Genomic DNA, 60,948 nt, shown 5'->3' on the forward strand with positions numbered 1-60,948 from the left:
ATAAGGTTCTCTTTATAGGATGTGGCTCTTGTCATTTTAATGTTTTGTTTCCACAATTTCTCCCAATTTGCCAATTGAATGTTGTGCCCTATGTCCCTAGCCCACCTTATCATGTTTTCTTTTACTGTTTCTTCTAATAATTTGTATCTAAGAAGATAGTTATATATTTTGGTTATCATCTTTTGTTCTGCCCCTTGTAAAATCTTGTCCAATTCATTCAGGTTATTCGAGATTCCATATTGTTTTTTGTCTGCTATGTGTCTTGAGTGTATTTGGGTATAGGGCCACCAATCGATATTTATGCCAGAATTTTGAAGTTGCTGTCTTGAGATGAGTTCGCCTTCCTGATTTAATAGGTCTTGGTACCGCATCATCTTTCCTATTTCGAGAGTGTTTGGATATATCAATGCCTCCATCGGGGACCACCATTTTGGTACTCTGGTATAATGATTTTTCTTAATTTCCTGCCAAATCTTAAATAGTGAAGCTCGAATTATATGACGTTGGAAATACATGTGTCGTTTGTCCGGTCCGTCCCATAAGAAAGTATGCCATCCTCGTATTAAATCGAAGCCTTCTAAGTATAGGGTTCTTTTGTTGTCCAGTTTCATCCATTCTTTAATCCAGGTCAGCCCTGATGCCTTATAGTAGAGTTCCCAATCTGGTATTGCTAGGCCTCCTGTTGAAGATAAATGTTATTGTCTTGCCTGTCACCAAGGAAAGAGGACACTCCTATATTCCAGCAAGAGCCTCTCCAGAAATCATGGGAGAAACTAGCATTCCTTCCAACATCTTACATGCTATGGGTCTTTCTTCAAAAGAAGAGGTGAAAATATATCCTTCTTTTCACATTGGTCAAAGTGGATAATAGAATAGAATCAAATTCTTTATTGGCCAAGTGTGATTGGACACACAAGGAATTTGTCTTTGGTGCATATGCTCTCAGTGTACATAAAAAGAAAAGATACATTCGTCAAGAATCCTAAGGTACAACACTTAATGATAGTCATAGGGTACAAATAAGCAATCAAATCATACTAGGAAACAATCAATCTAAATTGTAAGGATACAGCAACAAATTACAGTCATACAGTCATAAGTGGGAGGAGATGGGTGATAGGAACGATGAGGAGATTAATAGTAATAGTAATGCAGACTTAGTGAATAATCAGGGTTCTGCTGTGTTTGTGGGATTCCTGGAAGCATCTAGTTGCTCAAACTTAGTTGTGTATCCAGTTACATACTTCCTAATTACCGTAAGCTCTACGTCATTAAAAGTTTCAGGTATATGTATGGAGGAGATCTTTACTCTTAGATGACTGTCAGAAGTGTGCTGAAAACTAATTGGCTATTTGACCTGCTCATCTTCTCCTCTGGTTGAACAGGTCTCAGCACCGAAATAGCTCCATTGGGCAGGGCAAGAGCACTTTGTTCTATTTGTCCTTTGTTGTCCATCAGTGCTGGTTGGCAAGATGGGCCAGAGCCATAGAAGAGTGATGAGAAGAGAACTGGAGGAACACCAATCCCTTTCCAACCCACACCACCGCTCTGGTGGCCCTGTTATCATCTGCCTTGGGAAGCCAACCAACTCGCCACTCTGGTCTCCACTGAGGTTGCGATGACCATGGACCTCTGCCTACTTCAACGTTCGGTGCTGAAGCCTAGCTAAAAACCTCACTCATTTTCAGATGTTGGCAAAACTCTGTCGGGGACTCTAGAGATCGCTTCTATCAACTTGAGACTAAGAGAAGTCAAGGTTTCTGGTCAGAAGATTATCTACCAGACAACTTTCGCCTGCTCTCAGCTTCCCAGTCTTTTCCCTCTCTCTCTCTCTCTCTCTCTCTCGCTTGCCACCCCTCCTCTTCCTCAAGAAGGGCAGGACTTTTTTTCGCCGGTCTCCGTGGGAACAAACAGCTCCCCCCACCCCCGCCGCATTATAGACTGGCCTTTTTCTGTTAGCCAACGCCTGTCTTGCCCCACCTCCCTGCCCTTCTTCCTCCCCACTCTCGCCCCGTCTGGCGGCGTCGAGCATCTCCTGGTTCGTCTTTCCCCTCCGTTTCCTTTCCTTCCCTTCATAAGTGGGGCTCTATCCGTGGTCCCCACTCCTCCCCCCCCACCAGACACACACACACCCTACGCGCACCGTCGCCCTTTGCGCCCAGCCCAGCCGGACCCTCTCCATGGCCGCAGGCAACTACCGATGCAACCGGACCCTGAGGCTCGAAGCAGGTCAGTCGGTGCTGCCGGGCTCCTTACTCTTCGCGGCGGGGCTGCTGGGCAACGTGTTGGCGTTGGGGCTGCTGTGGCAGCACCATCTGAAGGCGAAGTTGCAGCGCGGGCAAGGGCGGCCGCGGGCGTCCGCTTTCTACCTTCTGGTGAGCACCCTGGTCGCCACCGACCTGCTGGGCAAGTGTTCGCTGAGCCCGATCGTGCTGGCCGCCTATGCTCACAACCGCAGCCTCATCGACCTGTGGCCGCCCGCCGCAACCAGCGAAGTTCAAGTCAGCCAGCCCGGGGAGGACCCGACGCGCTCCCCCGGCACGCTGTGTCAGCTCTTCGCTTTCCTCATGGCTTTCTTCGGCTTGGCGTCCACCGTGCTGCTGCTGGCCATGGCCCTGGAGTGCTGGCTCTCGCTCGGCCAGCCTTACTTCTACGAACGCCACACCAGCAGGCGTTGGGGCGGGCGGCTCACCGGCGCGGCGGCCGTCCTCTGCGCTCTCTTCTGCGCCCTGCCGCTCCTGGGCTTCGGCAGCAACGTTCAGTACTGTCCGGGCACGTGGTGCTTCATTCGCATGGCCGGCGGCGGGCGGCTCTACTCGGTGCTCTACGCTAGCCTGCTGGGCTTGCTGGTGCTGGCCGTCGGCCTGTGCAATCTGGGCAGCATGAGGAGCCTCTACCGGATGGCGCGTCGCCAGCCCCCGCGCAGGACCCACCTGATCGACCTGCGGGGCCCAACCGCGCCTTCCAAGCCCCCTTCCTCCGGGCGCACCGAGGAGCTGGGCCAGTTGGTCCTGCTGGCGCTCATGACGGCCCTTTTCACCATCTGCTCCCTGCCGCTGATCGTAAGTAGCTCTTTGGAGGACGGGGATGTTGGGGCCGGGGGGGGGTGGAGAACTAATGGGAGAGGGCGGACGAGAAGGAGAACTGTTCGCGGTTCGCCCTCTGTGCGCGGCACAACGGGCCCACCGAACTCCTGATGGGTGCCGTCGATCCCTTTCTCTCTCCCCCCCCCCCCCACCCCGGGATGCAGTTTAACTACCCGGGGGGAGAAAAAAAAATCGAGGGAAGAGGAAAGGGCTCAGAGGGAGAGGGGAAAAAAGCGAGCGCCCGCTTTGCTTTCTGACTTTCTTGTTGGATCTGGCGCGGCTGGGAAAGTTTGCCTGAAATCTTGGAGATCTGTTAGCAGTCTGTGCCAATAGTGCAGTAGACGAACCTGCATCTGCGGGGGAGGGGAGGGGAGGGGGGCAGTGACGCCCCTTACCGTTTTGTGGGGATGGGTGGTTGGGCTGCTTCTGGACATCTGGCTGGGTTGCGGTGCAAGATTTTGTTTCCCCTGGCCTAGACGGACAAAATCTGCCTTCGAGTCGGGATGTATTGTCCGCAAAGTTGGTCGAATTATTTTTGACCACTGAAGGCAGAGTATTCCATATGCAACAATTGCACTTCTCCAGAAGTAAAAATGCAGCGTTTTCACCAAAACACAAAATCAACTGCTTGGGACAGCCTAGTTAACTAATATGACTGTATAAAGGGATATGTTTTCCCTGTGCAGCCACGTTTTTCAGTGAATTGTTTAGCTCTAATCTTGTCTTATCTTGTTTGAATCATTTGTATACTTTCTTTTCCTTCCTCTGAAGTCTCACTGAAATGGAATAATCAGAAATATCTATCTATCTATCTATCTATCTATCTCTATCTATCTATCTATCTATCTATCTATCTATCTATCTATCTATCTCTGTCTGTCTGTCTATCTATCTATCTATCTATCTATCTATCTATCTATCTATCTATCTATCTAAAGAAATAAAGTCCACATCATACAGGATGGTGAATAGCAGAGCAGTCGTAACAGGATGGAGTCATTTTAAGAAAGGAGCCAAGAAGAGGTTAGCTGCCTTTTTTCAGAGGCAGAATTTTGAATGAGATTAAGTGTTTTTTTTTCTTTAATATGGAGGTGATAGAAAGTAGATCATTCTTTCCCATCCTCTTTGTAAAAGGAAAAAAAGATCCACTTCCTTTCTTTTTATAAGAGTTTGACTTTTGTTTCATCCATAGATTTAACCAGAAGTTATTGGAGAAATGTCCGTGGTTGTTTTCATTTTCTTCATTCATCTTGATATACCTGTAGTCCATTTCTAATTCCAGATGCTTCTAGATTTATGGTGATTTTAAAAATTAGATGCATAATCTAGACATTTATATTGCAATCCAATAAAGTGGAGTAATGTTACAATGTAGATTTGAACTTGTAAACTGCATTTAGATTCCAATGTTATGACTTGATTGGAAACTTTTTCTGAATGTTATTAAATACATAACATATATCAACCATCATATAGAATTATCCTGTATTGTTTTTAATTGTTTTATGTTTTTATGATGTATGCCACCCAGAGTCACTGGTTGTGATGAACTATAAAAAAAATAATCAGTAAAACCTAATATATAATTTATATTCAACATGAAACATTAAATTTAGGATTCAGATTTTTAACTTGCAGCTGAATTGCAAATTCTAATTCCTGAGCACGATTCCCAATCCAGTTATTTTCACTTCTAGGAAGGTTCCTCATTCTGAAGGGGTGAAGATTTCTATTCTCCAGGAGCAGAGAATTACTAGGAATGATGAAAAAACTGATTTAAATCACTTTTAAGTGTTTTCTTCTTAGCAAGTCTGACAGGCTGCTCACGTCCTAGAGTCTATTTGTGATGAGTGCATGCATCTTAACTCATATTGAATCCTCTAAGATTTAGTGTGATTTAAGTTGCCAAATATCCAAACTATGCATTTTTTGAAACACCAGTAATGATAGAATTGCTCATCTGCATACAGCTTGCTGTGTCTCTAAAAAAGTCAAGAGTTATGAATTGATTAATTCCCAGAATTAGTCTGTTGAGTAAGAATTATGAGTGATGGTGTATTTAAAGACTTGTTTTGGCTACTTATACATGCACGAAAACAGTTTAGAAATGCTTTGCATACTTTAAGCAATCATGCCTAAAGAATAACCAATTTTTTTTAAATCTGAGGCAGGACAGATATTATCAGATTACTTGTCCAGACAGTTGCCAGGAGTCAATACTGACTCAAAAGCTCAAAAATAAAATGCCCCACCAGAGGGAGGGGTAGAAGGGGCTGCAGTAGCATCATGGGGTAGCCCAGGAAGTGGAGCTAGCAGTGCAGGTGGATGAAGAATGCACCTGAAGAGGAGCAGCACTGTCAATCTCTGGGCCAGTCACTTTCCTAGCCATAGCCAGAATAACAGAGTTGGAAGGGACCTTGGAGGTCTTCTAGTCCAACCCACTGCTGAAGTAGCAATAGCACTTAGACTTATATACCACTTCATAGTGCTTTACAGCCCTCTCTAAGTGGTTTACAGAGTTAGCATATTGCCCCCAACAATCTAGGTCCTCATTTTATCGACCTTGGAAGGATGGAAGGCTGGGTCAACCTTGACTCAGGTAGGAGAACCTGAGTAGGAAAACCTTTACCATTTCAGACAAATGGTTGTCCAATCTCTTCTTAAAAACCTCCAGTCTTGGAGCATCCAAAACTTCTGAAGGCAAACCATTTTCACTGATTAATTGTTCTAACTGTCAGGAAATTTCTCCCTAGGTATAGGTTGCTTCTCTCCTTGATTAGTTTCCATCCATTGCTTTTTTATCCAGCCTTCAGGTGCTTTGGAGAATAGCTTGACTCCCTCTTCTTTGTGGCAACCCCTCAAATATTGGAACAAGCCAGCACCTTGGATACAAGGCCGGTGGTGAGAGCAGGAATGCAACAAACCTTCTTCCTGTAATGCATAAAGAAGGTGCTTGGGAAATTGTTTTCTGGCTATATATTCGCCTCCTGTTTCAAGGATGGGAGAACACATTAACAAGACTGTGAGACCAATTGACCTTTAGAAGGAGTAGAGCCTCCTAAGAAAAAAATTCCATGAAATTGTTCCAGCTGAGACTTCCTTTCGAGATTTTATTTATTTCATACAATCCCCTTACTGAATCTCCTTGTAGTGATTCAATAAATCAGTTATATCTTGGGCAAAAAAGCAAAAGTCCATTGGCTTTTCCACTATGAACCTACAAAAAAAAAATGGAAAATCCATTGGATTTAGTGGGAAGGAGGAAGTGCAGAAAAAATGAAATGACAAAGGCAAGAAGTGTGGTGATAATACATCTAGGTACTTAACAATACCACAGCCACCATCCAAGCTATTTCTGCACAGTTGCTAGCCACACACTCAACATAAGGAAATAGATTTATTGTGAAGGGGACCATCCAGCATGCTAATTCAGAATTTATTTATTGATTTAGTTATTCGTTCAATTTCTATGGCTGCCCATCTCAATCTCAATGCCAAACCAATCATTTTGAAGTATAAGGGATGGTCGTCGCTTAGCGTGTTGTGTGGACTCAATCAATTGTAGTTTATTCAATAAACCATGGTTAAACAAGTCATAGGTTTAATGAGGTACTAAGACCACTCTAAAAGCCCTAGTAAGATCACACCTAGAGTACTGCATCCAGTTTTGGTCACCACACTATAAAAAAGATGTTGAGACTCTAGAAACAGTGCAGAGAAAAGCAACCAGGATGATTAGGGGATTGGAGACTAAAACATATAAAGAACGGTTACAGGAACTCGACATGGCTAGTCTAGTGAAGAGAAGGATCAGGGGAGACATGGTAGCAGTGTTCTAATATTTGAGGGGCTGCCACAGAGAGGAAAGGATAAAGCTATTTTCCAAGGCACCTGAAGGCCAGACAAGGAATAATGGATGGAAACTGACCAAGGAGAGATTCAACCTAGAAATGAGGAGAAACTTTCTGACAGTGAGAACAATCAACCAATGGAACAGCTTGCCTTCGGAAGTGGTGGGAGCTTCATCACTTGAGACTTTCAAGAAAAGATTGGGCTGCCATTTGTCAGAAATGGTGTAGGGTCTCCTGCTTGAGCGGGGGGTTGACTAGATGACCTATAAGGTCCCTTCCAACTCTGTTAATCTGTTAATAGCTTAGAATAGCATGTCAACCAGTGTTTTCCTTGTCTTTGCTTTGATTGGCAGTCACAACACTTCAAGAAAAGGGATCTTTTCCAGCTATGGAAATTATTACTGCAAAGGCCAGTGACTGAACTAATGATCTTTAATATATCTGCCAAATGTTACCTATGAAGCCAAGAATTTCTTTGTTGCAATCAACCAGGCTTGACAACATTCATCTGAAGCCAATGGATTTTTCAAGCCACAGGAAGGCAACATTAGCAGCCATTGAGACAGCAATCATGTCACCCCACTGTCATTTCTTCTCCCAGTTTGGGGTGCATCATTTGAGATCTTGGGATGGTTGCAGGCTAACTCACTGCTCACTCCAGCAGTTCGATTCTCACCGGCTCAAGGTTGACTCAGCCTTCCATCCTTCCAAGGACAGTAAAATAAGGACCCAGATTGTTTGGGGCAATATGCTGAGTCTGTAAACTGCTCAGAGAGGGTGTAAAGCACTATGAAGCGGTATATAAGTCTAAGTGCTATTGCTATTGCATGTAACTCCCCCACCCAACAGCCCAAATCTTCATGTGGTGGTACCCAGACCACTCCCAAGAATCACAGCAAATTGTATCTTTGTCATATTAAGAATTGTAACTTTTAATGTGATAGGAGGGAAAAATTATCAAATATAAAATAATCAAAATAGAAACAAGATTTGGTTAACTGAATTTTAATGACATTCAAATTCTGTTTAAATTCTGGGCTGGTTGTTTCTCCTTTTGTAAATTTGGCCAGTGACATGCCTCTCAAAAGTTAAATATATCATTCAAACCAATACAAAATATTGTGTGCTCCTGTTCAGGTACAAGATAAAGCCAGTTTGGTATTCATCTGTGACTTGAGGGAGGCACTCCTTTTCCGGGGCTACTCTCTTTACTCAGGAAGATGGATCCATCCTTGCTAAGGGCAAAGGCAGTTCTTGACCTCAAGTCCTGACCTTCTTCAATGATATATCAGAATCTCAGCCGTCTTGTAGAAGCAGAGAAGCCAACCAGTTGGAAAAGGCAGTGTCTTAGGAGAAATAGTTTGTTCCCAGCCAGCACTAAGTACAGATCTATCCTTGCCAGAGAGACGCTCTTAAACAAAATGGAGGACCCGAAAAGACCTTTCTAACTGCAATTCTCCTTGATAAAATTCAGAATCCCAAGTGCCACATGGAACTGCCAGAATAGAAGTTCAGATCTGAGTTCAAAACGAGCAGAATTATCTGAAGCTGCAGAGAAAAATTGAAGCGGGGTCATTTAAGGGACAGTTGACGGTCCATAGCTACTTTTAAGATGAACTAAGACCTAAAATAGATCTGCTTAGGAAATGGAAGATGGACCTAATCACCGTGGAGAGGTAGCTCCAAGTGGTTAATGCCCACAGAATGAAAGAAATGCTAACATGCAAAAGGAATTTGTGCTCACTAGGAACACTAAAAGCATGAAAAGAAAGATGGTGACTATAGGCAAAGAATAGAATAGAATAGAATAGAATAGAATAGAATAGAATAGAATAGAATAGAATAGAATAGAATAGAATAGAATAGAATAGAATAGAACAGAACAGAACAGAACAGAACAGAACAGAACAGCACAGCACAGAACAGAACAGAACAGAACAGAACAGAACAGAACAGAACAGAACAGAACAGAACAGAACAGATGGAAGGTACCTTGGAGGTCTTCTAGTCCAACCCTAAACCATTTCAGACAAATGGTTGTCCAATTTCTTCTTAAGAAATGGGAAATTCCATGTAGTCTTTTTGCCCTGGCATAAGCCATTGCCTGTTTCCTGTGGATGCAACTTCATCTCATTGTCCACCAGCTGCTAAGGAAGCCTGAGGATGTCTTTGGGTGCTCTGGAATAAAAGCAACAACCAAAACAAATTAATGGAAGAAGGTATTTTAACAGCTTGGGATAATAAATGGTTTATTTACCCAGTGCCAAAAGTAAGAGTGAGATCATCCTCCTTGGGAGGTGTTCCATCAGCAAGGAGTACCATGGGTGAGGCCTTATTTCTTTAGCACCATCCTTCCTGTTGTAGATGGTAGCAACTGCCAAAGACAAACCTCCTTTGGACAGATTTGAATATTCCTATGTTGACCTGAGAATGGGGACCCGACTCATCACAGGCAACCCTTTTCTGATCCCACTTCTGACCATTTTGGATGAGCTCTTTTTTGCGTAGACCAAAGTTATGGAAAAGGAGGCCTGCATTAAAAAAAAAAAAACAGGAGAGAAAAGAGAGAAATGGGGGTTGAGGATGGCAATATCCATCATCACCAGTTCTGGCCAACATTGTACGTTGTACGACACACCAAAACCATCTGAAACTGTCTGCTAAAACCAATCCAAAGGAAGCTCTTAACTTTTGTGTCTACCTTAGATTTCACTTGGGAGGGCAAAAAATTCATTAGGCAGGTAAGTTCACACCTACTGTTCCACCATCCTGCAGTTTGGTGCACTTGATGGATTTCTTTTTTGAATGACTCATCGAAGTCCCAAAGTACAAAATCTTGCAGACTACATTTATATAGATGGATTTTTTTTTCTTTTGTATGGGTCATCTCGTTTGCTGTCAAGAAGTCTAAATGTTTCTTCTGTAAATTCTGCAATCCCCACACACACACACACACACACACACTCAAAATCAACTTATTATATAGATGCTGGCCCAGTGTGGCAGTAGAATTCAGGGACTTAAAAGTATTGTACATGAAAATAAAATATGCAGAAGAAGGTACACATACAAAGGCTCAGCATATAATTGCTGAGAATGTCTAAAGAAATTGCATACAAAGCATATAGAAAACTATCATTAGAGAAAGATTGTGCTGGTTTTCTACATGCTGGGAGGTTTTGCTTTGGGGAACATTCTGTCATGCCAACTCTCATCTAGATCCCCCATCTGGATTCTGTCACATTCTCATCCTGGACATCACAATCAGTTTCAACTTTCCTTGCATTCCGCAGGGAAGTACACCTACTTTTGATAATATTTCATGTGCTAAAAATAAAAATTATTGTAGAGTATGAGAACTACAAAAAGAAACATATCTGCAGACCAGAGGATGTGTGTGTTATCTTTTTATCTGCTTTCTTCCTATAGCAGCAAATTTATGGAAAGCAAGGCAGTAATTTTCTTTAGGCTACCTGTAAATCAAAAGCAATTTTGGGAGGTTTTAACGGGGTAAAAATGTACATTGTTGTTTTTGTCAGGGTGATGAAAACCTGCTGAGAATCATGCTCCTAGGGGACATTCCTTGCCCTTTTAAGGTGACAATAAAAGCATGTAGTCAGTAGGGTTGATGAGGATACAAGCAGGAGATTTTCTCCAAGGGAGTCATGTTCAGGAATGGCAAGTGATTGGAGTGTTGGAATGAGTTGTTCAGACCTTGTGGTTCTTGATTGGCTGACAAGTTCAACTTACTGTAGAACACCTGCATTTCCAGAAAGATGAGAGCTTCAGTGATGCAGGAAGTAATGCAGTGAAGTAGCCATCCCTAAATATATGCCCTTCAGATATGTTAGGATTGCCAATTCAATTATGATGTTTGAAAATTCACAAAATTTCAAAATGTCACACCGTGCCTGTCCACCCCATCCCCTGCAGTCACTCGATCACAGTGTGGGTGCTTGGCAACCTGTTCTCACTTGCAACCTGTTGCCAAATGTCCCACAATCATGCGATCGCCATTTGCATTCTTCTCTGCTGGCTTCCCCAGAAAGTCAGTGGGGAAGCCAGCAGGAAGATTGCAAGCAGCTGCCACTTGCTGAGAGGATTCCTTCTTGTCTCTGGAGACTGGCTGAAAGAGCTACCTGCTGAAGCTGAACTCCTTCAGTGGGGTGGAGAAGTTGCCTACCAGGGCAGTTCCCTTCCATGCATGGAGGGAAGCCTAACACCTCTGGTATGGTAAAAGATAATAAAAAAACAGATCTGCCAACATCTAGAAACAAGTAAAGTAAAAACTAGCAATCTGCATGGGTTTGTTAAAAACAGATCATGCCAAACCAATCTTATTTCATTCTTCGACATAGTGACTAAATTAATAGACCAGCGAAATACTGTGGACATAATATACTTAGACTTCAGCAAGGCATTCGACAAAGTAGATCACAACCTACTTCTTGGTAAACTAGAAAAAAGTGGGATAGTTAGCATCACCACCAGATGGATTTGCAACTGGCTGACAAACCTTACTCAACCAGTATTCCTTAATGGGTCTAAGTCTACATGGAGCAAAGTAAGCAGTGGGGTAGCACAAGGTTCCATCTTAGGCCCAGTACTCTTCAATATCTTCACAAATGACTTAGATGAGGGAATAGAAGGGGAACTTACCAACTTTGCAGATGATACTAAGCTGGCAGCAATAGCTATGACCCTAGAAGATAGGCTCAAGATCCAGATGGATCTTGACAGACTTGAACACTGGGCCCTATCTAACAAAATGAAATTCAATGTAGAGAAAAGTAAAGTCCTACATTTAGGCAAGAAGAACCAAAAGTACACATATAGACTGGGTGAAACCAGGCTTAATAGCAGTAACTGAGAGGGATCTTGGAGTCTTAGTGAACAATCAGCTAAGTATGAGCCAATAGTGTGCAGCAGCAACCAAAAAAGCCAATGCAATCCTAAATTGCATTAACAGAGGGATATAATCAAGATCAAGTGAGGTACTAATACCATTCTATAAAGCCTTAGTAAGACCACACCTAGAGTACTGCATCCAGTTTTGGTCACCACACTACAGGGTGGATAAAAATCAATGATTTTTTTTAAAAAATCAAAAAAATCAGATTTTTTTTATTTAAATCAGATTTTTTTGATTTAAATCGGATTTTTTTGATTTTTATCGAATTTATTTTAATAAAAAACTTTGGGGGTAAAAATCTATCGTAAGATAGTTTTCTATTTAAGATACATAAATAATTTAGTTTATTCAGCATGAAATGGAGCTTAGTTATGTAGCATGAGGCTGTATATTCTACAACACTGGGACTATCGGTGAGTCAACAGTGGGTCAAAGGAGTAGCAGAGATGACAGTTGCTCTTTAAAAATTATGATTTAAATCGAGTTGATTTAAATCAAGCCTTTTTACTAGTGATTTAAATCATGATTTAAATTGTGATTTAAATCAACTCGATTTAAATCAAATCCACCCTGCCACACTATAAAAAAGATGTTGAGACTCTAGAAACAGTGCAGAGAAAAACAAACAGGATGATTAGATATGAAGAACGGTTACAGGAACTGGGTATGGCTAGTCTTGTGAAGAGAAGGACCAGGGGAAACATGATTGTTGAGGGGCTGCCACAGAGAGGAAGGGGTCAAGCTATTTTCCAAAGCACCTGTAGGCCAGACAAGGAAGAATGGATGGAAACTGAACAAGGAGAGATTTAACCTGGAAATAAGGAGAAATTTTCTGACAGTGACCACTAAAAAGTGGTCTCATCAGACTCCCAAGGGAGCTCGTGGAACCAAAAAGTTAAGAAACTGATCTAAAAGGTCTATTCTACAAGTGGAATGCTAATATAATACTCTTTTTCTTTGTTTTCCCACGAGGGGGAGCTTTTAAGACACAGAGACTTAACAGTTGATAGCTTTTTTATAACTGCCGAGCAGCCTCTGGCTTTCCAACCCTTTCTCCGCTCTGAGTCTTCCAGAACTATTGGAATTACAACTCCCAGAAATCCAAACCATACTGACAACAAATACAATAAAAGTTCTTTATTCACTTGCACTTTTAGGATTACTGGAATGCCTCCCACCGCAACCCTCTAGAAAATGCCTTCTCTGCTCTTAAGCAGCCCCAAGGTAGATGCCAGGAAAAGCAATTAATTATATAAACTTCTAAATGTTGAATGAATGTCTCCTGCCGACATAAATGTGCTTGTAAATAAAATGATAATCTTGATATATTTTAAGTGATGTAGTACTTATATTTTAAGTAATGTAGTACTGTCAGTCCTAGAGGAGATCAACCCTGACTGCTCTTTAGATCCTGAAGATGAAACTCAAATACTTTGGCCATCTAATGAGAAGGAAGGACTGTCAGGTATAAATGCTCTGCCCGTGCCAGGGATCAGCTATAGCTCAGTAGTGAAAGGGTTAACCCAGACACCCACCTGGTCAGCTCCTCCCATAGACCCCTCCTTACCTGAATCCCCGCCCACAGGTATAAAAGGTGGGCACACTCCTCCATGTTCCAGATCCTAATGTATCCAAGTGATGATATGATGAACCTGCAAATAAAAGAGAGATATTTTACTTGATGACTCAAGTCTCTTTATTGGGCCTGATCCACCATTCCTCGTAACAAGGACTCACTGGAGAAGAGCCTAGTGCTGGGAAAGATTGAGGGCAAAAGAAGAAAGGGACAACAGAGATTGAGGTGGCTGGATGGAGTCACTGAAGCAATAGGCGTGAGCTTAAATGGATTCCAGAGGATGGTAGAGGACAGGAAAGCCTGGAGGAACATTGTCCATGGGGTCGCGATGGGTCGGACACGACTTCGCAACTAACAACAACAACAACAAAGTACTTATAAAAGCAAGATTTTAGGTGCAAAAAGAAATGAATTAACTTGTGCAGTAAAATGCACAGCCTTGTTCTCATGGCCTCTTAGAAAAGTGCATCTAGTCAAGAATTCAGTTCTATCTGAACAAAGATAACAGATTTTCTCTGGTTACCCTGTGTGTGTAACAAACAGCATTGCTTTCCTGAATGTTCAGTGCAACCCTCTGTGCTGCTTTTGTTGTGCCAGACCGGGGTTTCTCAAACTTAGCAATATTAAGATGTGTGGGAGTTCAAATCCACACATCTTGAAGTTGTCAAGTTGGAGAGATATTGCAGTAGACTGACAGCCCCTGGAAACAGTTTGCATGAGTGGCTAAAGGTAATATCTTTGATAAATCAGCATAGTAATTGAGAATTGCAGATTAGTTACAGGTACTCCTTATAATCATTTGTTTAGTGACCATTGAAAGTTTAAAAGGTGGTGAAAAAGTAACTTATGACCATTTTTTACACTTACGGCCGTTGTAACATCTCCATGATTATGTGATCTAAAAGTCAGACGCTTGGCAACTGGCATGCATGTATAACTGTTGCAGTGTCCCAGGGTCATGTCAGGGGTGAAAAGCTCCCGGTTCAGACCAGATCGCCTGATCCAGTAACCAGTGGCAAAAATCCCTGCCCCCCCCCATGCCCAGCTGAGCCACGCAATCATCAGAGGCTGTTTTTTTTACTTTTAAAAGCATTTTTTCTACAACCTCTTCGGCCGAAAAAATGCTTTTAAAAGTAAAAAAAAAAAAGGCTCTGATGATCGCGCAGCTCAGCTGGGATCGTCAGAGGCTTTTAAAGGCATTTTTTCTGCAACCTCTTCGGCTGAAGAGGTTGTAGAAAAAATGATTTTAAAAGCCTCTGACGATCCCAGCTGAGTTGCCTGATCCTCAGAAGCTTTTAAAAGCATTTTTTTACAACCTCTTCGGCCGAAGAGGTTGCAGAAAAAATGCTTTTAAAAGTTTTAAAAAAAAACGTTGGCCACGCCCACCCAGTCACATTACCACCACCACCACCACCAAGCCATGCCCACAGAACCGGTAGTAACAAATTTTACTTTTCACCACTGGGTCATGTGATCACCTTTTGTGACCTTCTGGCAAAGTCAATGGGGAAGCCAGATTCACTTAACAACCGTGTTACTAACTTAGCAACTGCAGTGATTCACTTAACAACCGTGGCAAGAAAAGTCATATAAAAGGGAAAAACTCTCTTTAACAACTGTCTGGTTTAGGAATGGACATTTTGGGCTCAATTGTAGTTGTAAATCAAGGACTACCTGTACAAGAGTTTGGCAATTTAAGCAAGCTGATAAGCAACACAAAACTTGTGTCACATCATGATTCCTAATGCCCAGGTTTTTATTGGGTGACAATAAATGAAACTTCAGAAGTGATTTATTCCATGTATTTTAATAGCCTTCCTTCCTATATGTCTCAAGGATATCTAAATATAGGTGGAAAAACATGTCAGCCCTTTGAGATAAACCAAATTAGGAAATTAGGATTCCACAAGAAATACCAAGATTTTATTGATATATAGGCTATAATATCACAATCTCGAAAGCCTGATGAAGTTTCCCTTCCCTCCATCTTACAACAAAAAGAATGAAGGCAGGATCACTTTAACTTTCTTTCTAATACCTCCTTCTCTTCCTGGGCTTAATTTATATTTTGCTAACAGACGCTGAACATCTTATATTTATAATCATAAGATTGTATCTTACGATGTATGATTTATCCATTTTTTGTTTGTATGTACACTGAGCTTATGCACCGGAGACAAATTCCTTGTGTGTCCAATCGCACTTGGTCAATAAAGAATATTCCTGTTCTTCTCTAAGGTTATTGCTGTGGTTCCCTACAAGATCCCCAGGCATTCCTATGGAGAAGTTTTCATTATGCAACATCCCCATCAACTGTAAGTTTCTTATAGAGTCTTTCCATCTCTTACCTCTTACAGATCCGAGCTTACATTGGAGCTTTTGCCCCCGATGCGAATGAGGCAGCAGATCTTACAGCCCTCCGTTTTTTCTCTGTCAATTCCATTGTGGATCCCTGGGTCTTCATCATTTTTCGGACATCCATATTTCGCAGTTTGCTCCAGCGGTTTTCTAGGAGGCTAAGTTTGAAGAAGGATCTGCATTCCCAAGATCAGCTCCTGGGAACTTGGCAGAGGAAAGAATCCAAAGACATACCATAAATGGACGGGAGCTGGAGATGATACAACTGGACTTCTTCTTGTGGCACATCATGGTCTTCAAAGCCAAAGTGTTGCAAGTCAACGTTTATTAAGGTTGAAAAGGGGGACCAAGATAACTCTGTGGTACTGGCTGTAGCTTCATTGATAGACTTTTGTTCTGGTGCTTCTTCAAAAAACCCAAGATGCAGTTGTCATAGATAGGACTCATTCATATTACGGTAACAATTTACTTGACTGGTGGGATCCATTTGCACAGAAGCATTCAGAAATGTATTTAAGTCCAAATATTCTACCAGAGATATTGGGCACTTTTAAGTTCCAATTACCTTTTCTACCAACAGATTTGATTTGCATGCTGCAAATCTGTGGTTTAAATGATTAGAAGTTGAGAAGGAGAAGAGGAATGTTCTCTGTATGTGGGAACCCTGTACCCCAAGTATGGGAGCTGATATTAATTGACTAACCATAGAAACTCACAAAAGACAAGTACAGAATATGGAATAGAAGCCTTCAGGGATATAGACTAGAAAAAGCTGCTATGCACATTCTTTCTCTTTCTCATTGCTCTGTGGTGGATTTGTGACAGATGTACTGTGTGTCCATACTTAGAGCAATTTGCACTTGTTCGTTGGCCCCTCTAAACAGAGATATTGTAAAGCTAGAGAAAGCCTTGAAAAGGAACAATTCCAGTGGTGGGATTCAGCCAGTTTGCACCACTTCGGGAGAACCGGTTGTTAACTTTCTGAGCACTTTGGCAAACTGGTTGTTGGAGGAAATCATTAGGGCAGAGAACCGGTTGTTAAATTACTTGACTCCCACCACTGAATAATTCAAATGATCAAAGTGTCATTGTAATCTTAAACAAATGTTTAAATTGAGGGTTCTTTAAAGCAAATGGTTGAAAAGCAAACATTTTGACTGCTATATTTCCGTTAAATAAAGATTAAATATCCATTATCTCATTTTGGGGGGAAAAATCCAATTATAGCTTACACTTTAAGCCTAAGAGGAAGCAGATTCATTTTGTTGGTAGCTTATACAATTAAATACAATGCGATTGACTGAATTTTGCAACAGTTATCTTTAGAGAAATGTTCAAGATTGAAAATATTTTAATTATTTTTTTAACTGTCCCCAAAATTTAACAATGCAGTAAATTTGCAAGATGCTTGTGGTTTTTTTTAAAATTAAAACTATTTGAAGAGGAAATATGAATTGGTTTTGAATGCAAGTGCATATAGTCAAAGCCATAGTTTTCATAATTGTAATATATAGCTGTGAGAAATGGACCATCAGAAATACTGAACAAAGAAAAACTGATGCCTTGGAATTATAATAGTGGACAGAGTTTTTCAGAATTTTTGAGAATGCCTGGGAATGGCAGAAGAACAGATTGTTGAAGACTAATTGAAGCAACACCAGAATGCTAACTAGAAACACTAATAAGAAAGCTCAGATTTCAATATTTTGGACCTGTAATGAAAAGGCAAGAATAGCTAGAAAAGACTAGCTAAAGGACTGGCACATGGACAAAGCTAAAGCAGAAAAGAAGTAGTTAGAAACTATTAATAATGACACAGGTGGGAGTTTATAAAGAAGTGGTTATTGACAATCTGGAAAAAATGATGCCTAGATTGTTCACCAAGAGTTAAAAGCAATTGAATGAACAACAACATCCAGGCCATCAAATGTTCTGAAGCTTAGTCAGAAGCCGAGCTGATTCAACAGCAGAAAAAATACACTGAATATTTTGGTACATGCATACTGTATGTTCCTTTGAATTTTGGGTGCCTTTCTGATTGCCCCACCTTAGAGTGGGTATATTAGAGGTGGCAGGAGCTAAAGGAAGGGCAGCTGAAGTGTAATATCTTCGTCTAAAGAACAGTAACAATGGCTGTGGCTTTCTAATAAGTAACTTTCTTTTATTAGAAAGTCACAGAGTTTTGGACTGCAATTCTCTCAGCTTCTTAGACCTAGGATTGCAGCTGCTTTTCTGAGCTCTAAATGGCATTCCAGGAAAAATTCCATTTGGCATATGGATTGGCTTCTCTCCTCTCCAGGGTGCTCTGGAATTCTTCTTTGCTTTCAAATCCTAAGTATTGCAAAGCTTAGTTTCCATTGTTTGTTTAAAAATAATAATAATAATAATAAGGGAGCAACATCGTTCTTCCTGGAATTAGAGCTGATGGGTCTTAAATAGCAATTCCCAGACATTTGGCCAATGGAGGTGAAGAAATGCTGGCACAGTGGCCAACATTTGCTAGAGGTTGCTGTCGAACAGTTCTTCTCAGCGCAATTCCAAAAGTTCTGTTTCTGTATACCAGCAGTGGAAGGTTAAGATGCGGGAATATTAAGAATCACTGTGGATCGTATTCTTCTCCTTTGTCCCATTCCTCAACATATATGTCAGCAAACCTAGATGGGAAGCAGCAATACAGTGCCTGCAAAGACCAAGTATCTTTCCTCCTCCCCTCAATTGCCATCAACAGTGCACCCAAAGTTAAAATTACAATAATATAAATGTATTGACTGTATTGAAATAGTGCAAATCTGACAAATCCGAAACTCCGCATGAAAACCTATAAGAATTTGGCCCCGTTGCACCAACTCTTGTAAGATCTCAAGATGAAACCATCAAAATCTTGGCAATATCTGCTGAATTCATGAAATGCGGGATGGTGTGAACCTAAACACCTGACATGTTTGCAGTTTCTTCACTTTATTAATTCTCTTCCATAGGTTGCCCACAATAGGAATGCTGTGTGAGTGGTGGGCACAAAAAAAGAGAAAAATGAAGAAAAATAACTTGCCTCTTTTCTTTCTGACTGCCACAAATTGCACAGATGATCATCATGGATCTCCTATTGCTGTGCTTGGCCCAACCCCATTTACCGCAACAAAAATTGAATTCCAGGTAGACATATAAAAGTTTGCACTGGACAAGGTCAAAGAGATTGCAGAATTATTCCCTTTCAGCCTGCCATAACTGTTACATGGATTTTGACTTGATACAAACAGAAAATCTATGATTTTTCACACAATTCATTACTGTGATTTTTTTTAAAAAAAGGGATTAAGACATTTACAAAGCCTACATTGATATCTCTGGATTTCCTGGGCACATCTGTCTGGACATTGTTGACTGAGTGTTATATTAACTTTTAATGGCTTATTATATTTTTATCCACTATCAGTACTCTTATCATTGCTTGATTGGACCTGTGCAATAAAACAGTTATGGTCAGCCTTTGATATTTCTGCAGCTCAGATATTGTGGAGATATTCCCTGGGGAAAAAAGAGCAAGAAATTGACAATGTCTAGTTTTTAGTTATTTTTACAGTACATGTAAATTAGAATACAGGTATATTCCAGAATTCTGCTAAATGTTTATTTCTAGGAAATAGATGCATGCACTTTTAATACTTACAGTCATCTGAAAAGACAGATCTGTAATGGATACTTTATTACTTTGCATCCACAATTTAATAAGATGAGCCAATAACTTAGCTTCTATATTCATTATATATATTAATATATATAACAATATATATTATTCGTTCAATTGACTATGGGGGACAGAGTGAGGTTGAAAGCAAAACAAGGATGATTTCGCAGAATGTAACGCCAACCAGAGAATTTTGCAAGTTTAGATATTTAATATTTAGCCTCTTGTAACACAAATATCTAAGAGCCAGGGGTGAAATGCTCCCGGTTCGGACCGGCTCGGGTGAGTAGGTAGCGATGGCGGCGGGCAGTTTGGAGAACCGGTAGCAAAAATCCCTGCCCCCACCCCCCATGCCCAGCTGACCAGCGCGATCATCAGAGCCTTTTTTTTCTTTTAAATGGCTCTGACGATCCAAGCTCTGACAATCCCAGCTGAGTTGCCTCCTAACCGGTAGAAAAAAATCCCTCCCCCCTCCCCCCCAGCTTGCTTACCTTAGCTGCTGGGCGCAAGGCCTTTAAGTAATCCCTGCAGTCCATTGCATCAGCAAGGAACTGAATTTCCCTGCCTGCAATCAAGCTCATCGGTGAGCAGCTCTACCTGCCTGCCTGCCTGCCTGCCTGCCTGCCTGCCTGCCTGCCTGCCTTGTACCTTCTATTTCAGGGGTCTCCAACCTTGGCAACTTTAAGACTTGTGGACTTCAACTCCCAGAATTCCTCAACCAGCTAAGCTTCTGGGAGTTGAAGTCCACAAGTCTTAAAGTTGCCAAGGTTGGAGACCCCTATTCTATTGGGTAAGTTTTTTCCCCCTTTGGGAGCTTAAAAAAAATAGTTAATTGGGTTTTTTTTTAGTTGTTCTTTTTTTAGACCTAGCCAATTAAAGTTTAGGAAGTTTTAAATTTAGCTGCTTTTATATAAAAATAAAAATAAATTAAAATAAAATAATATTTGTGCAGCTTTCTGAGATTTAGTATGTTTCTGTAGTGTTTCACTCTAACTACACAAATACACAAAATCTCACAAAGCTGTATGTGGAATTTTGTGTGTGTAAAGTGGTTCCTGCTTGTTGCAGGGGCCATTTTGGGTCTAGCACAGCTGCTTTTACATTGTGGGTGAGCCAGTTGTGTTGTGTTGTGTTGTGTTGTGTTGTGTTGTGTGTGTGTAAAATGTGAAAGTTGCTTTTTTGGGATTTTTGTGGCTGTGTGAGGTTCCTGCTTGTTGCAGGGGCCATTTTGGGTCTAGCGCAGCTGCTTTTACATTGTGGGTGAGCCAGTTGTGTTGTGTTGTGTTTTGTAAGTTAAAAAAGGGCAAAGAAGTGACATTGACTTGGCTATGCCCACCTGACCAACAAGCCACGCCCACCCAGTCACCTTACCACCAAGTCACACCCACTAATTAAGCCACGCCCACAGAACCGGTAGCAAATTTTTTTAGATTTCACCCCTGCTAAGAGCATTTCAGATTTTTGCTAAATGTCTAATAATAAAGAATGCATCTTGCTGCTAACTAATCGGAGGCAAGCCAAATGCTTAACCAGGCAAAATGTTCTAGATCCAGTGGTTGCACATATCTGGACAATAGTTAGATGGCAGTCAAGAATTAGAAAACCTCTAACTAATAATCATCTGACAGTTTCACAGAGCAGAGGGAAAATATCTATTGACTAAGAGTACAATAAAAATGAAAAAAATACGTAATACATGGAATTACAAGCATGTTGCCACTTGGAAAAGACTTTTCATATGAATGATGATATTAGTCAGGGCTGAAATTTCAGCTGATAGAACCACAAATCCTGGTCCTTGGAATATTAGCATATTGAACATTAAAACTCTATGAATAGTAGTAGTACAATAGAGACCTGCTCCAGGAGTACAATAAAGATGCTCTATGGGGACAAACAAGATATAGGGCAGCATGAATTCCTGTGCCTCTGAGAGAAGCAGGGCAAAGCAACTGTGTGGATATGGACTAGTTTCACAGTGTGCTGTGCCACTGTTTGTAACAGTTCTGTTGAACAAGCCATAGTTACCACTGGCCATTGGTCTATTAAACAAAATGTATGGGTCCCCAGATCTTGCCAATCCATGAGCACCTTTATTATAGTTTAATGCACTGAGCTAATTGCATTAGGCAGTGGAAATGAGCTGATTCTTGAGTAGCAGTGAATAGTTTTATTCTACTAGTGCAAGAGGCACATGGGGAACCTAGATGAAGGCCTGGGGGCAGGAGGGCTCTGCATTTTCCTGTTTACCTTTTCAAAAAATATCATTATATCATGCTAGAAGAAAAAGTGTGTGTGTGTGATTTAATGAAGAGGTGAAAAATATACATATCATTCCTGTGATTACGGTGCGATATGATAATTGAATGAAAAGTGCTTTCAGTGTTATAAATTGCCAAAATGTGGCAATAGTAATGCAGTAGAAGTTAGTATATGTTCTTTAGCATTTGTTCTTTCAGTTGATCTGAAGTTGTTATTGGAAAAGATTGGGTTGCCATGGTTTGTGCAACGGAAGCCTGCAGTCAGTCACGAGCGTACTTTAAGCAATGTACCACGATTGAAATTTTGATTGCTGAAAGAGTTCCTCCAATTGAAATTCAGCCCTGAATGCAGAATGTTTATCCTGATTGTTGTGTTGATATGAAATGATACGTACTGCTGTACTTGTATAAATGGTGAATCCAGAAAGAACAATCAATGAGTTTCATATAAGAAAAGCTGATGAACTGATAAAAGGCAATCACTAAAAGTGAAACTACTGGCTTGAGACTCATCAAAATCAAAAGATTTGAGCAGGATGGGTCCCTTGCATGCCATGACAGAGTTGAAATCTTAAAAATTTTAAATTTGCAAGCAGTTGTTATGCTGTTAGGCACAAGGAACTAAGATCAACAAGGTGGAATTGCTCAGAGTAGTTTCTTCATTGCTGTTTGCCCATAGACAGGAATCCTCAATCACGCTCTAAATAAGTATGAAATAAATCCTGTGAAAATTTAAGGACGATCCCTTCTGGGCCTTTTTTCACAAACTAAGGACTCAAGACTGATCTGCCTTCTTCTCCCTTGGAAAAAAACCCTTCCCTCTTATATCTCAGCACCAGATTCCGCCACATAAGCTATGAGAATAAAGAATTTCTTCACAGCAGAATTATGATGGCCAACAAAATGGGGACTCAACATAAAGTGTCAGTCCATGGAATATCATCAGAAAGCTTTGCCTGTAGGGAAAAAAAACTAGACAATGGAAGGAAAACATAAGGTTACAACTTTTGGGGGATGCAGATGGTTTTATTCACATAGGTTTTTTTTTTAACCCCAAATTACTATCAACAAAGAACACTACACTGCAATACTCAAAACTTTGAAACTAGGATTAAGTAAAGTTTGGAAGTATAGAAGGAATTTGTGCTGCAGCATACTTAACCTCACACTTCGTAAGTCACTCAAGAGGCACTTACAAAGTTGTATCTGCATTACTCATCCACAAACCTGGCACCTTGTAACTTCTTCCTTTCCCCATTTTTTAAACCATCTTTATAGGCATTTGCTTCACTCAAATGAAGAGATAAAAAACCTGGTGGAAGAGACAAAGTGTGGAATTCTTTCATGATGGCTTAAGAAGGTTGTCTGTCAATGGCAGGAATGTGTAGCAAATTTGATTGTGATGCTCTCTGAGCTTGGTTGTTTTCTTGCAGATGTTTCATTAGTCTGTGGCACACAGAAAACAGGCCCAATTTAAGAGCTGACAGCTTTGCATTTGTTTTTCACTATTAGTTACACCTGAAATCTGTTAAATGGGGACAGACTTTCTAGCACGCTCTATAGCCCAGGCCTTTACCTAAGCCATCCAAAATCCATAGCCTTGATCCTGAAGTTATAATGACAATCCTCTCTGTTTTTCTCCTTCTAATTCCCATGTCCATCTCCTCTGTAGAGTGCCTGCTTAGTGATGGAAGTATTTTGTTTTCTTTTAGTAATATTTTTTTTTTGCAATCTCCCAATTTACCTAATCTGTGGGGGTTGTTTGGATTAATATACAGGTAATCCTTACTTATCAAGTGCCCTATTTACTACCATTTAAAGTTATGGTGGCATGCAAAAAGTAACTTTACTACTGGTCCTCACACAACCATCACAGCATAGCAATAGCACTTAGACTTAATATACCGCCATGTAGTGCTTTACAGCACACTCTGAGCGGTTTACAGAGTCAGCATATTGTCCCCAAGAATCTGGGTCCTCATTTTACTGACCTTGGAAAGATGGAAGGGTGAGTCAACCTTGAACTGTTCAGGATCGAATTCCTGACTATGGGCAGAGTTTGTCTGCAATACTGCATTCTAACCACTGCGCCACCACACATCCCTGCGATCACACGATCAAGATTCAGGCACTTTGCAACCAGGGATGTTTACAATCATTGCAGTGTCTCGCAGTCACGTGATTGCTATTTGCATAGCTGGCTTCTGAAAAGCAGAGTCAATGGATAAGTTTCAGTAAAAATCATAATTCACAAGTATGTGTTGTCTCGTTTAACAACTATGGGTGATTCTCTTAATGATCTTGGTGGAAGTGAGGTTTAATGTCCAATGCAATCACATGATGTTTTGCTTAGGGATGGTGTGCTGGTCCCAATTGTGACCCTTAACTAAGGACTACCCATGTTGCCCTTTGTAAGGGCAGTTCCTTAGAGGTATCTTCAGGGAGGCAGATGAGAAAAGCTGGTTTGCATCTTTGCAATGTAAGATCCACCTTATGTAGGTACATTAGGAAGTTGCACTCATGTCCAAAAAGGGCAAAGATTCTATTGTGAATCCACAGCTTCTGTCATTTTGACAAAGTGTTGGATTCTGTGGATACCACTTTAGTATATAAAACTGAGATAAGAAATATTTTAAGTGCAAGTGTGATGAAAAGCATAGAAGGATAGCACCAAACATTTGTTAAGCAAATCCTGTGTCTGGGTAAAGCACAGCATCTTGCAGGTAGGCAAAAGTGCAGTGTTGATGCGCCTAGAAAGGCAGGGAAGGGACCATAACTGAAAACATCCTTGCTAAGAGGACTTCTCTTCAGCATCACCTATTTTCAGTGCCACAATCTGATCCCATGTCTTCCCTTTCCAAAGATCTCAAAAACAGATAGAGTTAGACCAAGAGAGTTACTCCAAGAAATGTAAAGGGGTGTACAGTACCTCTATTTAATTATGTTTTAGGTGTTCTTCAGGAAGATCCCCAGATGACCATATAGTGGAGCAGAGATCGTCTAGTATTCTAATACAAGGTGATCACTAGGCTAAGCCAGCCAGAATTGAAAGGGCCTTGAAACTGCAATCACTTTCCCCTCTGATGACAAATCCAGATTGAGATTTTCTACCTTTACTAACTGGTTCTACACAGTCAGTTTTGTGTAGTGATTAAGGCATCAAGGAGAGCATATGTTCTAGTCCTACCTTAAGTACAAAGCCATCTGGGTGGGGTCTATGACAATTTGCCACAGTCAATTTGCCATGGCCAACTTGCTGTAGGACAATTTGCTGTAATATTAGTGATATTACACTAATATCAAAGAAATGGTGGAATAAAATCATTGAAGAAAGGGTGCCAAAAGAGGGACAGAATGAAATGTGAATGACAAAAATTAAAATATTTTTTATTTATTTTAAATAATTATATTGAATTATTAAATTGTCCCATAGCGAGTTGTCCTACGGTGAGTTGGCCATGGTGAGTTGGCCACGCAAGTTAGCTGCAGTGAGTTGTCCCATTCTGATCTGGGTGACCCTGGGTCAGTCACTGTCTCAGACCTGGGAAGCAGATAGTGGCAAGTCACTTCTGGAAAACTTTGCCAACAAAACTGCAGGGCCTAATCCAGGCAGTCGCTAGGAGTCAAAAACTGACTCAAAGGCACCTATATACCATTCTATACATTCATTTTTGAGGGGGGTCTCTGATCTTCTCTGAAACTTTCAATTAGATCTCCAAGCTCAAATATTCACTGACTCCATCTAGTCAAAATTCATTTTCAGTTTATTGGCCATTATTCAGCTCATTGCTGAATGCGAAAAGTATAATGGACTTTTCATCAATTGCCGTTTTATCTGAGGAGAAGTTACCAGAGAACTCTGCAGCTCAGTAATTAGTCTAGATCAGTATTTCTCAATCTTGGCAACTTCTGAGAGTTGAAGTCTACACATCTTAAAGTTGCCAGAGCTGAAAAACATTGATCTATATCATTGAGCTAACCTTTACATTCCCGGAAGAAGCTATTCTTGTTTTCCAATGGCTGTCAGTCAGAGCAGACAATCAATGTTTATTATTCAATTGGCCCCTTGATCCACAGGCATCAATTTCTCGTGGTGCTTTATGGCATGCTGTTACATTTATGCTTCCTTGCGTGTTTCAAAATTCTCAATGCGCTCAGCCGAAAGTAAGAGGAAGAAGAAAATCACCACCAATAAAATAGATAAACAAGAGTGACAAAGCAAACGGGCATTTACATTCCTGTTTATCTGGGCAAAGATCCAGAGGCTGGGTTCTGGCACATCCAGAGGCTTTTTTTCAAAGGCACACTTGTAGGCGGGGCTCCTGTCGTCAGCCAAACCCGTGCTTTGTAGGCAGTTGGTCCAGGCAAAAGTCAGTTAAGGGCTGTCACAGGATCGACTTTATTTTATTTTTATTTTATTTTGAATTTGTATACCGCCCTTCTCCCTGAGGACTCAGGGCGGTGAACAGCCAAGTAAAAACATCAAGTACAAATATTAAAATACAGTTAAAATATACATATATAAATTTGGCCCCATTAATTAAAAACAATAAACAAAACACTTAAAAACACTTAAAAAATTAGGCCAGCCCGGCTTGCTGGAAAAGGAAGGTTTTAAGGGCACGGCGGAAGGCACCGAGGTCTTGGATTCTCCTTATCTCTGGAGGCAATTGATTCCAGAGGGTAGGTGCCCCCAAAGAGAAGGCCCTCCCCCTGGGGGTCACCAGCCTGCACTGTTTGGCTGATGGCACCCCGAGGAGGCCCTCTCTGTGGGAGCGCACGGGTCGATGGGAGATCGTCGGTGGCAGCAGGCGGTCTCGAAGATAGCTAGGCCCTATGCCATGGAGCGCTTTAAAGGTGATAACCAACACCTTGAAGCGCACCCGGAAGACCACCGGGAGCCAGTGCAGCTCCCGCAGGACCACCGGGAGCCAGTGCAGCTCGCGACTTAACAGCATTATGGGCTCCAGACAAAATAGTGTCCTGCGGCCCCTATGACAACTACTCACAGGAATAAAAATGTAAATGGTCGATAAAATTAAACATATATTTGCATATTAGTATTAATTTAAAAATGCAGTAAAATGTAATAAATATGTTGCTGTATTTATATGATACAAGGTGCATTGAAGGGTTAACATACACAGTATGTAGTATGGGCCCCTATGCTCGTGGGACCCATGGGCAAGTGCCCATCACACCAGGGGTAAAAAGCTCCCGGATCGGACCGGATCGCCCAGTCTGATAGCGATCTTGGCCGTTGGTTCAACGATCCGGTAGCAATGGCGGAGCAAAGCTGTCCAGATGTCTTTTTACCTTACCTTGTCTTTTCACCAGTTTTTTACCTTCTGAGCATGTGGTTTGCATGCGCATGTGATACACGCACGGCACGTGCACTTCTGAACTGTTAAGAAAGGTAAGTAGATTTCATCCCTGCATCATGCCCATGTGTTAAGACAGCCCTGGGCTGTCACCTAGCAAGTGTTCAAAAGGGATTTCTGCATGGGAGCTACTGTCAGGAAGAAGGTTCCATGTTTCAGTACTGACAGGCATATGCCAATACTTCATAAATCAATTGTCAATCTAGGAAGGGGAAGCAGTGGTTTAGGAAATAGTTCTCTGACTTACACCTATAAGTTTGGAGCATATAGCACAACCTTGCTATCTACAGATCATAGAGTTTCTACAGACTTGCTCTCCTCATAATATATTCAGCCAGAGCTGTGGTTGAATGGGAAAGTTTTATGAGAAAGGAATTTTCATGTCTCCATTAAAAAAAACAAAAACTTTTTTTCAGAAGGGAGAAAGGAAAGAGGATTGTTTATCCAGATTACTAGTTATCAGAATTCCTGTCAGATAGTTGCTTTCCTTTTGAATACAGTAAATATCTTCTGTTTTGTGTTTTCCTTTGCCAGTGATGAGCACAAAGCAGATATTATTAATACTGTTGATACAGTTATGCACAGGCTTAATTGTGCAATCGGGATTGCACTGGATCTTATCTTGCTATGGCAGGGCTAAGTTATCTGTCACTAGCCACAAAGTCTCTCTATAGGTGACAACAGAGATAAGTGCACGCTTGGAATCCTGAAAGGCCAGCCTGGAAAACACATCATAGATTTTCATAGAATCATAGAGCTGGAAGGGACCTCAGAGGTCTTCTAATCCAATGCCCTGCCTAGGGCAGGAGTCCTTATTCCATTCCACACAAATGGTTGTCCAATATTTTCTGGAACTCCTCTAGTGATGGAGCACCCACGACCTCATGAGGCAAGCTGTTCCATTGACGAATTGTTCTCACTATCAGGAAATTTCTCCCTAGTTCCAAATTGGATCTTCCTCTGATGAGCCTCCACCTATTGCTTCTTATTCTTACCTCAGGTGACTGGAGAATAAGTCCATGTGAGATGTAAATGCCTTATTCCCTAATGTGTAAATAATGTATATATGGGACATCGGGGGTTAACTTATTCTTTGGTTCCTAATGTATTCATAATTCACTACTCCCATTCTTGGCTCCACCCCTTGTATATATAAGGAGCCACCTTCACCATTTTCCTCGCTTCTATCTGTGAATATTCAGTGAATATAGAATGCCTGTTATAATTAAAGAGAAATATATTTAAACCTCTAACTCTTATTATCATTATTGAGTCTGATCCTGAAAATATTGCAACAAGCTGGTAGCAGAGGATGGTTAATTGACTCAATAAATACTTAAAGATGTCTAAGAAAGATAGGCCCAACACCAGGGCCTACAGCAAAGAAATAGAAACTGAACAAGAAATAATCAACGAATCCACAAACGCGATTTCGAGAGAATCCGAAGAATACACCACTGAAGAAGAAGAACTAGTAAATGAAAATAATGACCAGGAGGAAATCAAAATAGAAAATAACGAACTCAGGTCAGAGATATTAAAACTATTAAAAAGCCAGAAGAATGATGAAAGCCTCATCGCGAATCTCCAAGAAATGCTGAAAAACAGCGGAGCAGCGAGAGAGAAAAACATTGCTAAAGAGAAACCCAAAGACCAAAAAACTGTGAGTGATATGACTACAGAGAAAGTCGTTATGAAAAAGAAAAGATGTGATCCCGCGCGAAATTTTGAATGGCAGCCATCTTGGTTCCAACAAGCCTCCAAAGTGAGCGAAGCAGAGCCAATCAAAATGCTCAGTTCAAAATTTCTGGCGCGAAAAACGTTATCAGACAACGAAAGCGAAAAGGAAGATTCAAACTCTTCAGAAGAACCAGAATCAGAAAGCGAAGACGACTTAACGAAATCCCAAGTAAAGTCAGCAATGAAGACGCTTTTTGCTGCATTTGGGCCAAAATTAAAAATTTCCAAAGCGACAACGAAGAAGCTAGAGAACAAGCCGATACCTCAAGACCTGCACGCTCCCATCCTGACTTCGAGAGCGACGACGCCCGAGCCCAGAGAGCCATGTCGATTCCGCCCTACACCGCAGACCGGATCAAGTACCAACGCACACAAAAGAAAGAAAAGAGCAGTCGCCGCCATCAAAACTCCTGAAACCGAGCCAGAAACCGACTCGTCTGAAGAGGAGCGGAGCGAGCGAGCTGCAATGGAGAGAACCTTCCACGACGACGCCAAAGAAGAAATGAGCAACGCGCATGTGCGAAACTACGTAGACGGTCCGGAAAGAATTGAACTGGCCAGAGAACCGCGCAGACTCGTTGCGAGCATCCCCATGCCGTTTTGCAATTTCCTGCACTTGCGAGACCACGGACTACCTCAGGTTGTAAGTAATGGACAAAATAATGTGGGAAACTTACCCAGTGACTTCCCAAAACTTAGAGTTGATGGCATTAATTTGCAAGAATGGTATCAACAGCTTCAGGTTGTCTTTATGAAAGAAAATTTACTATTCTTTATCACTAGTCCTCCAAGAAGACCTTGGACTTTAAAAATAGATTGTTTACATCATAGAGCATTTTTCTTAATAATATCTAGCGTGTCTCCTGCAATGTATCATAGCATCAAACCAAACCTAACTGTTTCAGAAATAATTCAATGCATGTTTAATCTGTTTCACAGCGATAGTGTAGCTACCACTACAAGAATGTCTAAGGATTTCTTTTCTTCCAGAGTAAAACCAGGGGTTTCCATAAGTGAGCATTTGATATCTCTAAACAAAATAAGAGCTGAGCTGCATTTGAGGGGGGAAGTGATTTCAGATCAAACAATGAAAAGTGTTATTATCAATTCACTTGATTCATCATGGGATAGTTTTATGTCACACTTAGACACCATCAATCTAGGATATTTATCCATAGAAAGTCTATCTAACAAATTGATAGCAGAAGACAATTCAAGAAAAAATCGTTCCAGCAATCACACAGAACACAAATCTTTTAGGAAGGTAGCTTTCCAGGAAAAATACAATGAAGCTTTTAAATGCCATAATTGTGGGTCCAGGGAACACAATAGAAGAGACTGTCCCAAAATCTCAAAGGAGAGACATAGGTCAGAGTATAGGAGCAAATACAATTATAGACAGTCTTCCACAGATAGACATAAATATAGAAGCCCACCAAATTACAGAGATAGTAGAGGGGGTAGAGAAAATTCAAAAGAGAGAAAATCTGGTTCACTGAATGGACTAAATAAACAAGACAGCACTAAAACACAACAAAATGAGAACAATAATTGGCTTATTGATTCTGGGGCAACCAACCACACCACTAATAACAAAAATATATTGTCTTCATTTACAGAAGATAAATTTGTAATAAAGGTAGCTAATCAAGAAAAGGTTCAAGTATTAGGCAGAGGAAATGTGACCTTGCCTGGCCTAGGAAAAATAGAGGGGGTATTGTTAATTCCAGAAATACCTCATAACATACTAAGTGCCATAAAACTAAGCAGAGATTCTGACATCAATATAGTTTTCTCAAAGGGGAAAGCAACTTTAGAGAAGGACAAAACAAATGTAGGCACTGTGATGATTAAAGGAGGCCTACCCTATCTAATAACAAAAGAAAGATGGTTACATAACATTGATTCAAATATGGAAGATTGTATTGAGGCAGATGATGAAAATGTTAGTAACAGTGACAATGATGAATGTAAAATATCTCATGATCACGTAAATACACACAATGAGAAGAAACCAAGAATAGGTAAACCAATTCATGATGAGTGTGCTCACATCTTGCATAGGAAGTTAGGACATGCAAGTTTTCCTGTAGTACAAAAAATGACTGAACACGCAGAAGGTGTCAAAATAAAAAATTGTGAAAATTATTTGGAATGCTCAGTATGTAAATCCACTAAACTAAAAACTAGTCCCAGACCAAAAAAATCCAACAGATCAACTAACAAAATTTTTGACTTAGTACATATGGACCTAGTTGGTCCATTAACTCCATCAATCACTTATAGAAAACGTTACTTCCTAACAATAGTAGACGATTACAGTCGCTATGGTTTTGTTTACACATTAAAACACAAGGATGAAACCTTTCAGAAATTTAAGGAATTCTACAAACGCATAGAAACACAACATAATATCAGAATAAAACAAATTATGACAGATAGGGGATGTGAATTCATGTCTAAAGAATTCTCCCAATGGTTAAAGGATAGAGGAATGCTACATTTCACGTCTAGTCCATTTTCTGCGTTCCAAAACGGGATTGCAGAGAGAAAGAATTCCACACTACAAACCATGATTAGGTGCACATTAGAGGATGCTGGTTTAGGCAAACAATTTTGGTCAGAGGCCTTACATTATTCAAATTACACTCAAAATAGAACCTGGTCCAGTATTGTGAATAAAACACCATATGAGGTGATGTATAATAGAAAACCCAAATTAGCACACATGCACATATTTGGAGTCACTGCAGACGTACACATACCTAAGCAGTTGAGAAGAAAGGGAGAAAACGTATCCAGAAGATTAAGATTTATGGGATATGAAACTGGCACCAAAGGGTACAGATTCATTGATAATAATAACAAATTTATAGTCTCCAGAACAGCTGTGTTCCATGAACAGGCCAATTGGTCTAAATTACATCTTAATGAAATATTTCCAAATAAATGCAAAGATACAAAATCTTGTGAGGAAGGGACAATAGAAAATCAAAATATCAACAAAAATAAAAACAAAACCAAAACTTGGACAAATAGTCAGCACAAAATAAAGACAGACACATTAACAAAAAAGGAAGCAAGATATTTGCATGATAACCATAGCAAACCCGAAAGAGCTATTAGAAACAATAGAAATCAAGTACCAAATAAATACAGAGATTACATAATGCATATGGATGGTGAACAAATGACACCTAATACATATGAGGAAGTATTAAAACTCCCTCGTGAAGAAAAGGAAAAATGGGAACTAGCTATGAAAAAAGAGATGGAAAGTTTGCAAGGATTGAATGTGTTTACACCTGCGATTGCACCTAAAGATAAAACGATTATAGGTACCAGGTGGATTTATAAAATTAAGAATCTAGAAGGAGGCAATACTCTATACAAAGCTAGATTGGTTGCACAAGGTTATGCACAAAAATATCCGGAGGACTACACTGACACATACTCCCCCACAGTGAGAACAGAGAGTGTTAAAACAGCTCTAGTAGTGGCATCTGCACTCAATCTTGATGTATTTCAATATGACATACAGACTGCGTATTTACACGCAAAACTAGATAAGGAAATATATGTAAGAGCACCACACAGTCAATACACTAATAAGAATGAAATTTGGCTATTGAACAAGAGTCTATACGGATTAAAGCAATCTGGCAAAAGATGGTACGATTGCTTGGTAAAAGTACTTAAGACCATGGATTTCAACGCTACCACTGCTGATAACTGTTTCTTTGTAAAAAAGAGTGATGATCATATTGAATTTGTATTAATTTATGTAGATGATATTTTATATATAGGAAAACACAAGGAGAGAAGAGAAACCTTTGTAAATAAGCTAAACGAACATTTCTCGTTGAAATCTCTAGGTAAGGTAAACAAATACCTTGGTGTACAAATTAACAAAACTAGAAGGGGATTCAAACTTACTCAGAAAGATAAAATCATTGAACTTCTGAACAAATGCAATTTAAACAATGCCAAACCCTGTGACACTCCTATGCAAACTGATTTCCTTAGAAACACTGATGAATCTTCCCCTGAATTCAAGGATAATACATTTTATAGATCAGTCATAGGTTCACTTCTTTATATATCTAATTGGACCAGGCCAGATATTGCATTACCACTCAACTTATTGTCAAGATATGTTAGCAAACCAACAATGTATCATTGGGAAGCAGTCAAAAGAATTCTAAGATATCTGAAAAGTACATTAGACTTTTGCTTAGTATTAGAACCTAGTAATGGTAAAGAACCAAAACTTACATGTTACGCAGATGCGGATTGGGCTGGAGATATATCATGCAGAAAGAGCACTTCTGGTTATATTTTTCTATTAAATGACTGTCCAGTTTACTGGTACACTGGTAAACAAGAACTGGTAGCCACTTCGACCACAGAAGCGGAATATGTTTGTTTGTCCAAAGCTGCAAATAACCTTGTATGGTTTAATGATTTGATTTCAGATGTTTGGAAAAAACCTGCTTTGCCTTTTGTTATGCATGAAGATAATAAAGCAGCCATTGAAATATCCAGATCCGATGCCATTGGACAAAGGTCCAGGCATATAGATATAAAATTTAAGCATGTGAGACAATTGTCTCAAGATGGATTTATCAAAGCAGTGCATTGTGATACCTCTGAACAATTAGCTGACATATTGACGAAGCCTTTACCTTCTAAACAGCACAAATATTTAACATCAAAATTATATGTCTTATATTGTCCTGAATCTGAATGTAATTGGTGTTGTATAGCGAACCGGCATTTAGAGGGGGATTTGTGAGATGTAAATGCCTTATTCCCTAATGTGTAAATAATGTATATATGGGACATCGGGGGTTAACTTATTCTTTGGTTCCTAATGTATTCATAATTCACTACTCCCATTCTTGGCTCCACCCCTTGTATATATAAGGAGCCACCTTCACCATTTTCCTCGCTTCTATCTGTGAATATTCAGTGAATATAGAATGCCTGTTATAATTAAAGAGAAATATATTTAAACCTCTAACTCTTATTATCATTATTGAGTCTGATCCTGAAAATATTGCAACAGTCCATCCCTTCTTCTTTGTGACAGCCCTTCAAGTACCAGAATACAGCTGTCTTGTCATACCTGACCCTTCGATTTGTTGAACTAAACATACTTAGTTCCCTTAGCTGTTCATTATGTGGTTTAGCCTTCAGACCCCTTCATTCACTATCATCTCAGAGAAAGTCTATGTACAGGATTGCTATTATTCAACACCAGATTGATGGCACATAATCAAATCAATCAGTAGGTGGCAGCATTAGTAGAAATTTGTTGAGCAGAAATACAGCATTTTTCCATTACAGTAGAACCTCTCTGGTCACGAATGCTTCTAACCACGACCATATCAGGTTCCGACCAAAAAATTCACTTTTTTTTTCTGCTAATGATTTCCCCTTCTGTGCCATTTTTTTTTTTTTTTTTTTTTTTTGTAAGTGCCAAATTTCCAAAATTAGATTTGGGTCACGATGAAATTGGTTTGCGATCAAAGTTATGGAACGAATTATGATCATGACCATGTACTGGGAATCTTTCCCCATTATTACTTTTCTAATCTTTAAAAGGAACTTCAACAGGCATCTCTGTAGAATTATTATCCTGATGGTGTGTCTTGTCCCGTTTGAAAAGTTTTTTCTAGACCACATCAATTGTCCACAATGCCTGCCTCACAATCTGAAATGTATTGCTTCTGTAAAGGAATATGGTTATCTTGTTGAGACTACTGGCATTGACAGGTTTGTGCTCCAAAGATAAAATAAAGATGTTTTCCTTATCTATCATTCTGCCTTAGTTTGGCATTTTATTTGCAATATCTAGATGAATTTGTGCAGCTCATTTGATAAAAAAAGATGGCTAATTCATGAATCAGTGCATCAAGCAATATAGGTAACTGAGTTAATTCAGTAAATTACAGGATAATTTGTTACATGAACAGAGCCATGGTTTCGTAATATTATTCAAATTCAGGAACTTGCTCACTATTTGTTATAGGAATGTAGTGTCCTGAATAACAGCATAAACTCTAGCATTTTGATCATCTCCTCATTCACCCCAACTCCATCCAGTTTATGAATTAGTCAATTTCAGTAGCAGGGTCCTCACTGCCAAAAGTGAACTGTGAATCTGGAAAACCTAGCTGTGGGGCTGACGAACAATTATTACCTAGTAAATTAGGCTTAGGGTTTTTCCCTGGATGTAATTTAACCTTCCAAAAATTAAAATTAGATCACTTACCCTTAAATGGCAAGGCACTAAGCAATGACTCAACCAGTAAGGAAGTGATGTATTCAATAAACTCTCAGGTATCATGTGACTCTTACAGAGGCCCCAAGCACTTCGGATGATCTACCCTATACCATATAATCAGTTTTCCCGTGGAAAATTACCATCCTCTAAATTTCTGTCCCATTCTGCATATTAATATGGCCAGTTCTTAGCCATTGGAAGTATAGATCAAGTTATTAGACAAATCCTGTATTGTTTAATTGACTGGCTGACTGACTTAATTATCTGGGGAGGGGAATAATCAGGAAAATTGTATGAACAAAGTATGTATGTATGTATGTATGTATGTATGTATTCTTACATTTGGGTTTTGTAGATCCTATTTGATGTGTAATTTTCTTGGTACTGTAAAATACAAAGCGGTTTACCATTGCCTTCTCCTAAATAATGAACTTTCCTATTGTCACTAAAGAGATTTTCCATCTCTAGCATCTTTCTATATACTATATTAGGCAGTTAGAATGACCTTCACACCATGGATGGCCCTGCTGGGATTATATAATCTTGGAATATTCTTCTGGTGTTCTTCACTCATTTTTCCTAAGAATCACTCTCCCTGACAAAACAAAGCAGGATTTGGAGGGGATGGGGATATAAAGTAAGCTCTACAGAAGCCTAATTCCAGGAAAGTGGAATACAGTACATGCATACATATATGAAGCTGCCCTTGAAGACCACTGAGAAGCTACAGCTAGTCCAGAGTGCAGTGGCACAGGCAGTGGTGTATCATGTTATGCCCATGTGACATCCCTGCTTCTTAAATTGTACTGATTGCTGTTCAGCTTCCAGCTACAATTCAAGGTACTAGTTTGTGAGAGGGTGTTGTTAAAAATGTGCCTGTGCTCCCAGGCTTTGGATTAGGGTGAACACTGAGCTTCTGTTAGGGTCTTTTTTTTCTGGTTTGTGGTATCTTTGGTTGGTCTCAGCATGGTGAAAAAAAATGGGACTACAGTATGAATGACTATAAAGAAAACCAACTAATGATAAAAGCTAACTTTAAAACTGACAGTTAATGTTAGGATTTTTAATTAAATAGCTGGAACAGTAAAGTGGATAATGGGCCAGAACAAAGTGTTAGTTGATTGGATGGAGAGTGTGGGTTCCCGCATGAGGCAATCTATGTTATGATTAGTTGCTGGGTGTAAAGGGGGAGTTTCCTTTCCCCCCTGCCTTTTTCTTCTGTGTGCTCTGTATGCTGTTCTGTGATTTATCTGATGATTTACCCCATGATGTAGTGAAGTGACTATCTTGTCTGCTGTAAATATAGATGTAAAATATATTTATTTATACAAAACTACAAGTTCATGTCAGCGTCTCTGACTTCCATTTGGAAACCTGCTGCACAATTCCCTGACAGTGAAGATACTAAAGTGGTGGATAGCTTCTGCCTTTGAGGGTCAACCATCTACACCAGAGGTCTTCAAATTTGGCAGTTTTAAGACAGCTATGCTATGCTGGCTGGAGAATTCTGGGAGTTGAAGTGCACAAGTCTTAAAGCTGCCAAGTTTGAAGACCTCTGATCTACACAGTAAAGGAAGTTGCAGTCAAGAAACATGCACAGATTAGCACTTGGTACAGTAGCAATGAAAGGCTTGGAAAAGATATTCAGATGTTTGGGTGTATCTGTATTTACAAATATTAGAACTGTGCAGGGAATGCTTTTCCCTGTCATATTTTATTGAAGCAAAAGTTGGAAGAAGCAAGATAAAAAAAAGTATTAATGTTTTTGAACTTTGGTGTTGGAAAAAACATCCGAGTACCATGGCCAGCCAAAAACAAAAGCAAAAACCAGATGGATCAGTGAAGAAATCAACAGAAAGTTCTCACTCAAGGTACAAATGACCAAGTTCAAATTATCCTACTGTGGGCATATTATGCAAATATTTAGCTCTCTGGAGAAGTCTACCATGGTGGGAAAGTTGGAAAGGAAAAAAAAAGGATGATTAGGAGCAAAAGTGATTAGTGAACCAGGAGAAAGACAGATCATCATGGAGAAAACCCATGTGATCACAGAGAGTCAATAGTGACTTGATAGAACATAATCAATCGGATCCTATTTGGTGGTGGTAATATACTCTTGAACCTCTTTTGCAGTGTTGGACTATTGGGTACCTCTCATGCAGCCATTGACAATAGTAGATGGCCCAATTGGCTTAAGTTGTAACCAGCATCTTCGGTTCTTATGGTTCTTTGTTGCATAATCATCCAGGATGATCTGCTGGTGATGAACTACTAACAGGGAATTTCTGTATATAGTATTGTTGAACGCTATGACACCATCACTCCCTAAATTTGGAAACATGACTCTTCTTCAGCTGACAAAAGAAGCAGATGTGTGAGAGAGTCTGTGTGTGTGAGAGGGGGGGTGCAAAAATCAACATTAGTTTTAGAAGAGACAACAGTGGAAACATTAAAGTTGTGCATTTCACAGCAGAAAAGATATTTACTGCTGAACGGAGAACAAAATCAGCATCCTTAATGTCATGAAAAGAAACACTGCCATAAATTTGGCTATCTGGATTGCCACATCATTCTCTGCATAGCATCATGTTAACCAAATGTGTTGTTTTCATGGGTTAGGAAGCTAATAGTTTCAATTATTTTGAAATAATTGAAACTATTTCGCTGTGCCCTCAAAACCTTGTTGTTCTGCCAGGCCGGGCTATCAATGTAAAGATTTTAATTGGTTTTAAATATGGGATTTTAAATTTGGGGGTTTTATAATTGAGCCAATTATTTAATAATTTTAAATTATTTTTAAATTTTGTCTGTCTTTGTGCTTTTAATCAGGCTGTACACCGCCCTGAGTCCTTCGGGAGAAGGACGGTATAGAAATAAAATAAATAAATAAATAATAAATTAGATGATTGTTCAATGTCTAGCCAATGGCTTTTGCGGCTTTCCAGTTTTCTTTAGTGAAGAGCCCAGCAATCCACAGTGATGCCTGCCGATAAGAGTTACTTTGTTATATCTATCGCCAAACACTTTGGTTCCTTATGCAAGTGGGCATTTTCCCCATCACAGCCAAGCACAGTTTGCAGGATTGGAAGATCAAGAGCTAGGAAAATTCACCACATTTGGTATGCCCCTGCTATTTTTGTAGATTTATGGTCTCTGCCTTTGCCCTTTTCTCCTCTCCAATTCCAAACCCATTTGGAGATATTTGATTAGGATTAAGGTGGTGGAGAGTTTCAGGAGGCACAAGTCTGAGTGAGTTACAACTGTAAATGGTAAGTCAACTTGCAAGGAGCTTCCTGCCATCTGACTCTGACTGTTGTCTTGTCTGCTGCTCATTGATTTTGCCAGGAGACATCACTGCCTCTAAGGCACCCCCCCCCCCCACATCTCCAAATTAGTTTCAGTTCTAGTAATTACTGACCACCGAATGTCATTGTCAAGACCTGCTGTTCACTGTCAAGAACCAGACTACACAGTCCGTAAGAATAATAAGGCCTCTTGGCATAACTCAAGCAGCACTGTAGCTGCTTCAGAAAAAAAAGTTATACATACAACAAAAAAACAGCACTTTCAGCAGCGGGGAAAAGAATGAGATATTTTGTCTTGCATTCAGCTTTGACAGAGGAATAATAAGCACACATCAATTCTCCTTCCCCAAACATGTATGGAGAATGAAGAAAACGGGGAGAGGGAGGAAATCTGGGATGTTCTCTTGCCCACGTCCCTAGCACCAGTGCCAACCAGAGCTCAGGAATCATATTTGGTCACAGAGGTGTCACAGGGCACAATTAAAAAATAAATAAATCAGCAGGCCATTCATGACTAAGTCATTGAAACTCTGCCTGTTTTATGTGTAAGGTATTTTAATTATTAGAGCTGCCGTCTTACTTTTTTGCTCATACAGTACTCTGCAGCTGCCTCTGGTTAGTCAATTCGATCTATCCTACTTGACCTGTGATATACAGGCTTCTCTGAAAATGCTGTTCACATGTAGGTCCCCATTCTACAGGTCATAGAGGTGCGATTTTCTAAACACTCACAGAGGTACCCTGTTCTGGATTACATTACAATTTTTTTTTAAAAAAATTGATTTATATGCCGCCCTTCTCCGGAGACTCAGGGTGGCTTACAATGCATTAAGCAATAGCCTTCATACTTTTGTATATTTATACAAAGTCAGCTTATTGCCCCCACAAACTGGGTCCTCAATTTATCTACCTTAGAAAGGATGGAAGGCTGAGTCAACCTTGAGCCTGGCGAGATTCGATCTTACTTTAATTGCAGACAGCTGGTGTTAAATTACAATGCTCTGTCTGTGAGCTATCCAGGCTCCTCAAATTTATTTGCTACATTCCTGGTGATCCTGTGCAAAGGGTTAGGATTCACACCAATTCACACCCATTGTCTTTTTTGGAAAAGAAGAGGTGGCAAACAAGCAGAGGAGACCCCTGATCTACGTATGGAGCTCTTCTTGGTTCATATGGTGCCAGAGAAATCAAATTTATCTCCATCATGGAAAAAAACGAATGAATTCAAACTTGCGTTTCTATGCAACTGTGCCACCAATGCGCGCGCGGGGGGGGGATATTTTGAAGGGGAGGCAAAATAAGTTTCGGTGTAAGGTATGGGATGGTTCCACTGCCGAACTTTCATTCTGAAGAAGAGAACGTGAGAAAGTTCCCTCATTCAGAAGTAGCAGAAGTGAGAGCAGACGCCGCCCTCTCGGCGCTGGGAATACCCCCCCCCCCCCGCCGCCACCGCCGCTCTCACGTGGCGCTTTCAGGAGAGCAGCGGCTCCCGGGGAAGCCGCAAGGGCAACCCCGGCTCGTCCAGAGTCTGGCAGCGATATCGGGGGCGGGCGGGTCGGTGGGGGGCGGCAGAAAGTGGTACTTAATCTTCGCCCGCCCGCCCGCCCGCCCGCCGAGCTCCTTTCCCTTTCCACTGAGGAGCGGCCGCTCCGTCAGTTCACCGCGATGATGGACGAGGCGGGCCGTGGAAGCACGCGGCCGACCTCGCTGTTAGACAACAAAGGACCGAAGGCGTCGGCTCCGTCGGTCTTAGGCGAGGGCCCGGCCGTCTCGGCGGTCATGTTCACGGCCGGCGTGCTCGGCAACCTGACGGCGCTGGTGCTGCTGTTGCTGGCGCGGCGCCGTCGGCTGGCGCGGCGGGAGCGTTTGGCGCCTTTCCACGTGCTGCTGATGGTGCTGGTGTTGACCGACCTGCTGGGCACTTGCCTGCTCAGCCCGGTGGTGCTGGCGGCCTACGGGCGACAACGCCGGCTGGAAGAGGTGGGCAAGCGCGTCTGCCACTACTTCGCCTTCTCCATGAGTTTCTTCAGCCTGGCCACCATGAGCTGCCTGGGCGCCATGGCGCTGGAGCGCAGCCTGGCCATGGCCGCGCCGTACCTCTACGAGCGGCTGCTGAGCGGGCGGCCCCTAGCGCTGCTGCTGGGAGCCCTGCCCGCCCTCTACGGCCTGGCCGCCGCCTTCTGCGCCCTGCCGCTGATGGGCTTCGGCAACTACAAGGAGTACTGGCCGGGCACGTGGTGCTTCATCGAGATGCACTCGAACGGCAGAACCTTCGCGCTGCTCTACGCTTCGGTGCTGCTGCTGCTCATCCTGGCCGTCCTGCTGGGCAACCTGGTGGTCATGGTCAGCCTGTGCCGCATGTACCTGAGGCGCGCGCACTCCCGCCTGCCCGCCGCCTGTTGCGGCCCCACGCTGGGAACCTGCCGCCAGCCGGAGTCTCGCAGGGAGCGCGCGCAGGGCGCCCGGATACCCTTCTCCATGTCCGAGGAGCTGGATCACCTCATCCTGCTGTCCATCATGACCATCATCTTCGCTGTCTGCTCCCTGCCTTTTACGGTGAGTCCCTGCCCAGTTCGAGCAAATCTGGAGCTTGAAGCGGTGGCCTGGCCTTTGGCTTCAATAAGTTGTGCCGAAAAGCAGTGGGGCGGGGGGAAGGGTACAGCAACTTTTCCCTATCTGATGCTCTTGGGGTACCCTGGGCTACATTCCCTTTAACCGTCCTGGCAAGGATGGTTGGATCTGTAATCGGGCACAACTGAAGACTGCTGGGTGGATGAAAAGGAGACATACACACACAGACTTAAATTTGGTTTTTTGTTTGGGCTTCATATAATGAACCAAGGAAAGAAGCCCTGTGAATGAGCTCAGCCCCTGATGGCTGCTGTATGGGGGATCATCCATGCCATGGTCAGGGCAGCATTGCAGAAGTGGTGCACTGTTGCCTCCTCTGGGAAAAATTTTCAACTTCCCAGTGAAGACTCTTGCTGATGGTCTCCCATCCAAGAAATAGGATGCCCAACGCTAATTAATTTCTGAATCAAGGGAAGTGCAGCCTAGTGCTGCTGCAAGGCCAACTCAAACAAGACTCCCATCTTTTTAAAATCACCAATAGTTGAACACTGAGTCACCCTGTAGGAGAGACCATAGCTCTCAAATAGAACATTTTTAAAGAGAAAGTCACCCCAATGTAAAATTGGCCTGCTTAAGCAAGCAGGCAGGCAGGTGATGGAGAAGAGGTTTGAGTCTGACCAAGAGCAAGCAAGGGCTATTTCATTTCAACCCAACCAATATTTGAGTCACAAGAGAGCTTTTACTTATCTGGTGATATCCTCTTCTGAATGTGCTGCATATCAATGACACTCATCCCTTTATCAACATATCCAGTGATCATCCTGACCAGGTATGATGGAAATCCCCATGACCAGAATATGCCAGGGTGATGAGAGCTGTCATCAACACACCCGCAGCACAGGTTAAATTATATATTGGGGGGCTAAAAAGCCTGCTCATAGTAGGGCATTTTACAAGGTTCTTGGGTAGCCAAGATATGCAGAACCAATCCTGAACTGAAACCTCAGACGTAGATGTTAGAGATGTGACTTAGGCCATGCAGATTCTGATGGAATAATGCAAAGGGGACAGGAGATTGAATGGATGCTCCTGTTAATGAACTAAATATATAGTAAATGATCTTAGGCTATGTTTGCATGACATGGTTACCCATGGTTAAGGGAATAATGATTTCAGTAGTTAACTCAATTTTCTGAGTACACCTGGCATGCTGAATCATAAACTGCAGAAAGGCTGTGTTTGCCTGATTAAAATGTGGTAACTAGTTTGTGGCACAATGTGTGCAAGTGCAAAGATTTTCATGTCACTGGCTTCAAAATTGTGGATAGAAGTGGATGATTGAAGCCCTGCACCTTTCTGTGTGCAAGCAATATGTGTTAAAAAGGGGCACGCAAATTGAAAATTTGTAATAATGGGTCTTTGATTGCCTAGGTGCAATTACGGTACCATTTTGATGCTAGTGACCACCATAGCAGATACTCCTAGAGGGAATATCAACCCTTCAAGGTAGATCAGGTAAGGAAACAAACGCTACAAGAAATACTAGCTTGATTTGATAAGGGATAAAATTTGACAGCATTTCTTCTTCCCTCCCTCTTATACCAAAGAGAGCCAAAGCAGAAAACACTCTAATTTCTTTCTCATACCTTCCTGTTTTCGTCAGCTAACTTGTTTTCACAACAATTGTTGCATATTCAAGACCATCTCCAAACTCCTTTTCAGGTGAACATGACTAATTGTGAAGAGGCAACAGAGGCATTTGAAATGCAGAAGTTTCTTGCAGCTGTTCCTCCTATATTTGCAGTTGGTAGACAAGCTAGTTTCTAGAATATTGATCAGAAAGCGTTGGTGTGCAGTTAGATCTTAGTTGTCAGCAACGAGATACCGTTGTTTTACAAAAACAAGACATCCTGCAACTGTCATATCCTCCAACTATTATCTATAAAGTGGGGAAAACCACTTTGTTGAGTATGCGCAATATTTCTTGCAAGAATTGTTCAACATGATGAACAAAATAATCCTTCTTAAGTGGTAATGATAATCATTGCTTAGGCAACTTTTCTTTCCCTATTCAATGACCTCCATAAAAATTGGATTACAATTACAATCCAGCCAAGTAATAACACCTGCCTAATCTTCATTGATCTGAAAAATCCAAACAGCAAAGATCAACTAGTACTTGGATGAGAAACTACCAGGAAACAACAGAGCTATAGACTGAGAATTAAAACCTCTCAGAAGAAAAAGCAAATCCTATCCATATAGTTGCTAAAAAGACTACATATTAATGAAATCACCAGGAGCTGGCCACAACTCAAAGGAATCTCTCTACCTCTTTGTCACTATAGTGATTGCCTATGTTGGCTAGTGACGATAGAAGGTGTTATCAGATTTCTGAACAATACCAGATTAGCAAGAGCTGACCTAAAGTTTCATTTGATTTAAAGGTTCTTAAAACAGGATTTTTAAAAATCACTATAAAATGGGGATAGAAGGGACAAATTGTGTGTAATGTTGCCAAGACAAACAGGGAGGTGGGATAACTGAGAAAGACACCCATCATTCAGTATAAAACACCTATTTCACATGCAAAAGATCCCAGTTTTACTTTCTGGTCTTTCCAATGAAAGCAAAAATGGACAATCTCTCCTCCCTCTCTCTCCCCCTCTTCCTCCCCCCCCCTCCCTCTCTCTTACACACACACCAGATCCAATTGTCTGGCTTGTTTCAGGTGCTTAAGATGCTAGCAACAAGCAAACCATCCAAAAATCCAATGGAAATAAAGCATTTTAATGACTCTTACAATGAATTTTATATGATTCTCTGAATTTAATGGGACCTTTTTTCAAATAAATATGCAACAAGCATTGTAATTTTACTGTTTAAGTTTTATTGGAGGACACGTTAAAGCTAAATAATACCAAAATGTTCCCAAAGATCTGCAAACCGCACAGCAAGCAGAATTTTTAACATGATTTTTATTAGACGGCCACAGATATAAAAAGAAGCAAATAATGTTGAGTCAAGATATACTGTGACGTTACTGTATGACCTTCCTTTCCTCTGCTGGATGATGTGGCTATGTTTACAGAACTGCACGTCACTGCTGTGTGATAGACTTACACATTCAGTCAGCCAAGAAAGGGCTTGTCGTGCATCCAGAACTGATAACAGTGAAACTGATTCTCAGAAGAGATAGGTGTCAGGGTACAGAAGTACTGGTCTCGCTTGTTTGCTTTTGTAGTGAGGTATGTGATGTATAAACTAAGCTATTGTGGTTCTTAAACTAACCACAACTTTTTAAAAAGTCACAGCTTAGAGCACAGCTTATTGAACTTAACCAATACAATTCTGGGGTCTTATTTAAACTACAGATAGTCCTTTACTTACAACAGTAAGTAATGGTCACTAATTTAACAACTGCAGTGATTCACTTAAGAAATGTGGCAAGAAAAGTCGTAAAATGGGGCAAAACACAAGTAACAAATTTCTCACTTAGCAACATAAATTTTGGACTCAGTTGTGGTCATAAGTTGAGGACTACCTGCACTGTCAAAGACCAAGATGATGGAAGTTTTAGTCTGGCCCAGCAGAGAGTGGATTGGTGCAGGAAATTGTTTTATAGGTGCAAAGCACACAGTGAGAGAGGATTGCTTGGTTTGGGGTTTTATTTTACTATATTTTGTTATTCAAAGGCCACAAAGGTTGTAGTAGTGATGAAATGAAGGAGACTGAATTTGATCAGTCCTTCTTTTTTAAGGAGCATTGACAAGGTTTTAAATATGAAACGGCTTTTTTTTTTAAAGAAAAGTCTTAACTATTGATCCAGATAGCTCTGGATAGCTCTGCAGACTAAAAGCACTGTAATTTAACACCAGCTGTCTGCAATTAAAGTAAGTTCGAATCTCACCAGGCTCAAGGTTGACTCAGCCTTCCATCCTTTCTAAGGTAGGTAAATTGAGGACCCAGTTTGTGGGGGCAATAAGCTGACTTTGTATAAAATATACAAAAGTATGAAGGCTATTGCTTAATGCATTGTAAGCCGCCCTGAGTCTCCGGAGAAGGGTGGCATATAAATCAAATTTAAAAAAAAACAAACTATTCTCAACATGTTGCCAAATTTCAGCAACATGACACTGGGGACACTGTAGGCCACAAAGAAGCTGACTCCTGGGCCACTGCTGATTTGAACCTCTTCCATTTTTATTTATTTATTTATTTATTTATTTATTTATTTATTTATTTATTTATTTATTTATTTATTTTTATTTTTTTCCAATTTATATACCGCCCTTCTCCCTGAGGACTCAGGGCGGTGTACAGCCAAGATAAAAAAAACATAGAATACAAATATTAAAACATTTAAAAATATATATAAATTTTGGCCCGAAAGTTAAGAATCACAGACTATACATTTATACATTTTATTGTACCTTTTTCCCATGATGTCATTCAGAGTGTTATCTGTCAAGTTAAAGGATTATGGATATTCTCAGTCATCCAGGTCATGGTTATCCCAAATGTACTTTTTTCAAGAGGCAACTGGACTTTCAGCTCTTCTTCTTCAGAGCTGAAGAAGCTTCTTGGATGAGAAGCGAAACGTCTTCAGAGAAAAACCAGAAAGTCCAGTTGCCTCTTGAAAAAAAGCATCTTTGGGACTATCAAAGTTAAAAGACCATCTCCATTTCAGATTCAGGCTGTTGTTTGGGTCAACTAAGCATTCTGTAATCCAGGTTTATCTTTCAACTGATCATTCATTTTTGCAATCCAGGATGAATTCAAGACAAAATATGCTTTAAATGAAATGTACATTTAACTAAGTTTTTAAATGTAAAAGAAATGTAAAACTATTGGATGAGATGGTAAGCAAGCGGAGAAAAGGGTATCTAATGCCAACCATGATCCTCCAAAACTGCCCATCTACTAAGCTGTTTTTCCCTCTGTGAGGAGGGCACATTGAGAACAAAGCAATGAGATGAAAAAACATCCCTTCCCAAGAACGTCAACAGAATTAGCCAACATCTTCTAACTAATCGTTTTTAGTTTAAACATTTAAATATTTTCAAACTACGTTGCACTGACTTTTTCCCATCCAGCTTAGTCAGAGCCTGAGAAGGAACAGCTGGTGTATCAAATAGTATAACCGATTGCTGGAAAACAACTATTCCCCAGTTTTGAGCATCCGTATCCATTTCATTACATGGTTTTGATTTACTTGTATAACATGATTAGGAACAGTTTTTAAGAATATTAAGAAAATAGGGACAGGATACCTGAGAAGTTTCCAAGTTATGTTACTTTCAGGAGTAAGTGAATCTGTCATGTATGCAAAGAAAAATGACTGAATTTCACATCCTGAGAATCTTAATTCACTTGTTAACAAGGAAATGAAAAAAGTTTGCAGTACTTGTAAAAATGTACAATGTAAAAATTCCTGGCCTCTCTAATTTCAGAAGCCAGCAGTACCATGTGCAATGATGAACATACACTGTGTAAGTGTATATCATTTAAATTAGATCCTATAAAATCTAATTTGAAAGTAAAATCGTTGATCTTACCGGAATTTGTTATGGGAAAAATTATATTATCCTTTAAAAGCAGTTGTGATATTCAATTTGTTACAGACCAGATATCTTTATTGTTATTTTATAGGGCTCTGTGAATATTCTATTAGGAAATATCATTAGAAGACAATGCAGTTGAATCTCTGAATCAAAGTAATATACTGTATTGGAAAATTGATTCAAGCCATTAAATTAAACTAAATGTGCCTGAATCATTGATATATTTGAATATTTGTGCATTCTGCATTATTTCAGAATAAATCTTTGGAAAAGATATATTTTGAATTGATTCAGGAGTCTGAATTAAATCCGATCAATTTGCCCAGTCACACTGAACATTCAGATTAAATTTTACCTAGTTTGCAAAGAGCTAATATTTTATTCAAGTACAGAGCAAATCTGGTTTTATTTTAATCTTTGGGGTATCAGTCTGTTGTGTTCTCCCCCCTCCCCCCGTTTAATGGGGTCTAATTCTCAGAGACTGCCTGGATAAATCCCTGCAATTTTGTTGACAAGGCTTTTCAGGAGTAGTTTGCCATTGTTTCCTTCCTAGGGCTGAGAGAAAGTGACAGGCCCAAGGTCACTCGGCTGGTGTCATAACCAAGGCGAGACTAGAACTCACAGCATCTCCGTTTCTAGCCTTCTAGACCCTAAGACAGTGTTTCCCAACCTTGACAACTTTAATACTTGTGGAATTCATGCTGGCTGACGAATTCTGGGAGTTGAAGTTCATACATCTTAAAATTGCCATAGTTGAGAAATCCTGTCCTAAGGAACACTTCTCTAAGAATTATACAGTATTGTCTCTAATCCCTCAGGCTCCATTATAGCAGATAGCTTTTGTGCATTTGTTTAGACTTTTTTTGAAGCCATCAAAACTCTAGCATCACTACATTTTGGGCAGTCAGTGGTGAACACTTATGAAGACATAATCAGTGTCATTCTAAGAGTTTTAGTGACCAGTCCAGTTGCATTCATTGCTCCTAATCGTTCTGCAAACACATAGAACCTTGTTGGGTCGGGGTGGGGGTGTTGGGGAGAGATGGTGCAGGTGAAAGAGAAACTATTCAACCTATGGCAGTCCAAAAAGTTCCGGCAAGCATTAAATTGGAGGTGAGATTCTGTTTTGGGTAGATAGTGAGGACAAAAATTATCTAGTGTTTGCAAGACCCAGATTTTCTCACTCACTCCTATGCAGTCTGTGTTCATGGGCCAGGTCTTTTTAGTCTGGTCAGGGGAACAGCTGTATTTCTTAGCTGTTTCCTGCCAGCATCATTTATTTAGAGACATATTGCTTTTGGACAGGGGAATTCCATTTAGTTTTCTTAGCTAATAGAAAGGGGGTGAGATTTTCAGAATCATTCTTTCATGACCTTTTTCTGGACAAGAATTTTTACCATACTAAGCCAGGATGACAACTCAGCATGGGATATCAGGAGGAGTTCTCCATATCTTTCAGAATAATCATATTGTAGATGTGGTGTAAATATGGCCAGGTACAATAGGAAGGAGATGTGAATGCATAGTCCTGAAAGATGCCCTCCTCTCTCCTCTCTCTCTGTAAAATGAGTGAATCTATAAATGTGATAATAAATACAAATAAGTACATGTACGCACGCAAAAAAGTGACCATTTTTGGAGTGATAATTCAAATAAGAACTTCCTTATTTGCAGTCCGAGGATATGATGAAAAACTCCTTAATTCCAAAACTCATGGACAGACTTGAACTGGGAAACTGACCAAGGCAAGTCCAGAAACCCTAGATAATTTCTGGAAACCTAGCACCCACCCAAATTAACCATCAGCAGACACATACAGATTGACAACATCTACATACCACTCGAGAGACAATCGCAAAGTCAAAAGGAAAAGGAAAAGACCATAACACTTCCTTACTAGCAACCAACACTGAGATGAGTAGAGAGTAACACTAAGATTAACAGTACACAACAATCAAGTAGTCAACAATACCCTAATCAAGGAACTACTAATGTAGACAAACAAGTTCACTGTAAACAGCCTAATCAAGGAGCCATCAAGAACACTACCATCAACATTGAAAGGAAAAGGCACTACCAGTACGGTAGTTTATAAAATGAGGGCAAACCACACTCCCTTCTAGCACTGATGATGTTACCCAGTAATGGTAATGAAATGTCTGCAAGAAAACAGCCAAGCTCAGTGAGCACCAAGGGCCCAACAGTTCAACCCTGAGCTACAAATGTTCTCTTCCTTTTCTTATATAGGAGTCAGCAACTCTAATTAAAATATTCCATTCCCCCAACTGACTAAGGGAAAGCAAGGAGAGAACGGCATCATACGCATGCATACTTTTAGGATTTATCTGCCTAGTGAGAATTGTGAAAACTTGCCTTGGGCAGGAGATAAGCAGAACCTGTAAGGAAGCTGGCAGATATAATGTAATTAGCCCAGGACATGCTGAGATCTGCTTTTGAACTTCAAACCGATACCTGTATGTACACAGCTAAGCTAAGAGGCCTACCCTGCATGATGCTACTTTGCTAGTCATTAATGCAGGAAATACTTTCTAATGATTATGGAAGTAGCAGTGAGTCTTGACTTGGATTATAATATAAAGGTTACTAAAAGGTTGCGGCCAGCCAACAGAGGAAATGTTCAAAGATTAGGCTTAGATAAAGTAAAATGACATCTGGGTTGGTGTAATGGATTCTTTCTTTTCTGCCTTCCTTCCTTCCTTCCTTTATTTATATTTATTTTTCTTTCTTTCTTTCTTTCTTTCTTTCTTTTTCTTTTTCTTTTTCTTTTCTGATTCAGCTTCCTTTTCCCTGACTATAGCTTCCATTTTCTCTTCCTTTTAACCTTTACTCTCATTCTTCCAATATGCCAATTAGTTACAATCCAGATATCACACAGACATTGGTAATATGCAGCTTTTCTGTACTTGGTCAGTTGTTGACTAGGAAATTGGGAGAACTGAGAGTGCTAAATCAGGAAAAATTACTATATTTAGTATCATCAGGATGAGTGGGACTGAAGTTGTCATAATTTCCAGGATGGAAGTGGTAAGGAGAAGAATTGTGTGGACATCTCTAGGTGGGGGACTGTTGATAATATGATTCAGAGAGGTTGTGATTCAAAGGTTACTTATGCCATGAGCTTTTCAATGACAATACAAGGACATTATATGAAAAGTTGGATTAATCTAATTCACCTCTGTTGCTTAACTGTAGCTGTAATGCTAAATCACATACTTGGCAATTAATCCCACTGGATTTGTAGCTAAAATGATAAATTTTATATATTTATTTAATTTACAAAAAGAATTGCATGAGAAAGGGCTCATAACCTTTAACTTTAGACAATTACTAAACATCTGTTTTGATTTAATGTTTTGTCTTTTCAGATCCATGCCTTTATGAACAGCTTTATTGAAGACGATAAAAGGGATCTTCTAGTGATGCGGTTTCTATCTGTTAATTCCATTGTGAATCCCTGGGCGTTTGTCATCCTGAGACCTCCTATCCTTCGGCTAGTGCGATCTACACTGTGCTGTCAGATACCCTTAAAAACACAACCAAAGAATAGGCAGATGCCTGTGGAACAGATGGACAATTGCAGACAATAGAGCACAGACTCAGAGAAGGCATTCAGGTGCCCATTTCTCATGGCTCCTCAGGGAAAATATGGAACTGCGACTGGAATTGTAGCATGAATTTATTTCCTGGGGTCATCACTCAGCTACAGCTTCCATGATTTCAAGCTGTGTTCTCGTTCATCGGAAGTAGACCTGAGAGGACTCTCCAAATTCACTCAATCCTAAATATTTCCAGTCTTAACTGCAAGACAATAACAATGGGTTCAAGAAGCAGATTGGAAGGAGCTGACTTTTACCAATCGTGGCAATGCTTTATCTTTCTCCATCTTGTTGCAGTGCTTAAGGAAGCTCACAATATTTCAGGCTGGGATTTTTCCCAGCTCTACCTGCAGAGTGTCCACAGGAATGATCCAAAAAGTCAAGATGGTGGCTGAGATGATGCGATAAGAGCTTCATCTTTTTTTATGAATGTCACATCTACAGAGCTTCAATCACACTGATGCAGAAACATCTTGATTTGTTTGACCATAAACCATGGTTATCTCTTTTGCTTTCTCTCCAGGAGTGGTGCAACATTTCCTAGAGAGAAAGAGAATTAAGGATCCACACCATGCATGGGCCTGGGACCTCAGAAAACCTAGGATGCAAAGTTGTCACTGAACTGTATTTTTTACATCTACTAGAGAGGGGGGAAATCAATACTTAACTTATTAATTAAGCAACTTATTTAATTTATTCTTTAATTGCACATAGGTGAAATAAAATAATCAAACCTTTTTTAATCCTGACCCAGCCTTTTTTGGGGTGGGGAAGTGCCCCATATAGGCCAAAGGTGGCCTTTGTCATAAAAAGCTATGGCCCCTTATAGTAGCACTTTGATTTTTTTTTTTTTAAATAAACCTTGGGATACACTAACTGGGTTGCAGACATCCAGATGAATACTAGGTGGAACCAAGATACTTTTCCGTATTTCTCTGCTATCTAGTAGCTTTTTGGATTTTTTCATCTCAGATATGATAGCACTTAGGTGTTTGTAGAATGTGATCATAGAGTGAAGATGACATCCGTGACATAAAAAAAAAACAGATGGAACTTCACTACCATCCTTACTTCATGATCACACCATGCAGACATCCCTGAGAGCTCTAGTAAAGTTTTACACTATTCCTTTCATTTTCACATTTCTGTTATCTGTCCCTGCATTTAAATAGTTGAGAAATAAGGCCCATTCAATTCAGTGGGATTTATTACCAGATACGTGAGTTGAGCATTACAGCCACAGTTAAACAAATGATCAATCAGCTCTGTTTTTCTTAATGAGGAAGACAAATTACCCTGGGTCATTAAGTCAATGCTGTGGGTTTATGTGTGTTTTGCCCAGAGTATGCATAAACCACCTGCATATCAAATCAAATATAAGCTAACATACAGAATTGGCTTCTTTTCTACAATCATAAAGAATTGATGATATTAATGAAACCACAATCAAAACATCAGTAAGTGCAATGACAAAACCTAATCAGCATTTGTGGCCCATAACAACTGACCCATTTATTGTAGCATAAGCATTTTATGAACTGCAGGCCAACTCATCACATATATGAAGTATTATATCAAGTGAACAGTATATCTAAACTCCTAATTGAGAGGGGAGAAATGCAAATGGCATGTCTAATGAGAATACATTATACAGATAAAAGTTATTTATTGGTATAGGATATTTACAAAATAGATGCAGAGAGGTGTGTGTGCATTGATGAGTTAATTTACACAAATTGTGTGTGTGTGTGTGTGTGTGTTTTAAAAAAAGAAATCTCTGCTTTATTCAAGTCATAGGGCATGGAATGAGCCAAATGTGTAAAAGTAAACATTATGCGGGGTAATGGAATAACATTTTTCTAATAAAAAGTTGTCTTCACAAATCTATTAGAATGTCTGTATCAATCTAAATTTTTCCTTGCATTAGGATACATCAGTAGATTTTGGATTCCATTTTGGGACATTTTAAGTCCTAAAGGCTGGTGAGAAGCCAGATCAAATCTCCTTCAAATCAAGATTGATGTCTGGTGACATCCATCTAATTTTCTTTGAAACAGTCTGGATATGGTGTGCTATTTCCATCTTCTGAATTCTTTTTTTTTTTACTTTCCACTTTAGCCTATTGCCCTAATGTTCACTATCCAAATCTTAATTGCACTTGATCAAGCTTTGAGTAATAGTAACAAACCAACAGATCAAAGTAGAAAAGTTAAATAAAAATCAAGAATTGGAACTGACAACTCCTTCACTAAGCAGTAGAGTTGTTAAGTGAACATCACTGAGCTACTCAGCTACTGCTGTGGTTGATAAGCAAATCATTACAGAATCTTAAGCACAGCGTCATGTGACTATGACTTGTGACTTCCTGATGGCTTCCACATTGACTGCTTGTTATAAGCTAGCTTTGAAGGTTGTAAAAGGCAATTACATGACTGTGGGACTCTGTTACAAATGCCCATTGGTTGCAAAGTGTCCACATGGATGTTGCAATTGCCATAACTTTGAGGACTGCCTATAAGTTTCCTTTAGCTTCCTTATAACTTCAAATGGTCAGTAAGCAAGGGCTACGTGCATTCCAGCATCCAGTCTATGCCTTTCATCACTGTACAACATAACATAATTGATAGTAACTCATATTTATTTTCAATAAGCCCAATGTTCTCTTTCTTCCTTTGAAGATAAAGAGTACTTTAGGGGGAAGGAATTTCTATAATGACCCCATTGGGTGGGCCAACATTACTATTCCTGTTAAATTTGTGCGTGCTTCAAAAATACTTGAGGAATACTTCAGACCTCGCTTGAGCCCAGAACCACTTAGCTATTCATTAAAGCAGATCCTCTTTTCTCAGGCTTCTCTGCCAGCCCAAGATTGGTGTGGCTGGTTTAAGAACTATCTTTCCATAAAGTACAAAGCACTTCAAAATTGTTTTTAAAAGGTTCAGAGTACTATCTTTAAAAAAGAGGACCAGTTTGGTGTAGTAGTTAAGGTGCCGGCCTAGAAACTAACAGATTGTGAGTTATAATCCTGCCTTAATTCTGAAAACTGGCTGGGTGGCTTTGAGCCAATCACCAGGAAACTGGGAGTTCTAGTCCCGCCGTAGGCATGAAAGCCAGCTGGGTGGCTTTGGGCCAGTCATTCTCTCTCAGCCCAATCCATGTCATAGGATTGTTGTTGTGGGGAAAATAATAATAAGAAAGCATATTAGGAATGTCCATTACCTTGAGTTATATATAAAGTAATAAAGATATGGGTGGGGGGAGGGAATCTAATAAATAAAAACAAAAGTGCCAGAAAGATGATCCCAGAAGATTAGCAACTCTGGGGCCAGTGATATTACAATCCTACAGTAGACTGAAAAATTACTTCTGGATAGATTTGTTTGGCTTTGCTCTGTTATCATGGGAATTAGGAGATTTTGACTAAAGTGTATACCTGATATCACTTGCTATAAAATAATACTAATATACTATATTTCCCCTACTAAATAGAAAAATAAAACTCAAAAGAGCATTTTTTTTTCTCGGTGAAAAGGAACTAAATTTTCCTTCTCAACAAATGTGGAGAAACAAAATGCTTTTTTTTAAAAAATAAAAACTTACTGATGTTTATCAAACTTTAACAATCTGTTAGAATGTAAAGGCAAAACGTAAAACAGAAGTTCCCTCATTGAATGGCGTATTTGTTTTCAGGAATATAAAGTTTAGAACAATGTTTTTCAAACTTAGCAACTTTAAGATGTGTGAACATTATAGTGGCCTGGGGAATTCTGGGAGTTGAAGTCTACACATCTTAAAGTTCCCAAGTTTGAGAAACACTGGTTTAGAAGGATTTTTGTTATAAAATAAAACCTCTATTTTCAAGATTCGAAAGGCAGATTTCTTTTCATAAATTTGAGATTAACCGTACTTACCCAAGCCTTTTTTTTTTTTTTTTTTTTAAATTTGATTTATATGCCGCCCTTCTCCGGAGACTCAGGGCGGCTTACAATGCTTTAAGCAATAGCCTTCATTCTTTTGTATATTTTATACAAAGTCAGCTTATTGCCCCCACAAACTGGGTCCTCATTTCACCTACCTTAGAAAGGATGGAAGGCTGAGTCAACCTTGAGCCTTGGAGAGATTCGAACCAGCAGAAATTGCAGGCAGCTGTGTTAATAACAGGGTGCACTAAACCCTTGTACTATCAAGGCTCTTCTTTGAATTCTTTTGATATTATTTCTGAGAAAATGCACATAGACTTTGATTGCGCTATGCCAAATTGTAATTTTGGAAACCATTTCTCAAGAAGCTTGGATAGTGCACTATATAAACATTAAAGTACACAGTTGTATACTTTGACTACAGTAAACTTCCTTGCAGTTTGTGACTTCTTGAAAATCAAGTCATTAATCCATCACAGTTTGCAATACTGTCTGTAAGCGGTGATGGCAAAACATTTGACTCTCTTCCAAAATCTACAGGATGTATCCTGGCCTTTTGAATAAAAGTGGGAGGAGAAGGTAACAAATTGTGCAATGAATGAAGGAGTGACCTGGCTTGAACACGAAGATCTGCGTATATAATTGCTTGCATATTTATCTTGGAGCTACAGAAATATTCTCTCTATTTATGAAGACACACTCACACCCAATGTAAAGAAAGAAAACCTCTGGTTCAGAAGAAGCTCATTTCTTTATCAGTCTTCCATAGTCTCAGAACCTATAATGGCATGTAGGAATGACCTTGGGAGACAAGAGGAAGTCACAACTATGAGAACCATTGGATAAGAGGTACCTAGTCCACAAAAGGAATTGGGGCATGGCAAACAACTCAAAAGGAACCCCTTCCCTCATTTGTTGGGCTTTAAAGGGGACAGGAGAAATGTACTTTCAAACTTTGTCAGAGTTTGTTGCAGCACACACAATCAGACACAATTAAATGAACTTCAGCAGGATTCAAATTACATAAGAAACTTTTTTATATACAATACCATACAGGAGAATTCAGCATACAATATCAGGAACACAGAAGCAGTATTCATAGAAGCAAGTCATTACAGAGTAGAGAGATACAGAGGCTAATATATTGTACAGAGGCACTCATTAGGGGCCAAACCAACTCTTACATATATTTCAGCAAGTCTAAGCCATGCCCAGACTTCAAACTGTCTCTTATGGCCCCATATAAACAAATACTACATTTCAGTTTCCAAACAGTCCCCATTGGTTGACCTGTTACCATGTCTATCCAAACAGTCCCCATTGGCTGACCCAGTTGCCATGTCCTATTCCAGGTCATGAATATACTCTAACAGGCTTGTGAGATTCTGTTAATGTAACCTTACAATAAAGTAGAATTCATTCACTTGGGTGTGCTTCTTCTCTGGATCACTTCACAAGGCTTCCAGATATTGGGACCAACTTCCAGCCAATACCATCAGTGCTAAGACAATTAAAATTTGCCTGTAGAATGTACCTAGATTAGGAAAGACTGTTACTAGTAGACTTCAGAGTGCTCCCATTGATACAGAAAGGAAGTGGGAAAAGGAATTGCATTTCTACTAGCTGTGATTGAGAGTTTTTGAAGTATTGTTCTTCCAGCAGCTGGATATTGGCTGGCTGGCTATTTATTTATTTATTTATTTATTTATTTATTTATTTATTTATTTATGTATGTATGTATGTATGTATGTATGTATGTATTTATTTATTTATTTATTAAATTTCCATGATGCACATCTCCCTACAAAGTGACTCTGGGCATTTCTAGTATGGCAACATCTGGAGTATATCCGGGCTACAGGAAAGAAGTGTCAATGAACTTGTTGATTTAATTAAGGGGCCTTATGTCCTCTTTCAGTTCTTTTTCAGTTCTGTTCCTCCTACGTATGATGTTTTATCACTTGCAAAAGTATGATTACAAATGCAACCGAATGGAGCAGGTAAATATAGTTTGCTATCCTGTCATGTAATCCCTGTGACGTATAAGATGTGCCTGGAGCTGATAAAGTGGGAACATAGTGAGGAACAAAACAAATACATAGAGTTTCTCATGTTAGAGAAGAGGAAGTTGAACTTGGTGAAAGTATAAGCAGGAAGAGTGGTGTTTGAATTGGAGATACAGAGAAGATGATAGAGATAAGCAAAATAGCTTCTGATGAATAGCAGGTTTAAGGATGGATCAAAGTCCACTCAAGATTTGTGTATTCTTGAGTGATGGAAGATTACTGAATGCTCCAACACTGGAAGTTTTTAAGAAGAGATTGGATAACCATTTGTCTGAAATGGTGTAGGGTTACCTGCCTGAGCAGGGATTTGGACTAGAAGACTTCCAATGTCCTTTCCAACTCTGTTATCCTATCCTATCCTATTTTTAAAGATGAAGGAGATAACATGACATATGGTAGTATTCTATCTATCCACCAAAGAAATCCAGAAGGAGAAAATGAGCTGTAGATTAACATTCTGATAGCTGTAAGAGGCTGCCAACTAAGTCTAACAAAAGCCTTTAATTAACTCTAAGGGGAATTTAGTACAGCTATGTACATCAAAATAGCTTAAAATATACTGATTTTCAGAAGAAGCATAACTCCACAGGCAGGGAAATAGTTAATCTCACACTGTCAGAGAAATTAGAGTCATAAAGAAATGTAGGTGGTTTGTTTTTTTTTACTGCATGCTAAACAGCTGCTTGCCACTTACAAAGTTATCTAGTTGTAAAGGTCAAGCTGTCAAAGAAAACAATGGTGTTTAACTTGCATTGTTAACAATTAAAAAATTGAAATGATTCATAGGAAGGTTCTTGTATGCTATGGATTTTGGTCTTGACTGATTTTGAAAATCTCTGTACTCTCAGCAGCAGCAAAACCCAACAGCAAATACCGTGTTTCCCTGAAAATAAGACCCTGTCTTATATTTTTTTGAACCCTGAAATAAGCGCTTGTCCTTATTGCCATGCGCTCAAAAGCCCGATTGGGCTTATTATCAGGGGATGTCTTATTTTGGGGAAAACAGGGTAGATGTATTTGGGGGGAAAGAAATTTATATCACCTCGATCAGCCATAATGGCAATAAAAATACATATATCATGCCTCATAGAGCATATTATCTACAAACGTAGCAGTATTAAAATAATCTCCATTATACAGTTTTGTTTTATGCTCCATCTAACCTATTTGGCTGGCCCCACTTAAATGGTCAACCTTGGACCAAGTTGGCTCATCTCTGAATTATAAAGACCCTTTCCTTCTTTTCATCTCCTCTTTTTATTATTTCCTCTGTAAAGCAGCTGCTACCTTTATGCATCATTTTATAACTATTCTCCATGGGCACTTCCAGTAATTTAAACCTAGTTCCTGTTTGAAACACATACTCTTTTTTTTTGTTGTTTCTAGAATTGGTTTGCCCTAAGTGTAGAGCAGTTATCATCCAGACTGCCTTATGAGAGCATGTAACACAAGGAAAGGAAATATGTGACTCTTGACATACATCTCAGTAAAAGAAAAAATAAAAGGTTTAAGATTTTAAGGCAATTTTGATGCTGATGGAGTTTTCTGCTTTATATAGCTTCTGTTCTTTTTAACAGCAATCAGGTCTGCAGAAATTACATAGAGTGAAATATGGAAAGCTGCAATCCCAAAGGAAAATCTGTCAGAAATACAGAATGCACACCCGGAAAAAGTGATAAAGTATCAAACAAACAACCCATCAGTCACTAATCCAGCCAGATTTTCTTAGCAGCTCAGGTAGCCAACAGACTTTCTCCACTTTGCCCAAGTGCCAGATTTCCCATGAGCCCATCCACCAAAAGGATCCTAGTAAGGCCTCATTACATCTCATTACCCCTCCCCACCCACCAGCTGGCCAGCCAGCCAGCCAGCCAGCCAGCCAACAGTAAGTACAGGTAGTCCTCAATTTATGACCACAAGTGAGCCCAAAATTTCCATTCCTAAGGAAATTTTGCAACCTTTCTTGCACAGTTAATAATTGAATCACCGCAGTTGTTAAATTACTAACACGGTTGTTAAACGAATAGGGTTTCCCCATTGACTTTGCTCATTAGAAGGTCGCAAAAGTGATCACATGACTCCCAAGACATTGCAACCATCATAAATACAGTATGTCAGTTGCTAAGCATCCGAATGTTGATCACATAACCTTGGGGATGCCACAAGGGTTGTAGGTGTGAAAAGCGGTCATAAGTCACTTTTTTTCAGTGCCATTGTAACTTCAACGGTAATAGCAATAGCACTTAGACTTCTATAGTGCTTTACAGCCCTCTCTAAGTGGTTTACAGAGTCAGCATATTGCCCCCAACAATTTGGGTCCTCATTTTACCCACCTCGGAAGGATGGAAGCAGTGTGGGTTCCTCCCGGTTCGGCCCGGTTCGACTGAGCCGGTAGCAGTGACAATATGACATCACTGAACCGGTTCTGCCCCCCCTGCCCCCCGTCCCCCCACTCCCTCTGCATTATTCTTACCTTTTATTTGGCCCCACCCCCAATCTATTGCTGCCTCCTGGGTCCCAGCTATTGGCTAGAGGGAAAAAAACTGTTTAAACTCTTGCCACAGGGCTTCAAAAGGCCACCCTACAGCTGATCAGTGGTAAAAGAAAACAAATGAGTAGACCGGTGCCTGCAAAAATAAATAGGTAGATCAGTGCCTCCAAAAACAAAATGAGTAGACTGGTACAGCTCTGCAAGCAGTTAAAAGCCTGGTAGACCAATACCCCTGCTAAATCCTAAAGAATTGTCACATGATCATCAAGCCATGCCCACAAAATAAGCCACATCCACAGAACCGGTAGTAAAAAAATTTAGAACCCACCCTGGATGGAAGGCTGAGTCAACCTTGAGCCTGGTGAGATTTGAACAACAGGCAGTCAGCAGAAGTGCATTCTAACCACTACACCACCACGGTAAGCCAAGGACTAGCTGTACTGAAGGGAAAGTGAGATGGGCAGGAAAAGAAAACTGGTAGTTCTTAATATACTGAAATCTTCCATTCTTTCTCTGCTGTTTCTCTCCCACACTGCACCCCAACTCCCACCAAACAACTTCTTAGATCATCGTTCTCCTGAGACAGAACTAATGACAGGTTGTCAGAAGACATGCTGAAACCCTAGTTTTCCCCCCATTTAAGCAATTCAAAAGGTATAGAAAGATGAGAGAGAGAGAGAGAGATACAATATGCAAATGAATAAGCCCCTGTCCTTGTCTGAGTGATACATTTTCTGTTTCCGAACAGTGCAGATGTTAATTAAAACAGTTCATGGATAATTTGGCTCTCAGTCTGGGTTCTACAAAGGGGAAGAGATGCATTTAGACTGAATACCAGGTTTAATTATAAGCAACTATCAGATCATCTTTCCGAGTTGTTTTCTTCCATTCAAGCTACCTCCAATTATTGGACACCAGTAGCGCAACAGAGATTGTTTAAGAGATTGCTTCTATATTACTTCGTCTCTATATTACCGCTTGCAAACCAACCCAGAAGGGATAAAATGCACCACGAGAGATTAAATTTGAAGCTCATAAAATGAACCTGGAGGAAAATATGATGCGATTTTAAAATGCTGAACCCACCCTGAAACTATTCCACTCACATCACAGGAAGATGTATTTATTTATTTAATATTCAAGACTTGAGCTAAAACAGAGTAGAGCAGAGCTAAACTGGTAGATTCCTCCAGTTACAGAATTGTATACAGAATAAGGACAAGCATATCATCAAATTTCACAACATTTAACTGTGTTTGAAATCACTGTATTAATTATATGTCTGAAATCTTATGCAATTTTTGATATTGTCACCTGCCTTCTTCCTATGGTAACTACCATAAGTATTAGATTAGCAAAGGAATGAACTACTTGATTTATGATTGGATCTATTAAATTTGAGCTGCAAAATTTATCTGGAGGTGCTGGTTTCAGTAGTTATAAATCAAGAAACTGGTTTTGAAGTCTAGATTGCAACCTTAAGTACCCATTCTTTATATTATCAGGATGCTTTCTCAGATAAGGAGACAATTCAGAGTTTGGATGTGTAATTTAGCAGAGTGAGAAGGTTAAATGCCTTCCATTCAGCACCACTTGATAAAATTTCAGCCTCACATCTGTTTTTTAAAATAATACAGTAATGGTCAAAGCCTGAAGATCCACTTACAGATATCCCCCCATATTGCATAGTTTAGCCCTCTATGTTTGTTCAACAAAAAGCTATCCAGAAGAAGAAGATCTTTAAAAGCTTCATTTAGTTGAAGGAGTTGGAGAAACAAGACAAATATAACAAGGAAAGAATCCCAAGCATGGGGAAAGATGGTGCAATTAGGACCAAAGACAAGAAACAGGAGACTTACCCAGAAAATTGTACAGAGCAAAATAGAAAAACTGGTATTGCTTGACTATAATGATCTGTGAAATGCATTTGACAATCCGCTTTTAAGGGCCATTTTGTCAAGCATTTTGTTCTGAGTATTGCCACATTATTCATCACGCGACACAGTAGCCCCTGAATGATCTTGGACTCTCTCCTCTTACCCAGCTGTCTCTCTAATCTATTTCATAGGACTTTCAGAGATGACCATCTGCCATTATCCTTGAGCTTTTGGAAGAAAAACAGGATCACAACATGATACTTAAATAATGCACAAACACTGAAAATAAAAAAAAATGACATAGTTGTAAACCCAAATTCGGGCACCTAATAATTTCAATAAAACTGGATTTCTGTAATAGGTTTTTCATGGGCTTTCCATTGAGAGCAGATAAGAAA

The 60,948-nt window shown here is 40.1% G+C and overlaps 2 protein-coding genes across 2 annotated transcripts; both read left to right on the plus strand.

The window, feature by feature from the left end:
• The first annotated feature begins 2,180 nt into the window (after positions 1-2,180).
• PTGDR (prostaglandin D2 receptor) lies at positions 2,181-16,022 on the plus strand. Its single transcript, XM_070931673.1, has 2 exons — positions 2,181-3,062; positions 15,783-16,022. Exons 1-2 carry the CDS (start codon positions 2,181-2,183, stop codon positions 16,020-16,022), a joined length of 1,122 nt encoding a protein of 373 aa, XP_070787774.1.
• Positions 16,023-40,109: 24,087 nt separating this feature from the next.
• On the plus strand, positions 40,110-52,031 carry PTGER2 (prostaglandin E receptor 2). Its single transcript, XM_070931674.1, has 2 exons — positions 40,110-41,000; positions 49,966-52,031. The coding sequence occupies exons 1-2, from the start codon at positions 40,110-40,112 to the stop codon at positions 50,185-50,187; spliced, it is 1,113 nt and encodes a 370-aa protein (XP_070787775.1). The 3' UTR covers positions 50,188-52,031.
• The last annotated feature ends 8,917 nt before the right edge of the window (positions 52,032-60,948 follow it).

The sequence above is a fragment of the Pituophis catenifer genome, unplaced genomic scaffold (assembly GCF_029215685.1).
Source record: "Pituophis catenifer annectens isolate HBS135680 unplaced genomic scaffold, rPitCat1.0.hap2 SCAF_1, whole genome shotgun sequence".
Taxonomy (NCBI): Eukaryota; Metazoa; Chordata; class Lepidosauria; order Squamata; family Colubridae; genus Pituophis; species Pituophis catenifer.

Coding starts and splice junctions, on each gene's coding strand:
- PTGER2 (XM_070931674.1), top strand. CDS start 40,110: ATGATGGACGAGGCGGGCCGTGGAAGCACGCGGCCGACCTCGCTGTTA. Junction 41,001..49,965: donor TCTGCTCCCTGCCTTTTACG/GTGAGTCCCTGC, acceptor TTGTCTTTTCAG/ATCCATGCCTTTATGAACAG.
- PTGDR (XM_070931673.1), top strand. CDS start 2,181: ATGGCCGCAGGCAACTACCGATGCAACCGGACCCTGAGGCTCGAAGCA. Junction 3,063..15,782: donor TCTGCTCCCTGCCGCTGATC/GTAAGTAGCTCT, acceptor TACCTCTTACAG/ATCCGAGCTTACATTGGAGC.